This window comes from Eptatretus burgeri, chromosome 12 (assembly GCF_056783735.1).
Source record: "Eptatretus burgeri isolate ZD-2024b chromosome 12, Ebu_testis_v1, whole genome shotgun sequence".
Classification (NCBI taxonomy): Eukaryota; Metazoa; Chordata; class Myxini; order Myxiniformes; family Myxinidae; genus Eptatretus; species Eptatretus burgeri.
Genome location: NC_140972.1, coordinates 66,110,529 through 66,180,272, shown reverse-complemented (window position 1 = coordinate 66,180,272; position 69,744 = coordinate 66,110,529). Strand labels below are relative to the sequence as shown.

Here is a 69,744-nt window from a genome sequence, read left to right as displayed (position 1 = left end):
TATATCAGAAGGAGCCGATTCGTCACACAGTCACGGATCGTTGAACCCCGACACGGGGCCATTTAAAAGTATATTTATTAATATATATTTTTTTCTTTTTTTTTTTTAACCTCCGCCATCGAAGATCGGAGGTTACTGTTTTCACCCCTTTCTGTTTGTAACTTACGAAATCTAAAGATTTCGTAAGTATACTGATGACTTCCGTTACTGTTTGTCAGTTACGAAATCTAAAGATTTCGTAAGTATATTGATGACTTCCGTTTCTGTTTGTTTGTTTGTTTGTAGGCACGATAACTCGAGAACGGAAGAAGCTACCAATGTCAAATGACACCACGTGATTCAGGAGGGTGATGGCTAGCGCTGATTAGATTTTGGTCAAAATCGGTCAAAGGTCAAGGTCACGGTGAGGTCAAATATTCGATTTTTGATGGTTTGGTACAGATAACTCGAGAACGGAAGAAGCTTCCAATGTCAAATTATACCACGTGATTCAGGAGGGTGATTGATAACGCTGATTAGATTTTGGTCAAAATCGGTCAAAGGTCAAGGTCACAGTGAGGTCAAACATCCAAAACATTCGATTTTTGATGGTTTCGTACAGAATCATCGTAGAAACTTCTGGTTTGTGTTGCTACCTTCTCAAGAGACAGCTTTTATTAGACAAGGTTAGAGGTCAAGTTGACGATTTCGTAAGTACCAGTCTATGACTGCTTGTTTGTTTGTTTGTTTGTAGGCGCGATAACTCGAGAACGGAAGAAGCTACCAATGTCAAATTACACCACGTGATTCAGGAGCGTGATGGCTCGTGCTGATTAGATTTTGGTCAAAATCGGTCAAAGGTCAAGGTCACAGTGAGGACAAACATCCAAAACATTCGATTTTTGATGGTTTCGTACAGAATCATCGTAGAAACTTCTGGTTTGTGTTGCTACCTTCTCAAGAGACAGCTTTTATTAGACAAGGTTGGAGGTCAAGTTGACGATTTCGTAAGTACCAGTCTATGACTGCTTGTTTGTTTGTTTGTTTGTTTGTAGGCGCGATAACTCGAGAACGGAAGAAGCTACCAATGTCAAATTACACCACGTGATTCAGGAGCGTGATGGCTCGTGCTGATTAGATTTTGGTCAAAATCGGTCAAAGGTCAAGGTCACAGTGAGGTCAAACATAATTCCATAAATTCATGTGGAGAAATGGAGTATTTTTGCTTTGCTCGACGTTACGAGTTTATTTTAATTTTGTCTTCGGTTTTTGCGATCGCTTAGGACGCTTAAAACTTGGTTGTCGAAATTCTGGTAAAAATCGGATGTTTTGGAGACGTTTTAAGATTGTATAAAAAATATTTCACTCGCCGCGTCACGGGTCGTCCCATGATACAGTGCGCTCGAGCAGACGCGTCGTTGAGTTACGTTCAGGTATAATTGTGTGGAGAAATGGAGATTTTTGTTTCGGTCGACGTTACGATTTTTGTTGGTTTGATACAGAATCATCGTAGAAACTTCTGGTTTGCGTCGCTACCTTCTCTCTAGAGACAGCTTTTATTAGACAAGGTCAGAGGTCAAGTTGACGATTTCGTAAGTACCAGTCTATGACTGCTTGTTTGTTTGTTTGTTTGTGAACAGTATTACGGAAAAACTCCTCGACGGATTTCAACGAAACTTGGTGGGGGGGGGGGGGTTAGGTATGGTCCAAGGTTCATGCCATTAGATTTTCGACTTGGTCCCCCCCCCCCCCAAAAGAAAAAAATTGTTAGAGAAAAAAAATTATTTTTATTTGCATTTCTACATGTTTTAAGTGATTTCCAACCCCACTCCCCGCCAAAAAAAAAATGTTGGAGAAAAGAACTATAACTGTCAGCACTGTTGACATCATATTTAATGAATAAGATATAAGGTTCACTTGAGTGACCCAGCAGTATTGGCGGTGGAGGTTTTGCACTCTCTCGAGTGCTCCCCCTCTAGTTTTTTTTAATAAATATAATTTCCGTAAATAGACGAAACAATCGCAAGTCTATAAGCAAAAAAAAAAAAAAAAAGCACATTTTATCAACTCATGTTCCAATTCGCAAATGACTTGGAACATCATCGGTCAGAAGACGGTTTCCGTTGGAATCAACAGGCAGTTAATAAAAATGGATCAGCAGGAATTTAAACCAATTCTTCAAAGGGAAAGAGACACGACGGACGAAGGACGACGCAGCTTCGGGTTCAGCAGACATTGCTGCTGTCAATGCAGCACATGGGGCTTAAGCACTCAAGCAAGCACTCCAACGAAACGGTTGATAAGGAATGGCTGGCTTGGCAAGATGATTGGTAATGGAAGTGCAAGAGACATGTGCAATAAGGGAGGGGGACGAGGACACTTGTGGAGGATTGGGAGATGGAAACGAGGCGGGGGGGGGTGTGTGGGGGGTTGGGGTGTCAGGTCGATACATGACCAGCGATTAGCAAAAGCCATGAACCGAATAAACACGGTGCAGTGGACAGGGCAGACTCTCATTACATGTTTACATATGTACACACATAAGTCCAACAAAGGAAACTGTCTTCGTGCTGGAGCAGGAATAAATAATCACCTCTCATTTGAAGCGTCGTGCTGCTCGAAAGGTTCTATGAAAGTGCAAACGGTTTCTAAACACGACGTTGAAATGTCAACAGGGACATTTAAGAGAAAACATGGAAACGACGACGTATCAAAATCACGAACTCACCTTTCAGATGGACAAAACAAACCCAGGAAAGACCGACACGAATAGGCCGCACAGGAAGTGACGTCATCGCCATATCGGCCAAACCTTTCCGACGTTCCGCGATGATTCTGTACACGCTGATCTTTTGTTGTTTTACTCATTTTACATTCCATTGTTTACGTATTACATGAAGTACGTCTTTAAATTCGAATGTTAAAACATTAAAAAAAAATAAACCACAAAATCTGTGGAGACCCCGCGCCGACTACACTGTCAGGTCAAGCTTCACAATCACAAACTCATGTCCTTCCTTCTCCTTCCAACGTTTGCTTCCCTGTAAGTTTCAGAATGAAAAGACAAAGATTTACTTCTTGTGACTTTGGGGATTGGAGTGGGTTTGGACGGAGCAGGAGGACCTGGCGAGGGAAGGGCAACACGACGAGACGAGGGCTTAAGGAGCTCGAGAGGGGAGAGGAAGCACCGCCCAAGCTCTTCTTTTGATGGAAGACTCTACCAGGGAATTACCAATCCAACAGTTCATACGTACAGGGCAGTCTGTTGGGGGGTGGCAATGGAATCTAGACTGGTCAGCTCAAATGTAAGTGTGCTACGTCACCACCATCCGACTGGACCACCTTTTACAATTAAGGTATGACTTAGTTATTAATACCAGATGAGATTAGATAACGGGGAGAAGACAGAACACTCAAACAAGATTAAACAAAAAAGAGAACATAAAAGTCACTATTTCAAAGTTAAAGGAAACAATGGAAGCTACCAAGAGCTGCACAGCTCTATAAACCCACAGCAGTACGAAGTGATGAGATGATGATGATGATCATCATCATCTGGAGCCATCCCCGAGTCCCTGAAAAACGGGTTCTCAACCATTCAATGCCGTCAAAACCCGGATCAGACACACTTGGTTCTGAGCAGAGAAACTCGGCCCACCTGCTTTCGTGAAGAGCTTTGTCTTCCACCAATGGACACCGATGAAAGTACAGCCTCTGAAATGTTCAAGGCCTCAAGGAACAGGACCATTGTGATTGAGGCCTCAAGGAACAGGACCATTGTGATTGAGGCCTCAAGGAACAGGACCATTGTGATTGAGGCCTCAAGGAACAGGACCATTGTGATTGAGGCCTCATTTGACTGGTTGTGATTGAGGCCTTATTTGACTGATTATGATTGAGGCCTTATTTGACTGGTTGTGATTGAGGCCTTATTTGACTGGTTGTGATTGAGGCCTTATTTGACTGGTTGTGATTGAGGCCTCATTTGACTGGTTGTGATTGAGGCCTTATTTGACTAGTTGTGATTGAGGCCTTATTTGACTGATTATGATTGAGGCCTTATTTGACTGGTTGTGATTGAGGCCTTATTTGACTGGTTGTGATTGAGGCCTTATTTGACTGGTTGTGATTGAGGCCTTATTTGACTGGTTGTGATTGAGGCCTTATTTGACTGGTTGTGATTGAGGCCTTATTTGACTGATTATGATTGAGGCCTTATTTGACTGGTTGTGATTGAGGCCTTATTTGACTGGTTGTGATTGAGGCCTTATTTGACTGGTTGTGATTGAGGCCTCATTTGACTGGTTGTGATTGAGGCCTTATTTGACTAGTTGTGATTGAGGCCTTATTTGACTGATTATGATTGAGGCCTTATTTGACTGGTTGTGATTGAGGCCTTATTTGACTGGTTGTGATTGAGGCCTTATTTGACTGGTTGTGATTGAGGCCTTATTTGACTGGTTGTGATTGAGGCCTTATTTGACTGGTTGTGATTGAGGCCTTATTTGACTGGTTGTGATTGAGGCCTTATTTGACTGATTATGATTGAGGCCTTATTTGACTGGTTGTGATTGAGGCCTTATTTGACTGGTTGTGATTGAGGCCTTATTTGACTGGTTGTGATTGAGGCCTCATTTGACTGGTTGTGATTGAGGCCTTATTTGACTAGTTGTGATTGAGGCCTTATTTGACTGATTATGATTGAGGCCTTATTTGACTGGTTGTGATTGAGGCCTTATTTGACTGGTTGTGATTGAGGCCTTATTTGACTGGTTGTGATTGAGGCCTTATTTGACTGGTTGTGATTGAGGCCTTATTTGACTAGTTGTGATTGAGGCCTTATTTGACTGATTATGATTGAGGCCTTATTTGACTGGTTGTGATTGAGGCCTTATTTGACTGGTTGTGATTGAGGCCTTATTTGACTGGTTGTTGTGGTGTAGCCTGCGGGCATGTAGGGCGGGGCATGATGATGGGAGGAGTGGTCGTCGTGGTCATCAGGTCTGCAAGGGATATAAGGTGTGAGCGCCGCCTGAGGCGTTGTAGTAATGCTGGAGTCGCCCGGCTCGTGAGTGTGCTGAATACGTAATAAAGGAGAGCCGCGGGCAAAGTACGCCCGCACTCGCGCTTGTGCAACACAGCCCGGCTCGACTGTTCCCCCACTCGTGTCTGCCTGCTAAGCATCTTCTATTCAGTACACCACAGTTGGTTGACGAGGATCTTCGGATCGGCGTGTGCAGGGCGGCAAATAACCCGTGCGGTTCCAGGCTACAGATCCAAGGGTCTCGCCAGCACGAGCATGGCAGAGGGCCGGTGCACGGCGCACGAACGCGTGCCCGCCTTCGTCGGAATCGACTTCGGCCACGTCAAGTGGGCAACGGCCGCGCTCACTGTTCGTTTTATTGAGGCACGACGAATCGGGGGAATGATTTCTGCAGAGCCACGGCTAAAGAACGAGGACACGCGGTTCGGCTCGAACGCGGCGTTGGACGTCGCACAAGCTCTGAAGAATGTCCGGGGTCTCGATGGTCGGGGCACAGCAGATGGTCCGGGGGTCAGCGCGATGTGCCAGGCGCGTACGGCCGCGCGCACGGTCTGCGGTGCGGGTCGTGGGCGAGCGTTGCAATGCAGTCACTCGGACGGCGGTCTGAGCACTCGAGGACGTCTACGGGGTGTGCGCCGAGAGTCATCGCCCATCATTACAGTCATAGATGGCGGTGTGCGAAACGGTCCTTCCGTCCCGGGTCAAGACCTACTGCTGGCATGGTGTTCGGTGCATGGCGTGCGCGGTGACGCCCCGGGTCGAGTTTTGCGGCCGGGGCACAGAGATTCCAGCGACCCAGAGCGGGAGATGCTGCCGGAGTTAGACCTGCTTCCAATTGATCCGGAGATGACAAGATCAGTGGCAAGGGAGGTTGAAGTGATCGGGGCACTGATCGGGTGTCGAATTGAGTCCACTCGTGCTTCCCGCGCATCGCGCGCGTACACCAGCGAAGCGGTTGCGCCGCCTGTTCACCTGCGACAAATGTGCCCGTATAAGAACACCGTGTGTTTGCATTGTCACAAGGTGGGACATTTGAAGCGTGTGTGTCGGATGGCGAGGGCCTCCGTTGGGGTCTTGGATGACGAGGTGCGGGAGGACCCCAGTGACCTGGAGATTGGCCTGCAACCGGGGCATGGCGATGCCGGCGGGCCGGAGCAGGAGATGCAACCACAGTTGAGTCTGTTTTCCGTTGGTTCGGAGATGACGACGCCGTTCACGGTGGAGGTCGAGGTGAATGGCGAGCCGACCGTGTTTTGCGTGGACACCGGGGCTGCGGTGTCGGTCATGGGTGAACAGGCGGCTCGTGGTCTTCGCCTGGTCAGGACGGCCTTGTCGCTGTACACGTACACCGGTGAAGCGATTGCACCGCTTGCGAGGGCCGACGTCTCCGTGCGCTGCCGAGGTCGACGCGCCCGGCTCTCGGTGTTCGTGGTGCGAGGGGAGGGGCCCGCCCTTTTGGGTCGGGACTGGCTAGCGCACCTCGGGCTGGATCTCCGGTTCGTACCTCCAGGTGTGCCAGTGCTCTCTTCGATGCCTTCGTCGAGTACCGAGGGCGAGGTTCTGGTGGCGGGAGCCGCGTCGATGCAACGGGAGCGGCCGTTCGTTGCTGCCTGCGGCGGTGATGTACGGTTCGGGAGCGGCGAGAGCCGTATCAGCTCTCGCGATGAGTTCCCGCACTTCGGCAGCGTTCGGGAGGCAATGCGCGCCGGTGTTGTTCGGGCAGCTTCAACAGGTTGCGGTGAGCCCGTGGCGTTAAAGGAAGTCGCGAGTCACAACATCGAGTCGACAACCAAGAGACGGACTCGTGATGTGGGTTGCTGTTCATTGCATATGTGTTTTTCCTTGCTCGAGTGATGCAGTTTAACGTTGTTGAAATAAATGCCAGCAGTTCCCGTGTGAGAGTGGGTTTGGCGGAGATCAATCAATGGGATTTGTATTATGATCAGTGTGATGTGGTGGCTTTGGGAGCGGTGGTGGCGAATAAAAAGGTTGGGTTGGCCTTCCATTGTCCCGGGCCGCGGGTAGTTGCTTTGTCATGTGCTGGGATTTTATCAAAAGAACGCGCTGTACGGAAAAATGAGTTTGCAATGGTTCAAATGATGTTCGTAGTGATTTATAACGAGCCTATGATTGAAGTGTGGTTTAAATGGAATTGCTACCGTCTAGCTGCCGTGTGGGTCTCGGAGATCGACTCGGAGCCAAGACTGGTGCGCTGGTCGGCGTTACCCCCACCTCTGGTTGCGGGCGCAGCTCTCTGTGTTCGCTCAAGGCCGTTTAGACGGACGTTGGCGTCTCAACTGATTGTGGTGTGTGGGTTGTTTTGGAGCATTGAGTGCATCCAGCCAGCGGCGCTGTTCAGCGCCCCCATCCAAGGTCGATCGAGGCTGGCGCCGGCGCCACGGCTTCCAGACAGCGGGCTTCCGGCCTCGGAATGTTTATCTACGTCGGGTCTGCCTGGGGGAAGTGGGCCGGAGGCGTTTGATGGTGCCGGGGGAGGTTTGCTCGGGAGATCGCCGCGGCCTCGCCGAGGGCCATGTCAGCATGAGCCGCCTGGGGGCGTTTCCGCTGTGTAGGGCTGCTGTGCTTTTCGCCTTGCTGCTTCATATCGGTAACGCGGCCAGAGTTTGGGGGGGTGCTGTGTGCACCTCCGTCTTCGGAACCTGGCCGTGGCAGCTCCATTAGCTCGCTTTCACGCATTATATGATGTGATGTGCTGTTATACTTCGCTGTTTTCATTTTTTGTGCCTTGTCGACTATTATACCATAGTCCTTCGTGTTGTTTATGCTTATTATGATGGTGATCATTTAATAATCATAGTTTTAGGAGGGAGGAGTGTGGTGTAGCCTGCGGGCATGCAGGGCGGGGCATGATGATGGGAGGAGTGGTCGTCGTGGTCATCGGGTCTGCAAGGGATATAAGGTGTGCGCGCCGCCTGAGGCGTTGTAGTAATGCTGGAGTCGCCCGGCTCGTGAGTGTGCTGAATACGTAATAAAGGAGAGTCGCGGGCAAAGTACGCCCGCGCTCACGCTTGTGCAACACAGCCCGGCTCGACTGTTCCCCCACTCGTGTCTGCCTGCTAAGCATCTTCTATTCAGTACACCACAGTTGTGATTGAGGCCTCATTTGACTGATTGTGATTGAGGCCTCATTTGACTGGTTGTGATTGAGGCCTTATTTGACTGGTTGTGATTGAGGCCTTATTTGACTGGTTGTGATTGAGGCCTTATTTGACTGGTTGTGATTGAGGCCTTATTTGACTGGTTGTGATTGAGGCCTTATTTGACTGGTTGTGATTGAGGCCTTATTTGACTGGTTGTGATTGAGGCCTCATTTGACTGGTTGTGATTGAGGCCTCATTTGACTGGTTGTGTTTGAGGCCTCATTTGACTGATTGTGATTGAGGCCTCATTTGACTAGTTGTGATTGAGGCCTTATTTGACTAGTTGTGATTGAGGCCTTATTTGACTGGTTGTGATTGAGGCCTTATTTGACTGGTTGTGATTGAGGCCTTATTTGACTTTCCCATCAATTGAGCAAACAATTAGAAAACGTAAATCAGAATGGTTCGAGAACAATTGTGACTTCAGACTGAGGGTTTGTCAATCATTGTGAAGGCCATGAACAACACAAGCTGTGAAATCCGACTCCATGTTGGTGTGCTCACCTTGATGAGCCACCTCTGCCTTCATGGGCCACATCCAGTATGAAGTGAAACGATTTGGACATCACAGATTGAAATCGTTAGTCGAGGTTAATTACCACTTTAAATTCATGCAAAGTACATTGTCTTTGCTTTCATTTCAACTTTGCACACGTTTCACGAGTTGTCGATTGTTTTGCAAAATACTGTAACATCTCTGGCACGGAGGGAAATCACAATCCAAGAAACCTGAGCAGAGAAACTATTCTTGGCGGTTATAAGATGACGAACAGATCCCAACACAGCACATACACTGCATATATGGAACCCGTGCATGTTCTTCACAATCCTTACGATAATTCACGGAGCGGTGTTTGTGTGTGTTTGGTTGTCGTGTTACTCCTAAAGCTCTGGGCCGATTACATCCAGACTTGCTACAGAGAATCAGCATGACCCTAATCTATGTATAGGGGAGTTTTTATGTTTGCCGGTGGTCTTGGTGGGCAGGGGGAGGGAACGTAAATTCTCGATGTAAACGTGTATCATGTAGCGCCGCCTCCAGGTGTGAGAGGGTATTACAAGTCACCACCATTTACAGTGCAGTAATCCTGTCCCCACGTTTTCCTGTACAGTGAGGTGTTTTAAATTATAATTAGTTGGTATGTTTTTGCTTCATGCACGTAACTTCATGGGTATATATATTTTTTGCCGATACAGAACTGTCAGTATCCTATACACCGTCCAAATAAAGGTATGCGTAGAAGAACATGTTACATGCTTGGAACAAGATCGCCCGTAGGGCAGGGACTCTGCTATTAACTATAGTTACCTCCGCCCACCGGCGGATTCGAATCGATATAATGGTAATTATGACGTCATAGGTCACGTGGTGTGGCAGCCACGTTGGGAAAAGGAAAAACTTTGGACTTCTGCATCTCCGAAACTGCACCAAGGTAAAAATTGGAACTTGGCACATGGCATTGCCATGATAGCAAGTATCCTTATGGGGAATAAATGTGATTTAAAAAAAATGATGTCATCGGTGCCTTGGTTATGACGTCATACTTGCAGACATAGAATGCTTCCAATCAGTGTAAAAAATTTTGAGGGTCATTTCAGGATAAATTGGTCCACAGAAAAAAAATTGATGACATCATCAGTCACGTGGTTTGGCAGCCATATTAATTTTTTTTTTTTAACCCTTCAAATATTTTCTTTGAAACGGCCAACAGTGAAAAGTGGCAGTTCTTGTTGTCTCTTATTGATTACATAACACACAAGTACACAAACACCACACAAAAGAAGTGCTGGCAAGGGTTTACAATCTACGATTGCTCTTTTTCTTATTATATTTTGTGTCACAAACCTACCCGGAAGTTTCCCGAATCCACAGTCGTTGCACTTATTGAAATCCATTCTCAAGTTATAACGACAAACTATGAGGGCACGCTGCGGAGTGCCTATAGAAAGTCTACACCCCTTTCCAAATTTCCACCATTTGCTGCTTTATAGCCTGGAATTAAATTGCATTAGACCAACTTTTCCCACCTTTATTTACACATCATAACCCACAACTTAAGTGAAGAGCAAATTCGAAAAATTTCAGAAAATTAATCAAAAATACAAAACTGGAATATCTAAAGTGGAATATGGAAAAAAAAAAAGGGGGTGGAATATCCACCCCCTTTATAATAACAATTGTAAATTAGCTCAGGAGTAACCAATCACATTCAAAAAATCACACACCAAGTTAATTGGCCTCCACCTGTTAAATTTTAGTGATACTGATTATTTCAGAATAAAATCAGCTGTTCCTGTACGTTTCCTCTGCTGAGTAGTGCATTTCACAGCAAAATCTCAAACATGAGCACAAAGGAGCTTTCAAAAGACCTTTGGGATAAAGTTGTGCAAAGGCAAAGATCAGGGGATGGGTATAAAAATATTTCAAAGGCCTTGAATATCCCTTGGAGCACAGTCAAGACAATCATTAAGAAGTGGAAGGTAGATGGTACCACAAAGACCCTGCTGAGATTAGGCCATCCTTCCAAACTGGATGACCAAGCAAGGAGGAGATTGATGAGAGGCCACCAAGAGGCCAATGGCAACTTTGAAAGAGCTACATGCCTTTACGGCAAAGACTGGTCACTGTGTGCATGTGACAACGATATCCTAAGCACTCCACAAGTCTGGCCTGTATAGTAAAGTGGCAAGAAGGAAGCCATTACTCAAAAAGCCCACCTTGAGTCCTGTTTAAGGTATGCAAAAAAAAAAGCACTCTGGAGATTCTGAAGCCATGTGGAAAAAAGTTTTGTGGTCTGACAGAATCAAGATATAACCTCTTGGCCTAAATGCAAAATGTTACATTTGACGCAAACCCAACACAGCACATCACCCAAAGAACACCATCCCCACTGTGAAGCATGGTGGTGTCATCATGATGTGATGGAGATGTTTCTCATGGAGATTGGGGCACTTGTCAGGATCGAAGGGAAAATGGATGTAGTAAAATCCTTGAGGAAAATCTGCTGCCCTCTTCAAGAAAGCTGAAATTGGGATGGAAGTTCACCTTTCAGCATGACAATGACCAGAAGCACACAGCCAAAGCTAAACTGGAATGGCTAAGGAACAAAAAGATAAATGTCCTTAGAGTGGCCCAGTCAGAGCCCCGACCTAAATCCAATCGAAAATCTGTGGCATGAATTGAAGATTGCTGTCCATCAACACACCCCATGAAACGTGACTGAGCTTGAACAGTTTTGTGCATTAAAATGGGCAAATATTGCCCAATCAACTTGTACAAAGTTGGTTGAGACCTATCCCAACAGACACAAGTGTAATTGCTGTCAAAGGTGCTTCCACCAAGTATCAATTCAGGGGGATGGAGACTTATCCAACCAAGATATTCTCATTTTGTATTTTTCATAAATTTTCTGAAATTTGTCGAAATTGTTTTTTACTTGGAAGTTATGGGTTACGATGTGTAAATAAAGGTGGATAAAGTGTGATTTAACGCAATTTAATTCCAGGCTACAAGAAAACAAAAGGTGAAAATCTTGAAAGGGGGCATAGACTTTTGATGGCCACTGTACCTCCACCAAGCTCATTAGTTTAAATTTTGTGTCCCACTGATAGGCCTGATCTGGATTCGGACCAAAACTAAAATTTAATCGGCTTGTTATTGTCACCTAACCAACGCATCCACCAGGCTTCAGCCAAATCAGTCCATAACTTTTTCAGATATTGTGCGAGATATTGTTTTCGCCGTATCATCTCAATGGTGAAAAATCACTTTAAAATTCTCGGATCCAGATCCGGATTCAGATCTCCACCATAATCTCATCATTTCGTCTGTCACATACCCAAGCTCTCCACCAAATTTCATCTGAATCCATCCACAACCTTGAGATATTTTGTTCACAAAGAAACAAACAGACAGACAGGGGTGAAAACATAACCTCCATCCACCTTCGGTGGTGGAAGTAACAAACAAACAAACAGACAGAGACACGAAACTAAAGATTCAGACACTAAAGATACACAATTTTAAAAAGAAAAGAAAAAAAGTATATGTGCCATAAGCACTCCAACATGTGTTCTTCAGATTGGTAGCAAGTTCACTCTTTCCCGAGCCTGCTCCAAGGTCGTCCAAAACCTGTTGGAAGCAGGACTCCTTTGTGAAAGGCAATTCATGACCACTTTTAAGAAGGGTGCCAAGACCAATCTTCTGAACGAGAGATGAGTCAGCCTTCTACCCATAATCAGCCAAAGAGTAAAACCTAGAATTCCTGTCGACCTTTAAGTTATATCTTTTCTTCATGTCTTCAGTCATGGACAGGCAGTTTGGTTTCCATTGCAAGTGCTTTGGTACTGTTATAGTCTTTCAACTCACCGCAAGCCTAGTGTGGCTCAGTGGTTAAGGTGGTGGCTTGGGATCCTTGGGGTCCTGAGTTCGAGCCCCGCTGGCTGCCGAGTTAGCATCAGGGGGGTTGAATCAGCCTGTCATCCTTCCGAAGTCAGCGAAATGAGTACCAGTTCCAGTGTGTGTACTGGTAGAGGGGCACTGCATCAGCGACACAGTCACGCTTCAAGAAATGATAGCTACCCCGGCAGCTAAGCTGCCATACGACCACCACCACATCCTTCCGAAGGTTGGTGACATGAGCACCAGTATACTGGTAATTATCCCTGCAGGGTCGAAGGCGACTAAAGGGTTGGTGTCAGGAAGGGCATCTGACCGTAAAAACATTGCCGCAAGAAAGGGTACCATGAATGGAGCCCGCAAAAAGCAGACCCCTGCTCAGGGATAATGGCTTTAAAATGATGTGATGATGATAGTCTTTCAACTCACCTGGCAACGGATCTCTCAGCTCCACAGCCCCCCGTCCAACAATTTTTTTTTTTTTAACTCTAACTTGATTGAAGCAAAATAGTTGTCATATTTCAAAATTTCAGATCCAAATTTGCAATTCGAAGATGGTTATATATCCAGGATATGAAGTCAACCTTTATTCTTAAGTAAAACTACTTAGAAGTTTTATTTAATAATCAAATTATAACATTACATTCTCTCTTCAATACACTACTATATCAACAATGTACAAAGAAACATAACAGCAAAGACATTTAGTTGTTATGCAGAGGAAGCAAAATGAAGCAGATATCATGTTACACTTGACTCTTCAGGATGTCATTGGTTTTGAAATTGCAAAGGAAATAAATTTGCCTCGTTTTGGTGCCGCCGTGAGCTTCAATTTGGAGGCGTGTGGGAAGAAATGGAAGGGAGCTCATTAGAAGTCCGTGTATACAAAAGCTGCAAAAGTAAATTGTCGATGCTTGATATCATGGATAAAAGTCGTCACAAGTAAATTGGGTGGAACTGACTCTTCCGAAGTTTTTTACGGCACGTGGGGCAGCATCCAGTGGCGCTCAAACTGTCACGGATGCACACGCTGCAAAAGATGTGCCCGCAAACCGTAGAGCAAGCGATCCGTCCACTTTTTAACACCTGGAAAAGAAACCCCAACATGACACTCAAAAAGAGCAGAGATACCTCTTATAATTGGGGGGGGGGGAATGGGAGGGAATTGCATTGCAAGACACGATTCATCTTCCTCTGCCATTACTCATAAACAAGAATGGAATGGAGCGATTAAATAAATACGGATGGAAGTAGTTGAGCTGATAAGAAAAGTAGCGAAATGATCTGTAAACATGAATATTCCTGAAAAAATGAATAGCCAAGAAATTAAATGGGTTTCTATTCAATTTTTATGCAAGGGTTTATTCATTTTTTGCTCCAAAATATAGGCTTGTAGAAGGTCACATGACTAATATTAAAAGGATAATGTTTTGCAGGGGATAGGTGGTGAACACTATTACTAAATGGGAAGTGATAAAGAACAAATGAGAAAAGAGGAGACACAGATCTGAAGAATTCCTTCAGTTTAAATCGATTGCACTGCCCGATTCAATGACCATTCCAATCATCAGCTGGGAACCATCAATCATCGAGGGTTCGACCCCTCTATCCCAGAAGTATGTACACGATCTGGGTTGCATCCAAAAGGCATCCAATAAAGACGAGAGCAAGAAGAAAGATCTAAAGGATTCCTTCAACTTGGTGAATGCCTGATTCAATGACCATCTGGATCATCAGCTAGGCACTGTCCATCCAAGTTTTAACATTTCAATAGCAGAACGTCCTCATTGTGTTCAAAGGCCATCCAACCAGGCAGAGAGAACCAAATAATTCCTTCCAGTTAGTGACTGCCCGATTCATCGTCAACTTGGATCATCCATGGGAGCAGTCAATCATCGAGATTTGGACAATTCAATCTCATCACCTCATTGAACAGCGAGTGGATACAGAATCTGAGTGGTATCTAAAGGTCATCCAATCAGGCAGAACAGACATCTGCTGGTAAGAGGGGTGGATATTAATGAGGAGAGAAAAAATAACGGGTAGAAATGGAAGAGGATGTTGCTTACAAATAAAGAACACATTTTAAGCTTGAGAAAGCCTGGACATGAATCAATGCCTCCTTCCCCGACACAAACATTCATAATCCCTACCCTCCTCACTTGAATGACCATTACGGCAATATCACATTCAGCACCTTGCGCCATGTCGCATTAGTTTGGCGTTGGCAGCTCATAGAGCATGTAGGATTGGCACAACTGTTTTACGAACCAGCTGACCAGGAATGATGTTCAACTGGGAAAAAATACCTGCACTGAGCAGCCATGGGACTTAAACAAATGAGGAAATGCAACAAGAGGCTTGACTCCCTCAAATACACTCCCAATTTTATGGCAATATATCAACAACAAACCTTATAGGCCCAACAATATATAATAGATGTATTGAATAGACAAATATAAGGTAAAAGCTTGGCAAGATAAATTTGTTCGTTCAAACAAACAAACAAACAAATAAATAAATAAATACATATATTTTTTAATTGCATGATGGAGCCATTCACAAAAGCAAATGATCGATCGCCGCTTGCCTGGTCGACAGAATCCATGCAAACAGGGCAGGTTAACCTTTGGCCAAGCATCTCGAATGAGGAACGTTTTGAGCCTTCTCCCTCGACCGATACAGAAGCACCATGTCTGCTGGATAAGAACAAAATGGTGTTTAGGATTCAGGCTACATTTATACTTTGTGACAGACTACAGCAATACAAAAATGTATTGCTAACCAAATCAATAATACAAGAGCAATTTTTTATCACAGAGCAAAATGAACCACCATTACACTGGTTTGAGATTTAAGCATACGGAATTGGTAAAATATAATTTTCCATTTCGATAAATTCCTGAAAATTGCAAAGCCAAGAAAGTTATTGACCTTATTCTATTTCTTACCGTTTTTGGTGCTTCGACCTTTGTTTTGGGACATGCTCACCCGTAATCTCCTGAACATCTTCATCACCATACGCAGCCTCATCACCACTGCTTAATAGCAGAGAGGAAAGATTGGCATCTAGGTAAAGAGAAGAATCTACAAATTGGTTGGGGAAAATAAGGAGTGGGGAGAGATATAAAAGAGCATCAATGAAAAAAGAAAATTAAAAAAATTCCGCTGTACTTAAATATTCTTTCCAGCCAACAAAATACGAGTACTGTTCAGGAGAGAGGTAAACAAGTACAGGTATCGAGGATTATGCTTACAAAACCAGATTGGTGACATCCAACAAATGTGAATTGCATGGAAATTGGGACTTTTGGAATTGGAACGAAAATCAGGAGAGAAATTTTAGTGGGCTAAAGATAAGCCTGAGCTAGTCAAGTGCCCCGTGTCTCAGTGGTGACCCATCCAGGACCCCAGCCAATGAGACTGCCTCGGCAGCCTTATGCGCCTGTGAATTATCCATCAATCCAGTAAAGCTCGGAGATGAAATGGGAAAGACCATGAGGCAGTAGCAGACATGAAGGTTTGGGGAGTGGGGGAAGCAGGAAACATTTGAGAATACCGTTCCACATGCAAAAAAAAAGGGGGGGGTTAAATGAATGGAGACGAGTGTTCACCTTATTCATAGGGATGTTAACAAGTAAGGGTTTTCTGCAGCATGTGGAACCAGAGGAATATGGGTTTGGATAAAGAGATGAGAATGCAGGGTGAGCAAGAAGCAGACCCAGGGCAATTAGGTCCTTTGCTGACAGATTTATGCCCACCCCCCACCCAACCGGTTGTGTTATTCCAAGATTAGTGGTAATTACACGATTGCAATATACGGATCAGTGAAATCTGAAGTATATTAAAGTAAACATTCTGGAAGAGAAATCATCCATTCCTTTACACTTACAGGGCTCACCATTTAACATTTGTTGACTAAATGCCAAATGAAGAGTACTGTACATAAAAGTCGAGAATACTCTTTGAGGTTGTTTTTCCAACTCCAACATTTCTATTCTAATGCTATAAAATTTCACCTTCAGTACATCGCTGTATTTAGTGTCTCCAGCTCTAATTTGTAGATTTTGAAATCAATTTTGACCAAAATCACTTACAGTGTGAATAGAGACAAATATAAAGAGACAAAGACAAGTCCAAAGACAGATAGAGATAGGTCAGACAGACAGGGTCATCAGCAAGGTCCCATCACATTAAGGTTATGACCCATTAAAGACAGATACAGTACATGGCAGGCCACAACAGATCTTCATCCCTCACTTGTTTATCAGAAGAAGGAAAGGGGGAAATATTGTTGAAGATTTGGCGGCTTAACAAATTTATGGAGCTGGAGGGATTCGCACCCCACTCCGGACACCAGATGTTGAAGAATCGGCGTCCTTAACAGCACCGCCATCTCAGGGGTTATAACGCCGGCAAGTTCGGCACAGGTCTCGGGTCACGCACCTCTGATCACAATACCAACGTACACCTGGGCCTTACCAGTTGGGGATATAGACCCCGGCTACAGACTGGGTTTGATCAGAGACCGAGCGAAGTCTGCCAGTCCGTAGCCCGTTTTGGTTTTATATACAAATCGAGCGGATTGTTCCTCGGCGCGGCACGAATAAATTCAAGGCGGAAACTTTGATATGAATCAGCCAGATTTATTGGGGACACATCGGGGAAACACGACACAAGCAAAACATTCACGACAATGTGATAATTAATATATAACCCGCTCTTAACTGGGGAGCTACGGATACGGGTTTGCAAAATAAGCCTTAGGCCTGGACAACATGCAGACAAGACACAGATTACTTGGTGATGCCTCATGGACGAGAGGAAAAAGTGTCGAAGGCACGAATGTGGCTCGTGACAAGCCGATGTTGTCGGATTCGAGCGCCCAAGCTCGAGCATGCAGCGTGGCAAGATGGCGCTCGTACTCCTATCAGCATCGCTCGCGCATGCCGCGTGGCAAGATGGCGGCGACGGCCTCCTTTTGTCGCACCGCTCACGCACCAGCCTCGGCGCGTTTAGCCCCCGTAAGGTCGATGGCACAGGAGAGAAAGATCTATGGTGTGTTCCAGCTGGTTTCTCACAAGGTCTAGTATGCGAATCCAGGCCTGGCCCATACACCAGACTAGGCCAATCCCGGTGTTGGGCTCCGCAGGCGGATCGATGGGATGAAAGACGTGTCGAGCCATGCAGGGAGTCAGGACAGTCAGAGGCTCCGTGACTGGACTCAGGATGAACCTGTGGATGACCTCAGCCTGGATCCATAACCGAGGAGGAACAGCCGACCAAACCACTCCTCATGAAGCAGATCGCAGACAGACCTCATGCAGTTCCTCTTGCCTTTCGGGTCGGGCCTTTCTCCTGAAGCAGATCGCAGACAGACCTCATGCAGTTCCTCTTGCCTTTCGGATCGGGCCTTTCTCCCGAAGCAGATCGCAGATTCACCTCAGGCAGTTCCTCTTGCCTTTCGGGGCGGGCCTTTTGAGGACCGCCTCCGGGGACCCGTGATTGGTCCATCGTTCGAGATTGCAGCAGCTCTCCGCCAATGGGTTGCTGACATGTCTTGTTGACTGAGTCTGTCAGGGCGCTGGGTAGGGGCTAGTTAGAAGGGGGGGAAAGGAAGAAGAAGGCACCTCTCGGTACACCACCACCATATGAACAATGGACAGCCTGTTACACCTCCCGACACACATGTAACATCCGATTACCAAACAACCTGGCTAAACATGCATTTAAGGGGGGATCTGGGCTAATCCTATATTTAATAACACACTCAGGGCCCATTTCCACAACAATATTTTTAAAGTAGAATTATGTAAAATGGGGGAATGACATTCGTTAACAATATATATATATATATATATATATATATATATATATATATATATATATATATATATATATATATATATATATATATATATATATATTTGTGAGAAACAGGGACAGCAGCTCAATACGCTGCAATACACTGCCCCCATTTTCACCCCACTTTGTCTTCTTCAAATATTTGTTTAAATCTCGGGAATTATACAAGATAGGTGCTTTATTCTCATCAATGAGTAAACTTTATCGAATACACGAATCAGTTAGCATTACAAAATTCAACCTGGTGCACCTCCATAATTTATGCATACTGTAGCTAATCGATAAAGTGGTTTTAATGCGGCATCTTTACATTTCTGAATCGTCAGAGAAAGAAATACATACCTGCACGACAATATTATAGGGTGAGATTAAACAACAGAAAATTAAAATACGTTGAGGAAACAATTTCATAATTACCTCCATCTACAACCTTCACAGGTGTCAGGAAGAGCATGGAAAGAGAAACAAAGAAAAACAATTTTTGCAACAACACAGCAGAGTAAAATTCAACTTTTTTACAATCTCTCTCTATCGAGTGCAGCCTGTAGCTGCTGATTGCATCATTGGTTGGGACGCGGCCATGCCACTGATGCAGTGTCTCCCTTACCAGTACACTGGTACTCATTTTGCCGACCTCAGAAGGATGACAGGCTGAGTCAACCTCCTGGTGTATATTAATTCAGCGGCCAACAGGGCTTTAACTCAGGACCCTAGGATCCCAAGCCGCCACCCTAACCACTAAGCCAACACCAGGCTTTTACTTTTTTACAATTACAGCAAATAAACCACAGTTGGATATCAATACAATAACTAGAGTTCATAGAACACTTATCCAATGCAGTCTTGAGAAAAAGGACAAGGGAAAGGTTACCCCCTCCATTTTTACTTGGACAAAAGTAGTCCAGGCGTTGCATCACTGTACGCTGCCATATTGTCTGAATGTCGACATTTCTCTGCCCTTAGAGCTCGAGTGGCAAATTTGATCGGTTAAGACGACGTACAATTAAAAGTACTGCTAAACTGAAGGTTTTTGGAAGTACAAAACAAGGCAATGTGTTCTGCAGTTCAAAATATATAAATTGATCGATAGAAAATAAAAATTTTAAAGGCTGAAGAAAAAAAGAAAAAAAAATTGAAGTCAGTTAAAAAAAAATTTTATTACTGCTGAATGATGCATTTAGGATACACTATCCACCACCTTACCACCTTATTTGATACGTTAAATTCGTTTTTCGTGCCTCTTGTTTGTGTTCTTTATGACGTCCCTAAAAATGGTAAGTTTCCCGTTTTGAAATTATTTTCAAATATTTTTGACTGCCAGGCAGGCAGACTGACGCAATTGCTTTACCCCACTGTGCACATGAGCAAGCGGGAGGAGACACCATACAATTTTGCCAAATTCAGAACCAAAATACTGCTAAACAGCAGCCGATTAGTGTTTTACAGTGTTCAAAATATGGAATTCCATTTGATTTAAGTTGTTCCTTGATCACAGACACACACGCACGCACGCACGCACGCACCCAATTGCTTTCCCATGCTTTGTGCTATGCGAGCAGGGTAATTAACGAAATGAAACTTCTCACACAACATGTTGTATTCAGAGCACAGAATAAAATATTGAACAATTTAAAACCCAGACTGAGTGTTGAGCCAGGGAAGCACAATGCTTGCAGGTATGATGCAGTCGTATTTCACGATAAATGGGTTTCAAAAAGCTACAAAGCACAATTTATTACACATAAATCAGACGACAATGCTGTAAAAAATTCTTGCCAACAAGCTTTACAAGTACGCCATATAATCCACACTTACCACAATACTATCATTGGTGCTCGTCAGATCAACCACATCGTTGTCAGTTTGCAACTCGTGTGTCAGGTCCACCACTTCTACAAAAAAAAACAATAAAAAAATTAAAAAGGTAAAAAAAATTTAACTGAAAGAGCAGAGATTGCAGACCCTCGCCAATATTTGTTTTACAGTGTGTAGACGATGCACTGGTGACATATATTTTGTCCATGCAGCAGACAGACATTTTAGGTTTTATTCTATAGATCCACAATCCAATCGCACATATTTTATAGACACAAGTATTTTACTGACATCGATATATCTTTATAGTACATACTCACATTCTTACTGCAACAACTTTTACAGACACTGGCATGCCAATAGTAGTTACTTTACAGACATGCTTGCATTGTAATTGTCCATACCTGACAGAGGTACTCGGTTGAAAAAAAAGTTAATGCGTAATACTGGCTACCACTAGGTGGCGTTTGTGGCCAACGTTAGCAAATTATGTGCAGACAGTCAAAGAAGACAAACAAACGAACCCAAATGCAATACCATCTCCTCTGGTGAGGGTATTATAAAAAAGAACATAATAATAGAAAAAAAAAAGTCCCATTGGAAAAACCATAAACGCAAGAGGAGCTATAAATTACATGTCCACTGAGTTATATTACAGATAAATATATTTATAGGGTGTCCCCAAAAAAATACAACTTTTAAAATGCTTCGTTTGATCCTAAAAAAGCAGTAATTTTGTCACTAATGCTTCATTTGTTGTTGCAGAGACCCTGAAGTTTATTTTGATACCAAGCAAGTGTCAGAAAAATGCCAAGACTGACCTACAACAGACGACAATTGTTGAACTTTGGCACCAGACAAAAAGTGTCATACAGGTGCAACGTCTTTACTCGAGACATTTCGGTATCCACTTGCGCCATGCACCAAACCTTTGGACAATAAAGTGCACCATTGCAAAGTTTACCAATGTGGGAACTATCTGTGACCTTCACAAGGGTCACAGTGGTCGGAAGAGGACAGGTCGTAGTGAAGAAAATGTGGAAATGGTGAGACAGGCAGTCGTTCAGAGCCCAAAAAAGTAGATTCGACGACTTTCTGCCGAGACAAACATTCATAAGAGCACCGTTCAGAGGATCCTTCGCCAGGACATTCATGCCTTTGCATACGAAATTCAAACGGAAACGGTGCTTACTGATCAAAAGAAACGCAAACGACTAGACTTTGCAAATTGGTTCTCAGGGAAGTTGGAGGAAGATGCAGACTTCCTCAAAAAATTTCACATGATGGACGATTGCCATGCTCACTTGTCTGGGGAGGTAAACAAGCAAAACTTTCGGTACTGGGGAACTGAAAATCCTGGTAATGCATCAACTGAACTGGTGCCTCGATCTGTTCTCAAAGTCACCATGTGGGTGGCGGTTGGTTGGTATGGGATAATTGGTCCATACTTCTTTGAAGATGACCAGGGACGCACTTGCACGGTAAACCAGAGGAACTATCGCGAAATGATTCAGGAATTCTATCTGCATGAGCTACGTACTCAGGCCCGTAGGAGAAACAACCTGATCCAGATGAGAACCCAGTGGTTCCACCAGGATGGGGCACCGCCCCATACAGCCAGGGAAACAAGGCGTTTTCTCAACCAACATTTTGAGGGCTGCTTTATCTCCCTCTACGAAGACGTTAAGTGGCCACTGTTTTCCCCTGACCTTACTCCTCCAGACTTCTTCTTGTGGAGGTATCTCAAGGACAGGATCTATGGAAACCCTTGGCCTCAGACTCTTGATCAGCTGAAGGAAAACATCCACCGAGAAATCCAGAAATTCCTCAGGAAACATTTCCCAAAGTGATGGAGAACATGACAATGTGTTTGCAGGCAGTGATCGGACAACGTGGATCCTACGTCGAACATGTGGTCTAAAAGAAAATGACGATTCTATTCCAAAATTTAAATTTTGGTGCCAATTTTGACATTGGTACAATAAACTTCAACCTTTCAGCTTTCTATCCAGCCATATATCTTGAAAAAATATATAAGTTATGACCATCCTCTTTGCAGATGAAAAGTTGTATATTTTTTTTGGGACACCCTGTATATATATATATATATATATATATATATATATATATATATATATATATATATATATACATATATATATATATATATACATACATACATACACACATACACATACACATACATATATATATATAGATATATATATATATATATATATATATACATATATATATATACATATACATATACATATACATATACATATACATATACATATACATATACATATACATATACATATACATATACATATACATATATATATATATATATATATATATATATATACACATATACATATACATATACATATACATATACATATACATATATATATATCCACATATATACATATCCACATATACAGTCATGCGCTGCATTACGACGTTTCATTCAACGACGGACCACATATACGAGTGGTCCCATAAGATTATAATGGAGCTGAAAAATTCCTATCACCAAGTGATGTCGTCGTGCTTCCAGTCGTATCAAAGTGCAGTATAGCACATACAATTATGTACAGTACATAATACTTATATAATGATAATAAACAACTGTTACCCATTTATGTATTTATGATACTGTACTTTTTGTCGTTATTTTAGACTTTAGAGTGTACACTTCCGACTTGTATATAAAAAAAAAGTTTACTGTAAAAAAGTGTGCCGTGTTACGCAGCAGCCTCATACATCTCGTGTTTACCGCGTCTCTTGATTGCATCATTTTTCCGTGTGCTTGATTTAATCTCGTGTCGTTTTGTTCATCATGGCCCCTAAGTGTTCATCAAAAAGTGAATTTTTTAAGTTTATAAAGTAAAAAAGTTACAGTAAGCAAACGTTAATTTATTATTGAAGAAAGAAAAATATTTTTTTATAAATTTATTGCAGCCTAAGTGTACAGTGTTTATAAAATCTACAGTAGAGTACAGTAATGTCCTAGGCCTTCACATTCACTCACCACTCACTCACTGGCTCACCCGGAGCAACTTCCAGTCCTGCAAGCTCCATTCATGGTAAGTGCCCTAAACAGGAGTACCATTTTTTTTTTAATCTTTGATATCGTATTTTTACTGTACCTTTTCTATGTGTAGATACACAAATACTTCCCATTGCTACAACTGCAGACAGTATTCAGCACAGTAACATGCTGTACAGATTTATAGGCTCTGAACAATAGGCCATACCATATTGTTACGAATCTGAAAGCCATGAGCACACAAGAGACAGGTCCCAGAAGATCAGTTATATCAGTAAGCATGTGTTTCTAGTTAGGGTCCCGTCCCTAGTCTAATGGGAATTAAATGTACATGCGCTGCAGAGTTATTTTTATTGTTAGGTTATTTAAATCTCCAGATCCCCTCCACTTGCAGACACAGAGTCTTTCAGCACTTGCGCCCTCGCCTCACGGCTGTAGCATACAAGGCGAGGTCCTCGTGTGCTTGATTCGACTTCCTCAAATTGGTCTGCATTCCAACACCACGAGGCAGAATTGTTTCTCTCCCAAGAGGGGTACAGACACGTGTCAGGGGGGTGGGGGGTTCCCGGCTCAGCCATAACCCCGCCCAGAAAAGGCGGACCCATGGAGGTCCCTGTCCAATCAGGGCGATCAGCTCCACCAAAGCCCCGCCCCGCTCAGAGCGGTCGATAAAGGACGATGCGACCCTCAGCTGTGTGGGTGTGTGGAGAGTTCATGCGCTCGTTCGAGTTCGGAGAGTTCAGAGTTCATGCGTGTCCTTGGGAATTCTTGAGAGTTCATTGGAGGGAGTAGTTCTTGGAAGGCAGTTTGGGTGCGCTGTCGTCATTGCTGGAGCTCTCAAGCCTGGAGTCTCCGCTGGCCTTCTACAAGGAGTGACCCTGGATCCGCTATCCACCATCCAAGCTCCCACGGACCACGGGTCCCACACGTGCAGTCGCAGGCCAAGCCGCACAAACTCGGTCAGGTACCCCGACAGACCTCTGACCCCCAGCTCGACTATCCCCTTGGCTGCGAGGGTCGAATAAAGACCAATTGGGTCCATTTTCTTTTGAGTGTGTGTCTGCATGTGGCGCCGTCCTATAAGTAAAACTGTTTAAGTGTGTATGATCATTGTACATTGCATTGGAATACAGTCGGATAACTCTGCTCTTCTGTGTTCCCCTCCCTGCCTATTGTAAATAAATATCCATTTTGTTAAATGTATCAGCTCGTTTCTGTGCTTCTTTCATTGGCTTAGCATGGTGCGTGTTGGGAAATGGTAAATTATGCATTTGGACCGACGAGTCTTGGTAACCATCTGCTCGGGTTACGCACGGTTCGAACACAATAACGGCTCGTTCCGCTAGAGGCCTGCCGAGGGTGTGAATTCCCCGGTAGCTTTGCCGCATGGATACTTAGGTATATTGAAGTTGGCAATTAACCCTATTCCACGCAGCCGAATTATTGGTGATTCACGGTCCTGTAAGGGACCCGTGCCTTTCAGAGTTCTCCGAAAAGCACGATCTAAATTCTAGGTGTTCGGTGGAGCCGACTACTGCTCCACCTCGCTGTCGTGCTCGCCGCCGACGCCCAGCCCACAACAATATAGCCTAGGTGTGGAGAAGGCTATACCATCTAGGTTTGTGTAAGTACACTCGATGATGTTCGCACAATGACGAAATCGCTTAACGACGCATTTCTCAGAACGTATTCCCGTCATTAAGGCCTAAGTCACATTTGCTCTACGGCGAGGATAAGGCGGCCGTACGCCCTCTGAATTGACAGAAACGTGCGGCGGCCGCAGAGTTCCTGCGGTGGCCTCAGGGTGGCCCTACGCCGTTTGGCTATATTTTACAGGCCGTAAGGTCGTCGTGGAATTATAACGCGGAGTTAAAACTTTTTTCATTTCTACGTTCGCCGTAGCAATTCAACAATTAAATCCGAAACAAAAAAAAAACTGGTAAAAAATAAAAAAAAATAACCCACTCATTACTGTCCGTCTGGCCGCACGTTCGCCTTAGGGCCCCCCTGCGGACCCTTGAGGCTACCATACATCTGCCTTGAAAATTCTATGGCTGCCGCAGGGCCCCCTTAAGGTCACCATGCGACATCAAATTAAAGACCGTACGGCACCCCCACGTTTTCGGTCTCCACAATTTATAAATATGCCGTGCGGCTACCCGAAAAAAAACATGTGACTGCTACATTGTGTGACCGTGGAAATACTGCGGCCGCCGTATAATTGCTCGTGGCCGTAGATTTTGGAGACCCCACGGCCGCCGTGGCAAATGTGACTGTGTGTGTGTGTGTGTGTGTGTGTGTGTGTGTGTGTGTGTGTGTGTGTGTGTGTGTGTGTGTGTGTGTGTGTGTGTGTGTGTGTGTGTGTGTGTGTGTGTGTGTGTGTGTGTGTGTGTGTGTGTGTGTGTGTGTGTGTGTGTGTGTGTGTGTATATTGTTGCGGATTTCGCGCCCGCCGGCGTGCTGACGGCCACGTAACTCGAATCGCGGCACGTCGCCCACCGGACGGACAATCCAGTCGTGACCCTCTCGGACTAACGCCGGGAACCAGTCACGGGTGGACCTTTCGGTCTCACCGCGATCGAGCCAATCAGCCCCCGCGTGGGATAGGGTTGCTCGCCAAATTCGACCTACCTAAGTACCCACGCGGAGGGTAGACCGGGCGATCGCACCTCGCCGCAGGTCGACTTCGGACACGGGCCACTTAAGCGACCCGTTCCGTACTATCAGAATAACCGAGCGGTGTTATCGTCGACCTCGACGGTACGATTAATTATCGGGCGTACTCAGCCCACTACCAACCCTTTACGTGAAGCAAGATGAGGGTTCAATGGGAGAAATGACGAAGCGAAGCGGGAAACAGTTCAACAATAAAGCACATTTATTCGCGACGAACGGAAAGCACACATATTCAATTCCACCAAAAGCACACAGAAAAGACACAATGTAATTTACACAAAAAGCAAATGTAAAAGCGAAAACACAATGCAGAGCTAATACCGACTACCGAGCACACGGCAACACTTATACAATTCTACTTCACAGACGGCGCCGACAACACATACCCAAAACCAAGGAAAAGAATACCCTCAAGGATGAGGCGGGCCTGGGGCCGAGACCGGGTCGCGCCTACCCGTCTGGTGATGAGACGCGGAGCGGCGATGGCGCCCCAACTCCGCGGACCTCGCGGACAGTGTCTGGCAGGGGGTGGGAAAGGGGCCCCCTTGGTCGCACTATCTCAGCGCGGGGGGAAACAGGAGGGGGTTGCTGATGCTCGGGGTATAGAGGATCTTTATTATGTGCGACGAGCGTCTCCACCTCGGCCAGGTCGCGCTGTCGGCCTCCCTCGGGTGCAGCTTCCTGCACGACGCGAGCACCCCCTCGTCTGGTGTCGCCGCCTTTCCACAGCTCGTCCCCTCCGTTCCGCACACGACGAGCAGCTCCACCGCCCGCGAAGTCTTGACCCTCTGCTTCCGACTCTCCTACTCTCCGCCTCTCCGCCTCGGGACTCTCCGACTCTGGACTCTTCTTTGGACTCTTCTTTGGACTCTCCCGTTGGACTCTTCTTTGGACTCTCCTCACTCCTGACTGACGAACACGGTCCTTTTATCCCCCCCGTAGCTTCGCCTTTGACCCCCTCCCTTTGACCTTTCACCTCGCTCCCCATTGGCCCGAGAAAAAGTGGGCGTGAAGGCTTTTTGATCCACAAATTTGCATATATCGATCGTCCTGGAGGCGGGGCCAAATCGCCCCTCGCTCACCGATTGGACGGCAAAAAGTGGGCGTGTGTCGTTTTTGATCCGTTTTTGAAGCACAAAATCCGTGATTTTGTACACGCTGTTCGGCGCGCGCCCTGCACGAGTCCAACACCGGTACCCACAGGCGGCGCAAGAACGGTGGCGATGCGACGGCTGCGAGGTGTGACGTGAAGGTCGTGGCGGTTGTGGTGAAGCGGCGTTGTGGTTGGTGGTTGATGTTGTGGTTGTGGTGGTAATCATGGCGGTTGGTCCAAAATAAAGATAGCAAAAGAAAAACGGCTATCCTGAAGAGTCGCAGCTCGCATAAATGACATGTATTCCCACTAGACAACGGGTTTGGGCCTAACTACACATGTACTTACCGAGATACCTCACCTAAGGGACCTGAATGGTGGTTTGCGAATTTGGTAACCACAACAATATATATATATATATATATATATATATATATATATATATATATATATATATATATATATATATATATATCTATATATATATTATATGATTGCGGGCCAGGGGTCGAGTTTGAAGACCACTGCGGGTGGGGGGGTAGCTATCTCGGCTCGCACCAGACTCCCCGGAATTGTAGGCTGTCGCACACGGATAATTCCGTGACGCGGCGGGTCGCTTAACCGACTGTGGACGCCAATAACTCAACCGCGTGACCTTGGGTCCTCCGTCTATGGGTTAACCAACTAATCATGTGATTTAATTAACCGGGAACATGCCTTCGGTATGCCTTCTCTGAACTGGATCACTCCACTGGACCGGATCACTTTACCAGATCGGATGCAGCCGAGCGACACTGCCAAGGATGTACCGGCTAAAAGGAACGAATTGTTGGGAATAAAGTCCCGGCGAAGCAAAGATTCAGACCATGCTGGATCAATGGAGGAAAAAGACAAAAACGAGCAGGTAACATTTCTAATAGTAATTTATTAACAATGGGGTGAGGAAAAGGAGTGTGGTAATGATCAATCGATTTATTGGGGTGTGTTATGCAGAGACAGGGAAGAGGGGTGTGGTGTGACAATAATCAAGCAACTTATGAAAGTGGACGCAGAGCATACTTAACCCGAAAATAATAACGATCTTCTGCAGGCTTACTTACATCGACAGGCACCAGGACACACACATACACACACACACACACACACACACACACACACACACACACACACACACACACACACACACACACACACACACACACACACACACACACACACACACACACACACACACACACACACACGATGGATTGAAGCAAGACAGGAGAGTTGAGGTTACGGTCTCTCGGTACCTTTGTATAATCTATACGCGGTATCCAAACGCGCTTCCAATACGTTTGGGGGGGGAATGCTCTGTGACGCGTACCACGTCTGACAGCTGGCGCGTCGTCTCTTGCTTCGGGCAGCTCACGTCGAGACCGTGGGCGTGAAGGAGGGGCTTGAGTTGGGAGGGTGGAGTCAGCGTTGTGTGGGCGGAGAAGAGGAGGAGGAGCCCAGCGATGACTACAGAAGGCGGAGTCGAAGACCAGCTTGAGCGGGAGGCGAGACAGGGCAGAGAGAGGATCCGCTCGGACCTTTATAGGCCCCACGGTGCTGGGCGGGGAGCCACCCTGAGACGCGGTGTGGTCACCCCAATCGGGCGCTCTGATTGGCCCCGACCCCCTGCGCTGCCCGGCCGCGATGGCCAGAGGCAGCAACATTCCACTTCCGGCAAGGTTACCCCGATCCATAAAAATGTCTTGCTCCGACCTAACGACATGATACGAATCACCCACACCGAACTCCGCACCATGAAAAGCTTTGCACGAACCCCCAGGCTATGCCCTGACGACCGGCTGAGAGTGGCGTCGGTCCCACATGCCCACCCCGCACTGGCCAACGCGCCCGCTCTGTGTGCGCCAACGTGGCCCGAGCTGGACAACATGCCTCCACCCGATCGCAGCTTTGCTGGCCGTAGAGGCGAGAAGGTAAGATGTTATGGCAAACCCATGCACAGACAGTGAGATGTGTCCATTCATCTGAATGATAAAGTGTCGCAAGCGGCGCATGGGTCTGCCTTTGAGAGCACGTTCCACACATCTTCTGTTTCGATCCACCATTACGCACGTGGCCAGTGCTCACACGATTCTGCAATCGTGTGCACGGGGCGAAACCCGATCGATATAATTAGTCCAGAAATGGGTTGAAAGGAACGCGCCGCTTTCGCCTTGCACACTCGCATCCCGCGCAGCCTGGGCGTAGTGCTGAGTGTGTTTCTTGTCCATTGGTTGGAAATTCCTGCTGTGTGTGCGTTTGGCAGGCTGTGGTTTCTTCAGACGGGTATCGGTGTAATGCCTGCTTGGCCTTTGCCGAGAACCCATCTCACAGCGAAGGACGCACGTGGCTCAGATTTACCTCAGGAATAATCAGAAAAGAAGAGTAGGAATTAAGTTAGAAATGAAATGAGGAAGGAATGATGTTAGCAAACCAAGCTCTGAGATCCTCGCAATGCCCGCCCCTGTTGTCCCGCTCGACAAAAGGGAAGTGATTATCTACACGTATATTAATGGAATAACTGTAATGGGACCACTATCTGTTGGATGCATGCGGTTCCGAGAATCGCTATATACACATACAGGGTGTCCCAAAAAAATATACAACTTTTCATCTGTAAAAAGGATGGTCATAACATATATATTTTTTAAAGATATATGGCTGGATAGAAAGCTGAAAGGTTGCAGTTTATTGTACCAATGTCAAAATTGCCACCAAATTTAAATTTTGGTATAGAATCGTCGTTTTCTTTTAGACCACATGTTCGACGTAGGCTCCACGTTGTCCGATCACTGCCTGCAAACGCGTTCTCATGTTCTCCATCACTTTGGGAAACTTTTCCTGAGGAATGTTCTGGATTTCTCGGTGGATGTTTTCCTTCAGCTGATCAAGAGTCTGAGGCCGAGGGTTTCCATAGATCCTGTCCGTGAGATACCCCCACAAGAAGAAGTCTGGAGGAGAAAGGTCAGGGGAATACGGTGGCCACTCAACGTCTTCGTAGCGGGAGATAAAGCGGCCCTCAAAACGTTGGTTGAGAAAACGCCTTGTTTCCCTGATTGTATGGGGCGGTGCCTCATCCTACTGGAACCACTGGGTTCTCATCTGGATCTGGTTGTTTCTCCTACGGGCCCGAGTACGTATCTCAGGCAGAGAGAATTCCTGAATCATTTCGCGATAGTTCCTCTTGTTTACCATGCAAGCCCTCTTCCGATCAAATGGCGGAGGAGCTCCTTGTGAGCCAACGGCCATCCATATCGAGTGCCCAACTGTGTCTGCGGACGTCCTCCTGCAGTTGGGTTACTTATTAGGAGGTTGGTGGCAGGATTTGCACTCCGGCCACCGTAAAACCCTTCATTCCGCAAAACACAAAAACGCAAAAAAAAAATCTGAAAACCCATTCTGTGGGAGTACCTCCTGTGCAGCTTCCCTTCGCAGGGCAGCTCACCGGATGACAGGATTGGGGCAAAGCCTTAGGGACCCCCCAATCTTTGATGAAAGGAGGGAAACCACAGGGAAACATGCCCGAGTCAGATTGCGGGAGAGTGTGTTGGAATGGTGCTGAGGTGTCGTCCACCAGACGGCGGTCTCCTTGGGTTAACTTGAGGCGGTCCCTTCGGGTGGGTGCCTGGAATGTCCTATCCCTAACAGAGGATGATCACCTGTCTCTGTTATCATCTGAGCTCAAGCGTTTGGACATCGGTATTGCAGCACTCTCTGAGGTTCGGAGACCGGATTGCGGCGAGATAATGGTGGGTGGTTACACCTACTATTGGTCTGGTCGCTCTGATGGTTACCACACTCAAGGAGTTGCTGTAGCTGTGTCCAATAAGCTGACCCAAATGATAATTGAGGTAACACCAGTCAACAAGCGTATTATGAGACTAAGGATTCGTCACTCCTGAGGTGTCATTTCCCTGGTCTCTGTCTATGCTCCGACTGAGGCGAGTGACCTCACCGTGAAGGACACATTCTACGCCACGCTCGAGTCTGTGGTTGATCAGTGCCCCAGACGAGATACACTTCTAGTCTTGAGGGATTTCAATGCATCGATTGGAACTGATAGGGATGGTTATGAGACATATGTTGGTCCCCATGGGTCAGGAACTATGAACCAGAATAGCACTAAGTTCCTTGACTTTGCAAGAAGTCATGGACTTAGGGTGGCTGGTTCATCGTTTCAGCGCCCACAAGCTCATCGCTGGACTTGGTATTCCAACGCTGGCGGTGTGGCAAAGGAGATTGACCATGTCCTCATTGACTGTCGCTGGAGGATGATCCAGAACTGCAGGTTCTACCAGAGTGCTCAGTTCCTCAATACTGACCACAGGCTTGTTGTAGCAACTCCAAAGCTGCACCTTAAATCCTGGAGAATGGTACCATCCCCCAGCCTCGGCTGCATGTTGGCAAGCTCAAGGATGAGAGAGCAGCTGAGGAGTTTGTGAACAGGCTGAGTGGACATTTGGGGTGCCTGGGTGCTTTGGGGGGGGGGGTCCTGAAGAGTTGTGGAGTGCCTTCAAGACCACCGTCATTGATGTTGCTGGTAGATGTCTTGGAACTCACCGCTGGGCAAAGAAGAATTTTGTCTCTCAAGGGACACTGGATACCATTGACCAGAGTCGCAGGGTCAGGTTGAATGGCAGAGCTGAGCTTTTCAGGGAGCTGAGGCGTAAAACTGTACGTGCACTAAGGGTGGACAAGGAGGCCTATGTGCGAGGAATCTGTGAGGGGATAGAGCATCACCTGTGGACAGGTGATTCTCGTCCCGCTTACAGGGAATTCGCGCATTGCGTTCATCCAAGCCCATCCCTCGGAGCACTGCAGTTAGAGCAGAGAGTGGTAGGCTCTTGACAGAGGAGTCTGAAGTGAAGGCCCGCTGGGCCGGTTACTTTGAGCGGTTGTACCAGGCTGATCCCCCAGCTGTCGAGTTGGACGTCAAGGGTGTTACAATCCCTGTTGCTGACCCTCCAATCAACAGTGGTCCACCTTCACTTGAGCACCAGCATCCAGAGCAGTCAGGTTTTACACCAAAGAGGTCAACGATTAACCGTATCCTTGCTCTTCGTGTCCTCACCGAACGCAGACGAGAGTTTTGGTAGGGGCTGCTTGCAGCCTATGTTGATCTCTGTAAAGCGTTCGATTCAGTGAATCGGGATGCCCTCTGGAGGATTCTTGGTCTTCGTGGGGTGCCACCAAAACTGATCGATCTGATGTCTGAACTCTACTCTGGTACTGAGAGTGCTGTGAAGTGTGGTGGTACCATCTCTGACTTATTTCCAGTTGTTACTGGAGTTCGTCAGGGGTGTGTACTGGCCCCCACACTTGTCAGCACTTGTATGGACTGGATTTTAGGGAGGATGTCGGAGAGATCAAGCTGCGGTGCATCGTTTGGGAATCTCAAGATCTCGGACCTTGATTTCGCAGATGATGCAGTCATCTTTGCGGAGAGTTTAGATCTCCTTTTGGGGGCCCTCGAGGTGCTGAATGAGGAGTCAAAGCCGCTGGGATTACGGGTTTCTTGGGTCAAAACTAAGATCCAGGCTTTCGGTGACATATTGGATGCTGCTGTCCTGTTTGTGTCTGTTTGTGGTGAGGATGTTGAGGTCGTGGAGAGATTCACTTACCTTGGCAGTGATATTCATGTCTCTGCTGGCTGTGAGTCAGAGGTCAATAGACGTCTGGCTCAGGCCTGGGGAGTCATGGATTCACTGGATCATGGGGTATGGCGCTGCCGTCCCTGTGCGGGAGAACGAAAGTCCGAGTCTTCAGGTCCTTGGTGCTTCCAGTCTTACTCTATGGATGCGAGACTTGGACTCTGACCAAGGATCTGAGATGGAGACTTAATTCCTTTGGTACCAGGTCTCTTCGGAGAATCCTTGGCTATCGCTGGTCAGATTTTGTGTCCAACGAGCGGTTGCTGAGAGAGAGACTCGGATGAGATTTGTTACCTGCATGGTCCGTGAGCGTCAATTGCGGCTGTATGGACATGTGGCTCATTTTCCTGACTCTGATCCTGCTCACCAGATTCTCTCAGCGAGGGAGTCTCGTGAGTGGAGGAGGCCAATGGACCGACCACGTGCCTCCTGGTTGCAGCAGGTTGACCAGCATCTCAAGGAGATGGGGATGGGCCTGACATCTGCCTGGGGGAAGGCCAGACGGAGGCACCTGGAGTAACGGCGGAAAGTGGACGCAGCGACGTGCTGTTCTGGCACATGCTCCCATACCTGACCTGACCTGACCCTTGTGAAGGTCACAGATGGTTCCCACATTGGTAAACGTTGCGATGGTGCACTTTATTGTCCAAAGGTTTGGTGCATGGCGCAAGTGGATACCGAAATGTCTCGAGTAAAGACGTTGCACCTGTATGACACTTTTCGTCTGGTGCCAAAGTTCAACAATTTTCGTCCGTTGTTGTACGGTCAGTCTTGGCATTTTTCTGGCGCTTGCTTGGTATCAAAATAAACTTCAGGGTCTCTGCAACAGGAAATGAAGCATTAGTGACAAAATTACTGCTTTTTTAGGATCAAATGAAGCATTTTAAAAGTTGTATATATTTTTTGGGACACCGTATATATATGGATACAAAAAAACACGACATAATAGTGACCGAAGCTTTTCATGCTGCACTCTTCAGGGTAAAAATAGCAGCAAGTGAAGAAGGAAGTGAAGGCGTGTGCTTTACACACAGGTCTCAGTAAGGTAGACGCGGATTGGTTCAACCGTAATCACGTCACGGTTGAACCAATCAGAGCCCTGAGCTTTTGGCCGCACACCGCTATGCCAGTAGCTGGGGCTCTGATCTGTTACTCAGCTCTGACAAAACCTGGACACTATCTGAGGGTGAGTTTTGATTGTGTGTGTGTGTGTGTGTGTGTGTGTGTGTGTGTGTGTGTGTGTGTGTGTGTGTGTGTGTGTGTGTGTGTGTGTGTGTGTGTGTGTGTGTGTGTGTGTGTTCGTAAGGAGAAAACACAGACATAGACACAGACACAGACACAGAATCACATTCTCCTATTCTGAAATCCTGAAAAGGAGGCTTGGGAATCCTAAGGGATGGCTAACTTGTTTGGAGGATAATAAAGAACAGTAGCTTCAAGAAAATTGCTGCGACAAACGGTTCAAATAAAATGATAATTAACCTCACCCCCCCACCCCCCCCAAAAAAGAAAACCAAACAAACCAGGAGCCTTTCACGCCTTACAATTTATTGAAGAGAAGCTAAAAGATGATGGTGCAGTTCTGGCGCACACACAAGAACCGGAGGAGCTCTCCCCTATCAGAGGAAGAAAAAAAAAATAAAACAAAGAAAAAAAATAAACAAAGAAAAAAAATTCCAGATTCGCAACGTACCAACATGGGCTCAAACAGACTGCCGAGCTATCACCTGGTCCATAAGGGGCTCAATAGTCTACTTGAGAACCATTTAGAAATACTACTAGAAATGTTCTGGCATAAAGGAATAGCAGAGAAGACTTTTCAACACATACCTTGTCGATAACAATGGGAGTTGGAAGTCATGTCGGCCTTTTCTTGCAGTGAAAAGTATCGGTGCATGGTATTATCAGGATACTATGACAATACTCTCGGACCCCACTATTGCGAACGATAAAATGTGACCTGCTTCTACATCTGCGGCCCTGTACTTCACGGATTCGCGATTTTTACCTCCGCCACAAAAGGAGGTTATGTTTTTACCCCTTTCTGGCTGTTTGTGTGCAGGATATCTCAAAAAGTTGTGGATGGATTCGGACGAGACTGGGTGGACAGGTTGGATGTGTGACAGGGACAAATTGATTAGATTTTGGTGAAAATCCTAATACGATAATTATTTAATTTTTAAAGTGATTCTTCACCATTGAGCCAAAAACGATATATTGTTGTGGTGCCGGGTTTCGTGGCGAGCACGACCGCGAGGGGGAGCAGTAGAGTCAGATCCACCGAACACCCGGAATTTAGGTCGTACCTTTCAGATAAATCCGAAAGGTCACGGGTCCCTTATCGGACCGAAGAGAGCCAATAGGTCGACGACGTGTGGTAGGGTCAATTGCCAATTTCAATATACCTAAATACCCATGCAGTCTAACTACCGGGGAACCACACCCTCGACCGACTCTGTCCGATCCGAGTCGCAGGTAACGGCTCGGATCCGGCGTAACCGAGCGGAGTTACCAAAGCCGCGCCGAACCAAATGAACAATTTCCCCTCGCCATCTCTCAATACACAGCATGCTCAGCCAATAAAAGAAACACAGAAACGAGCTGGTACATTCAACAAAAGGGATATTTATTTATAACAATAATCGGGGAGGGAAGCACACAAAGAGCAGAGTTATCCGAATAAAGAATGTAATATACAATCTTCTTCTTCTTCTTTCGGCTGCTCCTGTTAGGGGTCGCCACAGCGGATCATCCGGATGATCCGCATAGTGATTTGGCACATGTTTTACGCCGGATGCCCTTCCTGACGCAACCCTGGTCGCCTCTTACGACACAGGGATATGGTACACCTATTTTAACCGGGGTATACACCAGCCCAGTACACTGGTACTCACTTCGCCGACCTCGGAAGGATGACAGGCTGAGTCAACCCCCTGGTGTATTAATTCAGTGGCCCAACGGGGCTTGAACTCAGGACCTTTTGATCCCAAGCCACTGCCCTAACCACTGCGCCAACACCAGGATTAAAGAATGTAATATACAATGAGCAAAAGAAAGCACATACACAATTCTACTTGAAGATGGGCCCACACACAGACACGTCCACCCCCCAAAATAAATGATGGCCATGGCATTTATTGATACCCCCATCTCGGAGGGAAGGTGAGCTGGAGGTAAGGATGCTAGCTTGGACCTTCCCGCCACGTGCGGCCCTTGACGATCCGGCTCGGCAGGACTCGAACCCGCAACACGATGCCGCTCCAAGCACCAGGTACCGCGCTCTCCAACCGGCCATGCACCAATCAACCAAGGCCAAGGAGAAGATCAGAGACGACGATGACCCAGGACCGGACGAACCAGCCAGCACCAAGACCCATGACGCCCAACCTCCCCAGCCTGGCGTTCCTTTTATATCTTTCTTGTCCGGGGTGAGAAAAATCGCCATCTGAGGCGGTCTCCACCCTCACTGGCCGGGGTGTCGTGGGAAAGTCGCCCTCTGTGGCCATCTCAACCCTCATTGGCCGGGGTGTCATGGGAAAGTCGCTCTCTGTGGCCATCTCAACCCTCATTGGCCGGGGTGTCGTGGGAAAGTAGCCCGCTGTGGCCATCTCAACCCTCATTGGCCGGGGTGTCGTGGGAAAGTCGCCCTCTGTGCGTGATTGGACAAGGGGCACGCCCCTGCCTTTGTGGGCGGAGTCTCGATCTGAGGCGATGGAAATCTACGCCCACTTCCGTGGTCGAACGCACGTGGGCAATGGCGTCGGTGTGCGAAGTGAAGTGAGGGAGATTTGTTGTAAAAGAAACTCCGCAGCACACATGTAAGGGACCCTAACTATAAACACATACTTAGAGATAATTAAACTTGGGGATTGCTGTCTGTCTGTGTGCACAAGGCTTCCAAATTCGTAACAATATGACATGATTTTAAAAAATGTATTGGACCCGATATGTTCTCATGGATAAGGCATTGTGTGGCAGGGGTATGCGCTCAACCGAGTGCCCTTCTAGTTTTTTTTGTGGGATTTTTAATTTCCCCCTGATGAATCACAAACCACTGGGAACCTATACCCCTTTTCCCATTGAAATAATGCCCCAACGTTTGCGGATTCAACCTTCGCGGCATTTAACAGGTAAGTATCCCCCACAAATAGCAGGGTCCAACAGTATTGCATTTTAAATACTGCACAGTAAACCCTTAAATAAAGTGGGAGTTACTTCCTCCAAAATGAAGTGTCATAGTTAAAAACAGGGGCAATACCCCTGGGCGCTCACCTGGTAGACTAATGATACTGAGGAGGAAGTCAACGTGGGACAGAATTAGCAAAATGTACCAATGTTATATATAGCAATACCTCTTTTGGGGGGCAACTTCCCCCGTAAACTCCTTAATACCCCAATTGTTTTTAATGGTGTGAACAAACTTTGGTAACATCATGGGTGATGAAGGTTGTAATTAAGTTTCATCAAAATTGCATGTGTATTTTCTGAGAAGAAAGCAAATATCTATTTTGGGGGATCAATCCCCCCCCCCCATAAACTATCCGTGGAGGCCCTCAGACCCCGATTTTTTTTTTTTAATGCCGTGAACAAACTTTGGTGTATCATGGGTGATGAAGATTGTGGTCAAGTTTCATCGGAATTGCATATGTAGTTTCTGAGAAGAAAGCAAATACCCATTTTGGGGGATAACCCCCGTAGCCCCCTTAAGGCTTGAGCCTGATATTTTTTTTAATGCTATGAACAAAAGAAAACAAAAAAAAAACAAATATCCCATTTGACAGTGTTGCAATATGGGCCATATTTAACAAGTATAGGCCATAATTATAATAAATCTACTTAACCCCAAGTCAGTGATTGTAAGATCTTAATGGTGGAAAAAGTGAAAGAAGAGATTTAATCTTAACGGCTGTTTGGGTGGACGAAGGCTGTAGCAGAATGCGATCTCCAATTGCCTTGGTCTCCTTGACATTGGATCACAGTCCCGTTCTGTCAAGTACCATGTGGAAGCTGGTATGAAACGGCTTTTTCATGACAAATAAATCATGCACAGGTGTCTTCCATGAACACATCTCCGCACATTGTTTCAAACTATTTGGCGATCAACTAGTTACGTCAGGTGCATCGATTTGTGAGATGTGGAAGCCCCTAATCAGGATCTGGCACGAAGGTGGCATTGCAAGAAGGTCTGTCCAGCACTTGGATGAACAGGAGTGCCTTTCAGCAGCTGTAATGGAGACCAAGAAGCCCTCTTTTGGATCCACTCTGCTTACCTACAAGAGAAGGGGTTTATAAAAGGTGCCCTAAATATAGCTGGTTGCATTATGTCATGGCTGGAAAACCAAGTCCAGTAGGATCACCATCACTGTGGTCAAAAACAGTGAAATCACAAAGTAATTTTTGCAACCTGGAATACCCAGACCCTTATGGAAAACTCGAATAGTGAAAGCCCAGAGCACCAGACGGCAACTGTAGCTGGAGAACTCAGGTGATACGATATTGATATTGCTGTCCTGAACAAGCCCAATGAGCGGGAGCGGGGCAGCTCAACGAACGAGGTGGCTATATCCTCTTCTAGAAGGAAAACAGGAGGAACATCAGCAGCTCCATGGAGTTGGTTTTGCCATCAATAATTAACTGTAAACAAACTGCATGAGTTTCCTATCAGAATCAATGAGCACCTCATGACTTTGCCTCAAAATGGTGGTGGCTGGTGAGCCAATATGCCACCGTTATCAACGTGTCTGCCCAGACTCTTGATTCTGACAATGAAGCCAAGGAGGAATTTTTGCGCTGATCTTGATCAAATATTTTCTGACATTGAAGGGAAACAGACTTTTTGGTGGTTTTAACACCAGTCAGAAGAGACTTGAACCTCTGGAACGGAACCATCAGCACAGAAGAAATGGGAAAGGTTAACATCAATGGCACCCTCCTTTGGACCAAATGTGCAGATCATGGACTGATCATCACCAGCATTCTGCTTCACAAGATAAACAAACATAATACATCATGGCAGCATCCACAATCCAAGCATTTGCACTCGATTATCTCATTGTTCAGGTCCATAGATCGCAAATATGTGCGCATCACCTGGGCTATGATGGGAAGTTATGACTGCTGGACTGATCACTAAATAATCCGCTCAGTCATGTCTATCAAATTGGCCCTTAAACGCCGACTGCAGCAAAAGTAATTCCAAGGCAAGATCAACATCAAAAGATTTAAGGACACAATGACACGAGATCACCTCGGCAATTTCCTCAATTAAACTGGCAAACTCTAACCAACGACAGTGGGAGAGCATCGGCAGTGCTTTGAGTGCCCTCAAATCCACCATTATGAGCACTGGCCAAGAGACACTTGGATCCTCCACCAGAAAACATCAAGACTGGTTTGATGAGAATGATCAAGAGATCCAACAATTGACAGATCAAAGTATAGAGCCCACTGTGCTTGGCAGAACAAAATCGATTCCAAGAAAAAGAAACCGAAGAGGTCCAAAGGAGAACACAGTGCATGAAGAACAGATGAAAGGTAGACAAGAAGAAGAAATTCAACATCAACAATATTCATGGCTTTTTCAGTGCTACCAAAGCTTTTTATGGTCCAAGTACCCAAGGACTAATCCCCTTAAGACTTAAGGATGGAAGCGATCTGATAAAGGAGAGGGAAGCTGTCCATTGCATTGGAAGGAGCATTTTGCAGACCTTGTCGATTGGAGTGTTCTCAACTCCTTCGCACAACACGGTCAAAGACAAGTTCAGAATCCTTGCAAGCCTTGACGAGGTGAGGAAAACCATCAAACAGATGAAAAAAAAAAAAACAAAGCATCTGCAGTGTATGGAATCACCACCATAATCTTCACACAGGGTGGAGAGAAGCTCACATCATAGCTCCACATCCTCATCTTAAAGATCGAGAATGAGGAGGAAATCCAAGATGACCTCCCTCAGACATCATTATCGTGACAATCTTCAAGAAAGGAGGCACGTCGACCCATGGAAATTACATAAGGACCACCACGTTGCCGCAATCATCTTTCCTGTAGTGGCCGAGAACCCTTTTGAATCCCCTTCCCCCTTGATAAACCATGAGCTTAATTTCCTGTCACTTGCTGAAGAACTCTTCCCAGAATCACAGTATGGGTTTAGTCCATTAGGAGGCACAACTGATGTGATCTTCACTGCTCACCAGCTGCAGAAAAAAAAAGAAAACGAAAAAAAAAAATAAAGACAGGAACAATATATACCCCTCTTCATTGCCTTATTTGACCTCGTGAATGATGTTGACTTGATTAACTGAGAAGTCCTGCAGAAGATTTTTATGATACATGAATGTCCACCAAAACTTGTCACCATTCTTTGCCAGTTTTCAGTAATTGATCCATTACAGACCCATTTGAGGTCAACACCGATGAGTTCCCAGTTGGAGTGGAGCTGAATTACTGAATGGATGGTAAGCTGTTCAACCTCAGGAGACTCCGATACAGAACAAAATCCACCCTGACTTTAATCATCAAGCTTCAGTATGCTGATGATGTTGTAGTGTGAACTCACTCAGAAACAGATCTTCAGGCAATCATCAACAATCTTTACTGTGGCAATCAAGAAAATGGAACTGTTGCTTAATATTCAGAAGACGAAGGTCTTCCATGAGCAAGTTCTCAATGAGCAGTCTCCAGCTCCGGCAATTCTGAGACATTGTGAAACTCCAGAGAACATCGAGTATGCCCCACACCTCAGAAGTTCTCTCACAAAAGATTGATATCGACAAAGAAATCCAATATCACCTTAAACGTGCAAGTGCAGCCTTCGGTCACCGAAGGAAACAGGTGTTCAACGATTGCAACACAGACCGGAAAGTAAGCTCATTCTTTATGAAATAGTTATGATCCCCACCCCACTCTACAGAGCTGTGATGTGGGTCCTATATAGGAGACACCTCAAAACACGACATAAGTATTATTATCAATGCTGCCTGTGGAAGACCTGACAAATACAGTGGGAAGACAGATGCACAAACATTAGTGTCCTCCAACAAGCAAATACTACGAGCATCGAGGCGATGATCATCCGACAAACTTTGTTGGGCCAGCCACATCATCCAGATGGCTGACTCCATTCTGCCAAAACAAATTTTAATTTTCCCAGCTTAGTCAAGGTGAACAATCAAGAGGAGGGCAGAGAAAGTGCTTCCAGGATGTCCTCAAAGCCAACTGAAAGAAATGTTACGTCAACACTAATTTGTGGGAGACTATTGCCCAGGACCACATCAAATGGAGGAAGAGTCTGATATAAGGATCTCAGTACTTCGAAACTCTGCAAAACCAACGGGGATAGAAAGCGGTTGTCGCAGAAACAGCACACCATGAACCGGACCAAAACACAGTACCACCCTTACAACTCAGAAACACGTGCCAAAATTGCGACAGTCTGCCGATCCTGGATCAGCCTCATCAATCATCTTTGGACCCATAGATAAAATCACCATGGAAGATTATCATCCTTGAACCGAGAGTTAGCCCAAAAATAAATACTGTCCAATTGAGAGAAGCAGGTAAGCTCTGTGCTAATGGAAATGCATTCAAGTTGTCAAAATTCTGAGTGATCTCGGGTAGAATCGGAGCCGATGAGGTACAAATGATGCTCATGATACTGTATCAGTGAATGCAATATCATGTGGCACATACAGTTCTTCAAAGGGCGAAGCTCTGCCACCTGTCCCATTTGTAGATGTCAAAAGCTCATGCTCTATCTTTTGCAAGAGAAACTCATGGCACCAGTACATGAAAATAAAGGTTGCCGATTAGATAAAAGTGCTGTACTGTTGTGGATATGGCAGCTGGTTGCATTGATGTCAATCACAATTCCGATACAGATCATGGCTCGGGAAGCAATGAATGAATACCCATTCTTAGTGCAGAGCAATGGGTCAATAGCATACTCTCATGTTTATAAAATCTGCAAAAGCTCACTTAAATCACTCTTGAATTTTTTTTTGTAAGTGAGCACTCTTCAATATTGCTCTCCAGATATTATTTTTGAGTGCGATTACATTTGCTCAAGTAAATGCCGAGAGAAAAGACCAAGTACTGCACTAGTACATTGACTTTTATAATGACGTCTCAAAAAAGAAAGAGACAACACTTGGCACACTTGCGTAATCAATTTCATACAAATTGTCTGAGATACAAATATTTAGCTGTTTTTTTTGCATGCATAGTCAAGGCTCATGGAAGAGCTCAGAGTGTAACAGGCAAAAGCTCAGTGAATAGATCAGGGTGCAACAAACAAAAACATGTTCTTCAACAATATATGACATTAAGAAGCAACGTGAAAAGCTGTTAAAGTTCTATGCTGAGAGTGACCCGAATAAGTGCGTTGGCCAGTGGAGAACAAAATACAGGTGACTCTTGTATAACGCGTGCTCTGATAACACATTTTCTCGAAGGCACAGATTTAATTCAACAACAACAATAATAATAAGTCTGAAGACGACGATGGTTCACGAGCGGTATTTGACTATGGAGATTGTTTCAGAAGTCAAGGATGAGACAATGTGATAATGTTTGACCAGGTTATAAAAATGATCAACATGATGTGGTACGAGTAACAGGTAATATATTAGCTGCAAAATGTCGAAAACCCGGTTTCGTACAACAACTTTTAAAATTTGACCTTTGCATAAATTTTAAAGGTCCCAAAACAATGTTGTGGACATTAAAATAAGGAAACAGGATACGTGCTTTCGCTTAATGCAGTTAGTTCGTCGAAGAAAGTCGAAAACCCGGTTCGATTCCCACAACTTTGAAAATTTGACCTCTGTGAACTTTAAAGGTCAAAGGTCAAGGATTATGACCTTTGGTGCAAAACTTCCTCTGGAACATTCCAGGAACAATATAACGTCATATAGGCTATATGGCATTTCACACTCCTCGGATTATCCATACTTTGATGAAATCAGCGTAAAAACAAACTTGAAGGGGGCGCCACGGGCAAGGTGTTCGAGATAGAGCAAAATGGTTTCAAGACTTTAGGTGGGGAATGACCTCAAGATTATGCATAAAAAATATTGTCATCCCAGCTCTCAAAGTTTGGGCGGTCGTCTGATTTTTATGTCAAATTCGAAATTTTCTAAGTTCATGACCTTGTGACTAAAATGAAAAAAAAAAAAAGAGCTCCGTGGGGCTATGCAGGTGTCATTGGGCTAACCAAATACCGAAACCCCTGTCAGATTTGACAACCCTTCGGAGGAGATGGATTTTTATGTCAAAATCGCAATTTTCTAAGTTCGTGACGAAAATGAAAAATCGAGCTCCGTGGGGCTATGCAGGTGCCATTGGGCTAACCAAATACCGAAACCCATCAGATTTGACAAAACCCCTAGAAGATGCAAATTGAAATCGGCTACCCCCTAAAAACACGTTTTTTGGGTGTGGCTCCGCCCATAATGGGCGGACCACGCCCATTTTCAGGAAAACAACTAGATAATGATATAAACCTCCCACCAAAATTTCATCAGGATCGGATCAAAACCCACGGAGCTATGCTCGGGCCAGACAAACAGACACACAACAATAACGAATATAGTGGTCACTTATATTTTTCGTGAACCAATAATAACTGCACTACATCATTCTGAGCGGCGATGCCACACCATTCAGAGCGAGCTGTCTCTGTCTCTGTCTCTGTCTCTGCCTCTGCCTCTGTCTCTGTCTCTGTCTCTGTCTCTGTCTCTGTCTCTGTCTCTGTCTCTCTCAACAGCAGGGTCCTCCTGGGTCTCCTCCCATAGAACCCCCTTTCATTGAGTTGGCAACGAATGGTGTGAGTTGAAACTATCGTACCTTGTGTCTGAAGGTCAGCTTGAATCTGTTTGGCAGTTGATCGAGGTATTTTCTCCACCACTCAAACAATCTTTCGCTACAATCTTCGATCACGTTTTCTCTTGCGACCACGTCCAGGAAGGATGGCTACAGTGACATGGGCCTTAAACTTCCTGATAACATTGAATACGGTGGACACAGGAACATCAAGATTTCTGGAGATGGATTTGTAACCTTGAGATTGTCCTTGTTTGGCTGCAATCTTGTGTTTGACCACCTTGGACAATTCTCTGGTTTTCTTTCTTTTCTCCATGCTTATTGTGGAATTGGCTTAGATTGTCATTTTTTCAGCTTTTTTTTTTGTTTTGTTCCACTGAAAACCAAAGAAACACATTTGTGGATCCCAAAAGATTTTTGTTATTTCAACAATTTTCTGGAAGAAATGGTGAAATATTTGAAAAAAAAGTGCAAGGATGCCAATATTTTTGGCCACGACAGTAAGTCTTCAACCTTAAAAGGTTGCTATCTTCCCCATTTGGAACATAACCTCCATTTTTACATGTTAAATATTGCCCAATAACACGTTTTCGGATAACACGGCGTTTCGCAGGAACGCATTCCCCACGTTATACGAAGGTCACCTGTTGTGTTTTTTAAAAGTTTTGATAAACACAAATAGAGTTACAATATTTCCAGGCTCGATCAATAATGCTGTTATGATGCAGGCTCGATCAATTATGCTGCAAAAAATGATGAGGGCAATGCACAAGAGAGCTCCTCAAAAACGAGAGACTCACTGTAAAAAATCAATGGATGAATACCATTCCAAATGAATACCCATTGATATTCATCCATTGCTTCCTGAAAAATAAGAACAATCCACCGACATCAGTTCAATGCAGAACACAATCTCAGAAGTAATGGATGAATACACATTCATTAAAATAAAATAGCAAACTAGAACAGCACTCTGTGGAGCGCATACCTCCGGCAGACTGAATAGTTTACGTTTTGTTGCCCACCGATATTTTGGTAAAAGTTGGGATGCAGATCCAACCTATAAACGGATTGTTCTTGTCACCTACCCAACTCATCCACAAAAGTACCGTCTGAATCTGTCCACAACTTTTTGAGATATCGTGCTCTGTATAGTTGTTGGTCCTGTCTCAATGGTGAAGAATCACTTTAAGAATCAAAAAAATTCTCGGATCCGACATTCTCCAAAATCGAATTAATTGGTCTGTCACACACCCAACCTCTCCATAAGTTTTGTCCATATCCGTCCATAAATTTTTGAGATATTCTGCTACATATATCGTTTTTGCCCCTATTTCTCAATGGTGAAAAATCACTGTAAAAAAACTTTCGTATCCGGATCAGGATAGTCACTAAAATCTAAGGAATTCGTCCCTGTCACACACTCAACCTGTCCACCAAGTTTTGTCCGATTCATCCATAATCTTTTGAGATACCCTGCTCACGGACAAACAGGGGTGAAAACACAACTCCGTCAACCTTCAGTGGCGGAGGTAAACATATTACTCAAAATACTAATACAATAACGTTATTGAAGAAGACTTACCAGCAACTCCCAGAGATGGTAAGAGTTCGCTAGCCTGAGCCATAGCAAGAGATGAGTGGTTTTGCTGCGATCTACGTCGCAGTGAAGATCTGCCCGTCCTACTGTTGTTGACACTACGTGCCTTCCTCTTACGCGTTACCTGTGGGCACAGGGTGGATCAGCAAACATTAGTATTGCTGCGGACTTGGGGTTTGAGGCTCGCCACGTGGGGAAGCACTTTAGTCCCTTTCAAACGACCAGTCCTGAGGTCACCGGACACATAACTACGCACACCGCAGGTTGCTCGGCAACCACGGATGGCAATCGGCACGGCCAATCCAGACAGGGTTACAGTCCTTTGCGTGATACCTTACCTGTGGACCGCCGGTCAATTAGGGTCACGTGCCCTCAGCGCACACTCGGATTATTACAGAGCGACACAGTGAGTGTGCGCTGGCTAACAAGAGCAATTCAATGGGGTACAACTTTCCCGCTAAGCTAATGTGCAGATCATGCTGGATCAATGAAAGAAAAGACAAAACTGGCTGGGTACATTTATAACAAGTAAGGCGAGGAAGGTTATGTGGCACATTAAAAAAGGGTTTATTCACAAAATGTACAGTAGGGGAAAGCAATAGTCCGGGAGCCAACCGATCAAAATTAAAAAAAAATTGCCCGGTCTGCTGTAAAATTTTTGTGTTGATTTTCATAAAGAGACACCCTTTGAGTATATGAAAACCAATGTTGGCAATGGTGAAACTCTTGCGCAACAACACAGTCAACACTTTTGCGAGCCCCCTCTGATAACAAAATGTTGGCAAAAGCGAAGATGTAGGATGGGGGTAGGGGTAATTCATATTGTCCTAAAATCATAACCACTAAACCTATATACACAAATGACCCCTCATATTAAAGAGGAGTTCATTTCCTATATCACAATTGGTGTAGATTTAACCTACCTTCAATTGACAAGGTTATATGTCAAACAACAAAAGATTTATGTAACTCAGAAATGCTTGACTATCAATGGGGTCAGGAACAAGAACATACTTTTACATGCCATGGTTTTAAGGAAGATAAAATTAGAAATGGATTAACACAATATTGTGACATGAAACATCCTCTTCAGAGGAAGAGTCACTCTGAAACAACTCCACCACATGAACCTCTCTGACCAAGGCATATGCATGTCACTCAGCAAGGCACAGCAGCCTTTTTGCATGAACATCGTTTCAGACATTTGGATAATTTGCACATGCAAGACACCGTTTTGTCTATGTTTGGCTTGGCTGGCTTAGACATGAGAATTGGGACCAGTTTTCCATTGATAAGGGTTCTGCCAAATGTTGTGGCTGGGGGAAGTGCTCGGTCACTGAGATGTGCACGTCTATACAGAAGCAATTGATACAATGCTCTTAAAACAAGGAAGTAAAACGCATCTTCTGTTGCTGGCAGTGACCCTAAGGTCTAATTTTGAAGAGACAAACATATGCTGCCTGAGGGTATCCAAACAGCTGAACCCTTTTTGGCCATGCAGAGCAGTCCAGTATACTCTGGCCTCATCAATGACACATTCTGTTGCTGCCATTTCACTATCTCTTCCAAAATCAACAAGGTGGGGAAGGTTTCCTATCAGTCCCAGAGAAACCTGTGCCGCTCTTCTTTTCACAGGAACACAGGCATCATCCCAACTGACTGGAAGAGGGGCCTTGTTGTCCCTCTCTGGAAAGGGAAGGGTGATCGCCAAGACTGCAAAAACTACCGAGGGGTGACGCTGCTCTCAGTGCCGGGCAAGGTCTTTGCTCGGATAATTCTTGATAGGGTTTGCCACCATCTGCTTGAGCACCAGCGTCCAGAGCAGTCAGGCTTTACACCAAAGAGGTCAACGATTGACCGTATCCTTGCACTTCGTGTCCTCACCGAACACAGACGAGAGTTTTCGGCAGGGGCTGCTTGCAGCCTATGTTGATCTCTGTAAAGCGTTCGATTCAGTGAATCGGGATGTCCTCTGGAGGATTCTTGGTCTTCGTGGGGTGCCACCGAAACTGATCGATCTGATGTCTGAACTCTACTCTGGTACTGAGAGTGCTGTGAAGTGTGGTGGTACCATCTCTGACTTATTTCCAGTTGTTACTGGAGTCTCGTCAGGGATGTGTACTTGCCCCCACACTTTTCAGCACTTGTATGGACTGGATTCTAGGGAGGATGTCGGAGAGACTGCAAGTTGCGGTGCATCGTTTGGCAATGTCAAGATCTCAGACCTTGATTTTGCAGATGATGCAGTCATCTTTGCGGAGACTTTAGACATCCTCTTGGGGGCCCTCGAGGTGCTGAATGAGGAGTCGGAGCCGTTGGGATTACGGATTTCTTGGGTCAAAACTAAGATCCAGGCTTTCGGTGACATCTTGGATGCTGCTGTCCTGTCTGTGTCTGTTTGTGGTGAGGATGTTGAGGTCGTGGAGAGATTCACTTACCTTGGCAGTGATATTCATGTCTCCGCAGGTTGTGAGCCGGAGGTCAATAGACGTCTGGGTCGGGCCTGGGGAGTCATGGATTCACTGGATCATGGGGTGTGGCGCTGCCGGTACCTGTGCGGGAGGACGAAAGTCTGAGTCTTCAGGTCCTTGGTACTTCCAGTCTTGCTCTATGGGTGCGAGACTTGGACTTTGACCAAGGATCTGAGACGGAGACTTAATTCCTTTGGTACCAGGTCTCTTCGGAGAATCCTTGGCTATCGCTGGTCGGATTTTGTGTCCAACGAGCGGTTGCTGAGAGAGACTCGGATGAGATTTGTTACCTGCATAGTCCGTGAGCGTCAGCTGCGGCTGTATGGACATGTGGCTCGTTTTCCTGACGCTGATCCTGCTCACCAGATTCTCTCAGCGAGGGAGTCTCATGAGTGGGAGGCCAGTGGGCCGACCACGTGCCTCATGGTTGCAGCAGGTTGACCATCATCTCAAGGAGATGGGGATGGGCCTGGCATCTGCCTGGGGGATGGCCAGACGGAGGCCCCTGAGTACCGGCGGAAAGTGGACGCAGCGACGCGCTGTTCTGGCACATGCTCCCATACCTGACCTGACCTCTTCTTTTCCCCTTCTGAATGGGTAGCTCACTGTGTCACATCCACACAACACATATGTGCACAGAAGTGTAGCTGCGACATCAAGAGGATTTTCTGGTACTTCTTGCTCAACACTTCTACCAGCTCATGAATAGGTAGGTATTGATTCTGCCGTTGTATCCAGAGTTCTTGCAATGTGTTCAAGCAGCAGAAGTGATATATACACAGCATAATTATGTCTGTATCTGTTGCATGCACAACAGCTCGATGGTGATCAAGATATTCCACACAATACGCAAGATGAGCAATAATCCTTGTGTCTGCCTCTTCATGTTCTTCACAAGGTAAGTCCAGAACTGAACTTGATGCTGATGTGATGGAAAGATTGTGACCTTTGTTTTCCATCATACTACCAAGAATGATGGTCACTCCATCCGGAATAGCTTCAGGACTCTCACAAAGGGAAGTGCCAATGAAGTTCTGAAGATTTCCTTTATTTCTTGGATTCTTCATGAATAAATTCCAGTCCGGAATTTCTAGACTCTTGGATGGTGAGAATTGTCTTGCCTGGTCTGTCTGGTTTCTCCTCTGCTGCTCATCACCCTTCAAAGTATGGCTATCATCAAAATCATACTGATCACCAATGATGTTGACACAGTTGCACATTTCAGGTTTCAACTGCAGGATACACCTGCTTGCGAAGATACAGCTGGGGAAGTTCACCAAATGTTTTCGCACCCATTTTTTGGTATTTATTTACAAATGCCATTGTGTCTACCAGATAAACTGTGTATAGGTCACTCTGTGGTAATGATGGCAGCTGTAAAACAACATCCTGCTCAGCTTCAGCAATTAGCACTGCAGCGAAATCAGACTCGTTGCCTTTGCGCATTACAACCCCCTGTGCTAAGCGTGGATCAACCTCAAACAGGGATGATGGATAGTCTGTCCACTCATGGGAAAATGCAATCTGTCTTGTGACTGGGTCGGCATCTCGATAGAAACACAGCACACGTGTAGTTGCAGTCTCATCTTGATAGATCCTGATTAAACTCTGTTTCCTTGATGGTTTTGATTTCTTCTGTGAGGAGAAAGTTACCAGCTTCAGTGGTTCAATCTTAATAGAGACCACCTCTTCTGCTTTCATAATGGCTTCCATGCCCTTAGCTTGAGCATGGACCAAGTCTTTTGAAGCAGCCTTCTCACTAGTTGCTCTATTGAGCAGAACCACTTGGTTGTTACACTGGAATGGGTTTATCATCTGCTGGCATATCACTTTCTTGATCTCCTCAACATGCATATGTTCTTCTGTTGCCTGCTTCTGTGTTTCTCCATGATGAGTAGATTCCTGTTGGCCTAGATTAGCCATAGACTTTATGTTCTCTGATACAGCTGTGAGAAATGGTGCTGTTTTCACATATTTATCTCGAGCAGCTGGTGCCTGAGATATGCGTTTGAACAGAGATGTCTTCCCTTCATTGTTGTATGTCTGCTCCAGGGCCATGTCACTCCAAACACCATTGAATTTTCCTTTGGAAGAGTGAACTGTGAAGTACCCAACCTGGATCCAGCAAACCTTAACCGAACTGTGTTCAATAGAGTAAGAGGATTTTGGGGGTAGGGGTAACTTTGGTTGACAAAAATGTTAATTTTCTCTTTAAAAATTGATAGAACTCAATCAAATTTGCTGTTTTAATTAGCCATGGATACCATGTTCATATCACATTAAGAGAAATTAGTATTCTAATGCAGCATCTGCCTATGATAAGAAAAGTTCTAAAGGCCATCTTCAAAAAACGTTATTTTTAAGGCATTTTTCACAAAATTATGTACTTTTACGAGGTTTACTTTCACAAAGGCAATTTTTTTTTGTCATTTTACAATGCACTGATTGAATTCTTACATTTAGTTCACATTTATTTTTCATGAATGTGATTTTTTAAATTTTTTTAGAAATTTTATTGACAATTGCTGTTTTATCAAATTTTTCAAATCTTCCTCAAACAAAAACGGCCGCCAAAATTTTTCGCAAGAGCTTATGAATTGCCAACATTGGTTTTCATGAACTGCAAACATATATCTAAACATCCTGGGGGTGTAAAATTTTATAGCAGAGGCTGTAAGGTCCAACCCTAAAACAGCCTCGTACACAGGTTGGCTCCCGGACTACAAGGAATATGTGGGTGCAGCAAAAGAAAATGAAATTATAATGTACAAAAAGAAAGCAGAAACAGCTGAATTAACTCAAGATAAACTTCAACAATCCTAACTTCTGTTACACATAACAGGCACCATCACACACACACACACACACACACACACACACACACACACACACACACACACACACACACACACACACACACACACACACTCATGTTCTCACATTATCATGCTGTTGGGGTGGAAAACTCCACAAAAACAGGTGGTTAGGCCTATACTGGATGTAGTTGACTGACTGACTGGTTGACTGAAATTCAGCTATACTGTATAGTTAGGCCAAAAAAAAAAAGTTGCATTGGCGTAACGGGTCACTGAAAAATAGGGTAGGTCGGTCGGGATCTTTTTTTTTTTTTTTTTTTTTTTTCCTAATAAATCCCTCCCAAAATCTCCCCCGGCTCGAGTACCACCCTTTTTGTCGGCGGGTTCTGTCCGAAACACTTCCGGGTTTTTGCGATCGCAATCAACAAGATACTTGAAAACTATAGCAAAACAACAAAAATAGCAATAAAATAGGGTCGGCAAAATTTTTCGATAGCAAAAAAACAAAAAAAAAAAAAAACGTAGGGTCGGCGGAATTTTTAGGGTCGGGCGGGTTACGCCAATGCAACATTTTTTTTTTTTTTTTGGCCTTAGTTCAAGCAGCTTTTAAACAGGGTTTATGGCACACCAAGGTGTCTGGAAGATGGAGTATCTAAGCACTTCAAAAGAGGCATTTTAGGAACATTTGGGCCATATCTTAGTTCTTAATAGGGAGATGATACTGCACATTGTGAAGTACAATGAGCAATCTGAAGTAATTTATCTGCTTATTTACTGTATTAAGTTTCTTGCACAGAATACAAAACATGCCATGTTGGGTTTCACTGTAAACCAACCAATACAATCCTGTTTTGCCACAGTGTGTAACTGGATCTGTCAGCCATTCATGGCTAAATCTCGATTTCACTTTCTGTCTTTCTATTTCAGTAATACTTAATTTCCAACATTGTAACTGTTGGCATTTGTAAACTGTGTGGATACGTTCTGCTTCTGAGAATAATTCTCCCAACAATTTGATTACATCCTGACCAGGACCTTCATTAGGTGAAGATGTATCAAGATCTTTTACACTACACATAGAGATACGAGATAGATTAATGGGGGAGCTACATGTTAAAGTTTCTTCTACCATTAAAGAACTAGATGATTCAGACTGTATGCCAGAGTTGATTCGTTCAGAGAATGTTAATGAGTTGGCTGCAGTAGACGGTGTCACTGGATCAGGAACTGCAAGTTGATTTTCTTGCAGATTGGGTGACAAAGTCCTGGCAGATTCAGAAAGTGAGAAAGAGTTCACCGGTTGATTTAAAGTGGGATGGTTGACTGGTTCAGGAGAGGGAGAGCAGATTGGTCCAGAAACAGGGAGAGGTTCAGGTGCAGGGACAGGGAGAGGTTCAGGGAATTCTGCAAATAGCAAATAATTAAAATGTACATGTGCTGTATACTTGTGAATGAAAAATTGTGAATTGATGTTTCCCATGCTGTCATTTTTAATGTGGCACACACCCCACTCACTAAATGTAATGAAAATTGCTTGGATGTTAAGCAGTGGAGTAACTGAAAATAGTCCAAATGCATTCATCACTGTGAGAAACTGCTTTACAAAAGGGCCTACCATTAGCCAGAAGTTGAGGGCCACCTCAAACAATGACAACACCTAAACTTCACAACTCCCTAAATATCTGATGAACTATTTAAGCATAGGGAAGCTAAGTATTATATTTGTAAATTTTCTTTCATTCATTTTATGCATATTTTCCCTCTTCGATTTCATTTTACTTTGTTAAATATTGTTTATTATTATTTTGATTTAATAAACAGCTCAAACTAATAACTTTAGACTAGTTTATTGTTTGAAAATGAATGATAAACATGTATTTAACTTCATTCGTTTTCTGATAATTTCTTTATTGGATGTAAGCTAGCTTCAATCAGTCAACCAAACAGTCAAAGTGTGAATACTGCATCACAGTCACAATCCCAATTTTGTTAAACTTCCACCTTACATTATCCGCCAATATCGTGTTGTTATACCGTCAAGAAAATCTCGCAAGTCTCTGGTACATGCATGTACCTGCAGTACCAGTATTCAGTTGGCCAGTTCACAGCTGCTCATACTTGGCCTTCACTTCAGTGAATAAACCGCAATTTTCAGTGCAAATAACCACGAATAATAACATGTACAAAAGCTGCTTTTAGCTTATAGGCTAACTAGCAGGGATACCCATGTTCCGCACAGGAATCCCGTGGATGACGGCGGGTCTGAAGGAGTATATGTCACAGTTAATTGTAAAATTGTAGAGGCTGCCACTATAATATTATATTGTGTTAGGGTTAGGGTTAGGGTGAGGTTTTTTTCATCACCACTATAATATTATATTGTGACGTCCACGGGACTTGAACAGTCCCGCCAACGTAGAATGAGCCGAAACGACGGAGGCGGTTATTTATTTATAACCCAAACATGGCGGTTCTAATCACTCTACCGCAAACGGGACGAGGAAGGTGGCACGAGTCGCTTTTCACTGAGTTGATGATGTTTATTTGTTTTTACTATTACCAGAAATAACAAGACTCGGCAAGAAGGGTGATCCGGGGCGATTCGACGGGATGGTGTGGGATCGGGCGTGGGGAAAAACACAGACAATTCCAATGAATATACAGTTCTCAATCCCTCTAAGGTGCCAAGCGCGCGCGCGCGCACACACACACACACACACACACACCACACACACACACACACACACACACACACACACACACACACACACACACACACACACACACACACACACACACACACACACACACACACACACACACACACACACACAACGTAGCTATTTCTGGTGGTCAGGCTGGACCGTGGTGTGGACGCAACTGTCCCTGGATCGGCGTCGGACGAGCTGGCCTTGCTCTCGTCAGGGGGCACCCGATCCGGCCGCCTCCACGAGGCCAGCCTGGCTGCGCACTCAGCCGCTCGGTGAACGGTGGGTGGATCCTGTAGCTCCACTAGCGCTCGGACCTCAGGGTCCGGAAGAGCAGCTAAAAATTTCTCTAGTGCCAGTCTGTCCCACGCCTCCACTGTAAGGTCCCAATACGCGATCCTGACTGATTGGTAAATGTCCTGTGCCAGCTCCTGCACTGTCTCACCCGGCTTTAATCTGCGGTGCTGGAGCTGAGCCCGCACCAGATCACAGTTTGCCGCGAACACAAACCGACGGCTCAACGCCTCGCAAATGTGGGAGCTGGTCAACATCCCCTCCGCGATCACGTTTAACACGTCTGCGGCTGGTCCCCGCAACGTTGCCACCAATTTCCCTGTAAGTTCCTGCTCATTCCACCCGTTTAGTCGGGAAATGCACTCAAATTGCGTCAGAAAATCTTCAACGCTCCCTGACCCGTCGAAATTTACCAGGGGGATCACTTTTACGGTGGCCCGCTTCTCAGTTTCTCCCTTGTCCGAATCCAGCCCAGGGATCAAACACCCTTGTGGCTGCGTATCCAATTTCGGAGCCCACTGTGGCCAAAGATGTTTTGTGGTGAGGGTCTCATGGGTCAATTTTGCCTCCTGTTCCAAACGTTGAATGGACCGATTCACCTTTTCCCGCAGGATCTTCTGGGCCCGCACAACCTCCTCCAAGGCTCCATCGCGAGTTTGTAGCTACTCCTCAACCAACCCGGACACTCTACTTACAAAAGACGGCTCTACCAGGCCTTTATCCAAGACTTCATATTGGCTCATAATTTTATCTTGTTCGTCCAAACGAGCCTCCAATCCTTTTACCTCCTCCGCCAAATTCATCCCTTGCTTCCTCAGCTCTCCCCACTCTTCAACTTGCAGCTGCATACGAGCATCCACACAGGCACGATGACGTTCCAGGCTTTCATCCACTTTATCAACCCGAATGTTCGTTGCATCAATTTTATCTACCAATTTTTTCCGTATATTTTCCCCCTCCAATGTAATTTCTACCTTTGTTTCCTCCAATCTATCCTCGAATTTACTTTGTATTTCTCCCAATTTAACATCCACACACTCCTGCATCTCAGTTTTCATTTTCTCCATCTTTTCCCCCAATTCATCCCTCATTAAATCAATCCGTGCACCCAACTGTACCCCCATTACCCCCAATTGATCTGTCATTTCTGCCCTCTGTGTCACGAATTGATTTTCCATTTGTGCCGTCATTTCTGCCCTCTTTGTCACGAATTGATTTTCCATTTGTGCCGTCATTTCTGCCCTCTTTGTCACGAATTGATTTTCCATTTGTGCCGTCATTTCTGCCCTCTGTGTCACGAATTGATTTGCCATTTGTACCGTCATGTCCCCTATTAAACGTTCCAACAGTGTCTGGATAGTCATCGCACCGGTTTCCGGCGCTGCCGGCCCAGTTACGGGCAATGAAGCACGGTCCACGCTCGGAACGGGGGAGGTTCCAAACCTACCCCCGTCTCTCCCCTCTTCCCCCGACTCGCTGCCAGACACGTGGCCTTCCTCCTCAAACATCTGCACATCCGCCATGGTGCAGAAGTCCCGTTTGCCGCCAATTAATTTAAATTTGAAAAATCCCGCCAAAATTTTCCCGCGCTTGCGCGCTTTTCTGTATTAATTTTATATTCCAATTCGTGGCGAGATTTTAATCTTGGTATATTCTCCCGATACCAAATATAATTTAGAGGGGTTCGAACATCCAACACCCTGACACCAATGTGACGTCCACGGGACTTGAACAGTCCCGCCAACGTAGAATGAGCCGAAACGATGGAGGCGGTTTATTTATTTATAACCCAAACATGGCGGTTCTAATCGCTCTACCGCAAACGGGACGAGGAAGGTGGCACGAGTCGCTTTTCACTGAGTTGATGATGTTTATTTGTTTTTACTATTACCAGAAATAACAAGACTCGGCAAGAAGGGGGATCTGGGGCGATTCGACGGGATGGTGTGGGATCGGGCGTGGGGAAAAACACAGACAATTCCAATGAATATACAGTTCTCAATCCCTCTAAGGCGCCAAGCACGCACGCACGCACGCACGCACGCACGCACGCACGCACGCACGCACGCACGCACGCACGCACGCACGCACGCACGCACGCACACACACACACACACACACACACACACACACACACACACACACACACACACACACACACACACAACGTAGCTATTTCTGGTGGTCAGGCTGGACCGTGGTGTGGACGCAACTGTCCCTGGATCGGCGTCGGACGAGCTGGCCTTGCTCTCGTCAGGGGGGCAGGAGAAACCGTGGTGCTGTCGACCTCCTGGTCTTGGCCCAAGTCCGCTCACAGCCGCCAGGGAACCAGTTCTGGCGCCAAGTTGCGAGCAGGAGAGGGAGGCAGGTCCGCCCACCGTTCGACCCCGTACTCCGAGTCAGCAGAACGCCAGAGCCAACCAAGGTGAGGCACGAGGCTCAGCAAGGCTCCAAGACACGATCAAGAACACGATCGAATCAGCACAACAACAAGGATGCTCCCCGCGCAATAGCCTCCCCACCAAAAAAACACGATCTTTTTGTTGTAATCTTCTTCCTCTTCCTTTTCGACCCCGAACAGAACCTTTTTATCATTGGTCCTCGTCACTTCCAATCGAGCCGTTTATTGGCCCACCGCCGTCGCCTTCTGCCAATCGTGATCACAGGGCGGAGCCATCCGCTGCACTGTCCTGTGACGTCACGGCCAGTCTCCAGAGAATACCAAAAAGGGGTTTACGCAGACACACTTACCCTATCCCGTGTCCCTATCTAATTACGTGACAATTATCATTTCCCCCCTTGAAGAAATGAACATTTACTAGACAACTTATCACCACTGAATTGCTACTTATTACATCGAGATCCTGGTAAACGCGAACAGCATGGCATACCTAATTAAACATCCTAATTACCCTTTGAATGCATACCCCCCCCCCTCAAACGTAACAATATTTTCCCCACCATGTTTTATATGCAGAAGACTCGAGTTCAGAAATGTTAAGATTTATTGCCGCATCAGATAAAAAACCATAATGCCTCAACAATGTGAGGCTGGTTTCATGTCATCATTTGCGACTTAATTAATTCTCATTCTCTAGCAAATTCCGTTGGTCCCATGTCAATCGGCTGAACTTGAAAAATTAACGTTACGCAATCAGGTGATGACGTCATAATTCGGAAACCGGGAAGTCGGAAGTCATTGTCTTCAATTGACTGTAGCATTATTTTTTCATTCTATTGCAAATGGCGTTGGCCCCATGTCAATCGGCTGAACTTGAAAAATTAACGTTACGCAATCAGGTGATGACGTCATAACTCAGAAACCGGAAAGTCGGAAGTCATTGTCTTCAATTAACTGTAGCATTATTTTTTCATTCTATTGCAAATGGCGTTGGCCCCATGTCAATCGGCTGAACTTGAAAAATTAACGTTACAATTCGGAAACCGGAAGTCGGAAGTACAATTCTTTTACATCGGGACACTCCCGGGTACATGTTGTCAGCTTGTGAAGTTTGGTAAGGATCAGTCCAGTACTTTTCGCGTGCATAGGTCACAGAGAAACACACACACAGACACACTTTCAACTTTATATACATAGATTACTTTATAAATTAAAAAGGTACAACGGGTGACCATGTATTTTGGAGCCACATCACTTGACAAAAGCTCAAAATGGACTAGGTGAAACACATGTTTCGTGAAACAACAACAACGTCGCACTCGCGAGAGTGCAAGTTTAGACCAATTACTGATGGCCAGAAGCTTACCTCCCATGTCTTTGGACGTCTTCGAAAATCCAAAGTCAAACAGGGATTTTCGTTTCGATGCCATCGTTTCGGCACCAAAACTGCAAGGCCTACAAAGTTTATTTTCTTGAGGTCATTGCTGTATGGTATCAGGGTATCAGGCCAAAAGTCCAAAACGAGGCTAAAGCAGAGAACTCTATTGCAGGTGTGTTTTAGCTGCTTGTGTTATTTTTAGGTCAGTGTTGTGCGAGACCTGGCGAGAGTACTAACAGTAAAAGTAAGCCCGCTTTTATCGAAATACTAATGCGTTTTCGTCTCGGATTTCAAAACAGGGGGTGTAGAGATTTTTCTCGGATTTCAAAACAGGGGGTGTAGAGATTTCATGGTGACAAAAAAAAAAAAAAAAATCTAAAAATTGGCACTGAATTAGGCGGTGACCTTTAACATTTTTTCTCTGAGTAGACGACTATGGGTCGCCGGTAACCGGCTTCTAAGGACACCCCTGCGTCACCCTGAGCGAGTGGTTCGTGCTCCGTCACCCTGAGCGAGTTATGTCATCATACCCAATTTCTGAGCCGTTTGCCATATTAACGTGTTTTCTAAATTACCGAGCCAATTTTTTTTCCACCCGTCACACACAGCTGTTTATAAAGAATAATGTTTGTGAACATATCCCTGAAACGTCTATATAAATGCAACATCGTTTTTCGGTGAAAGCTACTCAAGGCGTCTGGTTTGTATCTAGCAAATACTGTTGGTAATCACACTGCCTCCAACTTGCCGATATCGGCCAAGCGTGTGTGTATGTGTGTATGTGTGTATGTGTGTATGTGTGTATGTGTGTATGTGTGTATGTGTGTATGTGTGTATGTGTGTATGTGTGTATGTGTGTATGTGTGTATGTGTGTATGTGTGTATGTGTGTATGTGTGTATGTGTGTATGTGTGTATGTGTGTATGTGTGTATGTGTGTATGTGTGTATGTGTGTATGTGTGTATGTGTGTGTGTGTGTGTGTTTTCATAAAGCATAACATATTCTTTCTGCTAACTCCCCTACCTACCTCTCTTTCTTTCTCTCTTACTTGATGTTCCCCCTCCCAATACAGTGTAGTACCCTCCTCCCACATCTCCTCTCACTCTCCCCTCTCCTCTCTCCTCTCTTTATCTGTCTGTCTCTCTGTCTGGACATATCCGAACCATGGTTATGTCTGGATGGCGTTTTGTCTCCGGACGTGTCTGAGCGGGTTTGTCTCCCGGACGGTAGAAAATGGATTTCAGACATTATTTTGTTTCAATATTCAATGCAGATTATTTTGATGAGACGGTATTAAATCGTAATTAACGCTCCACCGCACTTCTGCCTTCCCTTCCTCTCACCTCACACTGTGTTGTCTTCCCTTCCCCCATCCCTCCTCTCTCCTTTCCCCTCCATCTCTTCTCTCACCCACACCCATCTCTCTCCCTCTTCCCCTTCACCCCTTTAGTATTACCATCAGCAAAGTGACGGGGGGTATTTGCTAGTATTATACGATAATTCATGGATGTTTGTTTGTGCGTTTGTTGTGCTACTCATAGTTCTGGGCCAATTACATCCAGACTTGCTGCAGAGGATCAGCATGACCCCAATATATTGGGGTGTTTTTATCTTTGCTCTTAGATAAAAAAAATTTCCATGTAAATGTGTATTGTGTAGCACCACCTTCAAGTGGAGGAGGGTATGACAAGTCTCCACCATTTATAACTGTATTCCTGTCATGTTTTCCAGCACTGTAAAGTGTTTTGAATTTTAAACAGGAATCAAACGAAGTTGTACGTTTTTGCTTCATGCACGTAACCCAGGTTTTTGGTTTTTTTGCGTATACACTGCAATCAGTTGCCTATACACCACCCAAATAAAAGGTACAAGTCAGAAGAAGGTGTTGCATGCTTGGAACAAGATCACCCATAGGGCAGGTACTCTGCTAATATTTTTAAAAGGCAAAATAAATAAATTATATGTGTGTGTGTGTGTGTTGGGGGGGGGTAAACATAGGCTATGTATCTGCAGCCTCATGTGGGGTGTGGGGAATAAATTCTCTATGTAAATGTGTACCATGTAGCACCACCTGGTGGTGGTGGCACAGTGTATTGCAATTTCCAAAATTATTTTGTCGATAAGTGTTACTTATTCACGTTTTTCTTCACGCAAAACGTCAGGTCAATCTGATAGTTACCTCCCCCACCGAAGGCAAAGGAGGTTATGTTTTCACCCCTCTCTGTCTGTCTGTTTGTTTGTCTATCTGTGTGCAGGATATCTAAAAAAAGTTGTGGATGGATGTGGATGAAATTTGGTGGGCAGGTTAGGTGTGTGACAAGAACGAACCAATTACATTTTGGTGAAGATCAGGATGCTAGAATTTTTGAAGTGATTCTTCACCATTGAGAGATCGGGCTCAACTAATATATAGCATGATGTCTCAAAAAGTTGTGGACAGATTCGTTTGAAACTTGGTGTACATGTTGGGTGTATGACAAGGAGAAATTGATTCAGTTTGGGTGAAGAGCAGAATTTGGATCTGGATACAGGAATTATTTAATTTTTCAAGTGATTCTTCACCATCGAGAGGTCAGGCCAAAAAACGATATAGTACTGTACCGCATGATATTTCAAAAATGTATTGGGCCCGATATGTTCTCGTGGATCAGGCATTGCATGGCAGAGGTATGCGCTCGATTCAGAGCTCTTCAAGTTTGAAACATATCCACTGCGGCCGCTCGCATAAACTCGACACCTCTCACAGGAAATTTCACGAACCAGACACGTCTCAAATGTTCTATATTTTTGAGCATCCCAGAACACAATTATGGTTAACCACTTTAAAATTGCCACTCTATTGTTTAAATGCTGAGAACTATGTTAAAAAGAGACTGTCATGCTAGCAACAGCAGGTTAAAAAAAAAAGAACCTCCTTCAGCAGAAGCGAGTCATTCAAAACGTATACAGCGCATGCGCGAAAGGCCTCATTCGCCAGACATACAGTAATTGTTGTATTTGTACGATTATTACAACCCGTGTACAATGTACGAACAAGAATTGCAAAAATAGGCAAATATACAATAATTCTGGCAAGTCCAACAAGTACTCGAACTTCAGTTCCAGTTTACATGCGACAAACTTTTTCTCACTCTTGGTCATTATGACCTCGGTCATGCAGCTTTTCTCAGGCAGGTGTACCACTGAATAGCACAGAATGAAAGGTGCATGAATTTTAATGGTCACTTCCGTTTTATCTGTGAAGCTTGCAAACAACATAAATGACAACAACTGCAAGACATGATTGAATGTTTTGCATAACCAACACAGGACATTCAAAATGACATTAATTCCAAATGAGGCCTTCTGCATGTGCGCCGTGCGTGTTTACATCGATTTGGTTCGTCTCGCAGAGCACCTTTAAGCCGCCATTGCTTGTGCGAAATCTGCAATTCAAATATATAATCTTTCAAACATCATTTTCAGTATTTAGACGAAAGAGTGGCAATTTCAAAACGGTTAACCATAATTGTTCCATTCCTGAATGCAAATCGGACTCACGGAAATATAAGAACACGAGAAATATCCGTGGAACAGAGGAAAAAGTTGGGTTAAAACACACATCCATACAAATGGACGCTTCTCCTTTCACCAATAGATGCAAAAATCTCGTATAATTTATCTTGTGGCTCCAGAACCAAATAAAAAAACGAAAATATGATCCCTATTTCTATCGAGTGCAGCCTGTGGCTGCTGGTTGCATCATTGGTTGGGACGCGGCTATGCCGCTGATGCAGTGTCCCCCTTACCAGTACACTGGTACTCATTTTGCCGACCTCGGAAGGATGACAGGCTGAGTCAACCTCCTGGTGTATTTTAATTCAGTGGCCAATGGGGCTTGAACTCAGGACCCTAGGATCCCAAGCTGCCACCCAAACCACTAAGCAAACACTAGGCTTGAAAATATGCTAAAAACGGCATTCAGCCCACACAAATGTCATCCCCCCTATCCTTTAAAACTTATTCTGTGCATCGACAAGCCTCATACATGAGATTCCCATCAGTGTTAAGAAGCATGTAGGTTTAGGTAGAACACACAATCTTTGGCCTTTCACAGGCGCACAATGCCCGGACCGTAACATATCAACTTTTCGGACGAGTTCATCAGGAAGTTCTCCAAATGTTTCGTCGTGCAGAGGCATACACCTTTCTCGCAGGTCCGCACGCTTACGAGTCCTTTTGGCTTCTTTAAAAAAAAAAAAATATATATATATATATATATTTGAGTCGTTTCATTCTACAATCCTTATTTGAGAAGCCCGAAAGACGTGCAAGGCCACCCCGAATCACTCCGTTACCAGGGGAGGTTTCGGCGCAAGAGCCGAGTAAATGTGGAGGATTCAATACGACATTCGCAGTCATACGTCACGGTGCTCGTTCAGGGTGCCGGCGACAACTAGCCGACTCTTTACAAAACACACCGTGAGATGTATAACGTTCACCATGTACTACTGCACGCGCGCGCGCGCGCACACACACACACACGCACACGCACACACGCACACGCACACACGCACACACGCACACACACACACACACGCACACGCACACACGCACACGCACACACGCACACACGCACACACACACGACAAGTTTAACGTCCGTTCATGGATCCACCCGAAGGAAGGCGAACATGGTCACGCAACACCCTGCCAGTGTCAGTGACGAAGCAAACCGACAGTTTCAGTCGGGTCGGTAATCGAACCAAGTTGTACGATGCCCAACAGTCACAGTCAGTCACAGTAACAGTGTGCTCCTTCTGTACCATGCAGTCGGACGTCTGCGATCCCAGAAAATACCTACTTGCACGAAATCCCCACAACTACCAAAGGTAAAGATTCTGAGGAACACACACGTTGATGTTCACGACAGGAAGGATTTAAATTATTAATTCGAGTGTAGGCCCAAGACTGCGGCTTCCAGCTATTCCATCACAGCAGGCATTTTGTTTGGTTTCTTCTCATCCTCTTTTTTTTTCCCCTCAACTATAAAACCCTTAAACGGTTCAAACACAGATCGTCTCCTCACCAGGCTGTAAACGTAAAGGGATCCATCTTACCGGGTGAACAACAAAAAAAAATAATAAAAAAAACACGACGACGTAAACGATGTTTTGGGCCCCAAATCGCCCGATGGAATCACAAACTCGATATAAACCGATAAGGTTCCAATATCATACAGATAACGTACAACCGACGGAGCAGGAGATCGACGCACACCTACCCCACTCATACCAGGGACCTCAGAGTTGAGGCAGGTCTAAATCTCGGGTAGAACCAACGACATCGGCATCGGCGCAACCCATTCAGGAACGGCGGCAACGGGCAACGCTCAAACGTCCGGACGTCTTCACAGAGAAACGTTCGCGATACCAGTTGGTTAGCGGGACATCCTCGTTTTGTGTAAAAATGAACGGAATTCTCTTCATTTTATTACGATACGTGTTCGGTAACCGCGTTAAAAAGGACTTATTTTATTTTTCTCTTAATCAATGAAAACAACAACAACAACAACACGACGTCGATGGCAAAGCAGCCACGCCGAACACAACTAACCCGTTACACCGCTCAAGGCACGACTCCAATCTCCACACGAAATGTTCGAAAAAAAAAAACACCACAAGAGGGTCAAGAATTAGCGACGAACGAAGTGGAATGATGAGGATTAGAAGAGGCAAAAAAAAAAAGACAAAACAATTACAAGTTGATATTACAAACATGTCGAGACGGATGATTCAGTTTAAATTATAATTAACCGACTTTTACATGTTAAACTTGGAGTGCCAGGCACAACAAAACCCGCCCATTTATAGTTAGAGAGCCCAGTGACGTTTAGTTAAAGTATTGCGCACGAAAGGTTTCAAGGTGTCATTTGATGGGCCATGGCATGAAAAACTAAATAAACCGTTTCTTGAGTTCGGCCACCATGTCCTTCAAAGGTTGTTTTAGGTCCCTGAAAAAGGCCCCTTTTGTACTTTTAATCAAACTATCGAGCACGAGAAAAAGGAAAATTTAAATCATCGATTTATTGAAGTGAAATCATGAAATGACAACTCAAGGATGAAAATACGCAGGCTTGGCTGAACAAGAAGGCCTCAAAAAGGGCCCTCGGTTTGTTTTAATAAAACTTTCAGGCACGAACTCCAAAGTGGTCTGAGAATACTCCTATAACGTCAAAATCATCAAAAACATCGCTCAAGAACAAAAATTACCTTGGCCCGTCGAGACAAGAAGGGCCCAAATTAGAGGAGGGGCTGCAAAAGGGCCCAAATCGGACACTTGAAAAGAACAAGCGAATGCTGTGATTAAGCAGTGTCATCGCTATCATCAATGTCATCCAAGTCGTCCTCATCTTCCAACAAAGCACTTTCATCTATCTGTTCGTTTTCATCATCACCATCACTATTTTCATCGTCTTCCTTCTGCTTTTCGGGAATAACATCGTCTGGAAGATGGTCGCCTTCAAACCACACAAAACGATAAGTGCCATCAATCAACTCCCAACCCTTACTCGGTATTTTGGTCACACTGTTGAGGTGAGCATCATGCCCGTCAACTCCCAACCCTTACTCGGTATTTTGGTCACACTCTTAAGGTGAGCATGATGCCAGTCAACTCCCAACCCTTACTCGGTATTTTGGTCACACTCTTGAGGTGAGCATCATGCCAGTCAATTCCCAACCCCTACTGGGTATTTTGGTCACACTCTTGAGGTGAGCATCATGCCAGTCAATTCCCAACCCCTACTGGGTATTTTGGTCACACTCTTGAGGTGAGCATCATGCCAGTCAATTCCCAACCTTTACTCGGTATTTTGGTGACACTCTTGAGGTGAGCATCATGCCAGTCAACTCCCAATCTTTACTCGGCATTTTGGTCACACTGTTGAGGTGAGCATCATGCCCGTCAACTCCCAACCCTTACTGGGTATTTTGGTCACACTCTTGAGGTGAGCATCATGCCAGACAACTCCCAACCCTAACTGGGTATTTTGGTCACACCCTTGAGGTGAGCATCATGCCAGTCAATTCCCAACCCTTACTGGGTATTTTGGTCACACTCTTGAGGTGAGCATCATGCCAGTCAACTCCCAACCTTTACTCGGGATTTTGGTCACACTATTGAGGTGAGCATCATGCCAGTCAACTCCCAACCCTTACTCGGTATTTTGGTCACACTGTTGAGGTGAGCATCATGCCAGTCAACTCCCAACCCTAACTGGGTATTTTGGTCACACTGTTGAGGTGAGCATCATGCCAGTCAACTCCCAACCCTTACTCGGTATTTTGGTCACACTGTTGAGGTGAGCATCATGCCAGTCAACTCCCAACCCTTACTCAGGTATTTTGGTCACACTCTTGAGGTGAGCATCATGCCAGTGAACTCCCAACCCTTACTGGGTATTTTGGTCACACTCTTGAGGTGAGCATCATGCCAGACAACTCCCAACCCTTACTCGGTATTTTGGTCACACTCTTGAGGTGAGCATCATGCATGTCAACTCCCAACCCTTACTGGGTATTTTGGTCACACTCTTGAGGTGAGCATCATGCCAGTCAACTCCCAACCCTTACTCGGTATTTTGGTCACACTCTTGAGGTGAGCATCATGCCAGTCAACTCCCAACACTTACTGGGTATTTTGGTCACACTCTTGAGGTGAGCATCATGCCAGACAACTCCCAACCCTTACTGGGTATTTTGGTCACACTCTTGAGGTGAGCATCATGCCAGTCAATTCCCAACCTTTACTTGGTATTATGGTCACACTCTTGAGGTGAGCATCATGCCAGTCAACTCCCAATCTTTACTGGGTATTTTGGTCACACTGTTGAGGTGAGCATCATTGCCAGTATTTCACCACGAACACAGTTCTTTCAATTTGCCGTCTCACCTCTGCCTCACAAGGTAGTAAGCTATTCGCGTCAACACCTTTCATTTTTGCGAATGGTTTGGCAGGGTCCTTGGGTCAGGTCAGGTATGGGAGCATGTGCCAGAACAGCGCGTCGCTGCGTCCACTTTCCGCCGGTACTCCAGGGGCCTCCGTCTGGCCATCCCCCAGGCAGATGCCAGGCCCATCCCCATCTCCTTGAGATGATGGTCAACCTGCTGCAACCATGAGGCACGTGGTCGGCCCACTGGCCTCCTCCACTCATGAGACTCCCTCGCTGAGAGAATCTGGTGAGCAGGATCAGCGTCAGGAAAACGAGCCACATGTCCTTACAGCCGCAGCTGACGCTCACGGACTATGCAGGTAACAAATCTCAACCGAGTCTCTCTCAGCAACCGCTCGTTGGACACAAAATCCGACCAGCGATAGCCAAGGATTCTCCGAAGAGACCTGGTACCAAAGGAATTAAGTCTCCGTCTCAGATCCTTGGTCAAAGTCCAAGTCTCGCACCCATAGAGCAAGACTGGAAGTACCAAGGACCTGAAGACTCGGACTTTCGTCCTCCCGCACAGGTACTGGCAGCGCCACACCCCATGATCCAGTGAATCCATGACTCCCCAGGCCCGACCCAGACGTCTATTGACCTCCGGCTCACAACCTGCGGAGACATGAATATCACTGCCAAGGTAAGTGAATCTATCCACGACCTCAACATCCTCACCACAAACAGACACAGACAGGACAGCAACATCCAAGATGTCACCGAAAGCCTGGATCTTAGTTTTGACCCAAGAAACCCATAATCCCAACGGCTCCGACTCCTCATTCAGCACCTCGAGGGCCCCCAAGTGGATGTCGAAAGTCTCCACAAAGATGACTGCATCATCTGCAAAATCAAGGTCCGAGATCTTGACATTGCCAAACGATGCACCGCAACTTGATCTCTCCGACATCCTCCCAAAAATCCAGTCCATACAAGTGCTGAAAAGTGTGGGGGCAAGTACACATCCCTGACGAACTCCAGTAACAACTGGAAATAAGTCAGAGATGGTACCACCACACTTCACAGCACTCTCAGTACCAGAGTAGAGTTTAGACATCAAATCGATCAGTTTTGGTGGCACCCCACGAAGACCAAGAATCCTCCAGAGGACATCCCGATTCACTGAATCGAACGCTTTACAGAGATCAACATAGGCTGCAAGCAGCCCCTGCCAAAACTCTCGCCTGCGTTCGGTGAGGACACGAAGTGCAAGGATACGGTCAATCGTTGACCTCTGGTGTAAAGCCTGACTGCTCTGGACGCTGGTGCTCAAGCAGATGGTGGCGAACCCTATCGAGAATTATCCGAGCAAAGACCTTGCCCGGCACTGAGAGCAGCGTCACCCCTCGGTAGTTGTTGCAGTCTTGGCAATCACCCTTCCCTTTCCAGAGAGGGACAACAAGGCCCCTCTTCCAGTCAGTTGGGATGATGCCTGTGTTCCAGGCAGAGCACAAAACTGCATGCAACGACATGAGTGCAGCATTTCCACCAGCCTTGAGAAGTTCAGCATGGATGCCACAGATCCCTGGAGCTTTGCCCCGTTTCAACTGGTTCACCGCAGCCCATGTTTCCACAAGCGTAGGTGGACCACAGTTGATTCGAGGGTCAGCAACAGGGATTGTAACACCCTTGACGTCCAACTCGACAGCTGGGGGATCAGCCTGGTACAACCGCTCAAAGTAACCGGCCCAGCGGGCCTTCACTTCAGACTCCTCTGTCAAGAGCCTACCACTCTCTGCTCGAACTGCAGTGCTCCGAGGGATGGGCTTGGATGAACGTAATGCGCGAATTCCCCTGTAAGTGGGACGAGAATCACCTGTCCACAGGTGATGCTCTACCCCCTCACAGATTCCTCGCACATAGGCCTCCTTGTCCACCCTCAGTGCACGTACAGTTTTACGCCTCAGCTCCCTGAACAGCTCAGCTCTGCCATTCAGCCTGGCCCTGCGACTGTGGTCAATGGTATCCAGTGTCCCTTGAGAGACAAAATTCTTCTTTGCCCTGCGGTGAGCTCCAAGGCATCCACCGGCAACATCAAGGACGGTGGTCTTGAAGGTGCTCCACAACTCTTCAGGACCCCCAAAAGCACCCAGACCCCCCAAGTGTCCACTCAGCCTGTTCGCAAACTCCTCAGCTACTCTCTCATCCCTGAGCTTGGCAACATCCAGCCTAGGCTGGGATGGTACCATTCTCCAGGATTTAAGGTGCAGCTTTAGAGTTGCTACAACAAGCCTGTGGTCAGTATTGAGGAACTGAGCACTCCGGTAGACCCTGCAGTTCTGGATCATCCTCCAACGACCGTCAATGAGGACATGGTCAATCTCCTTTGCCACACCGCCAGCATTGGAATACCAAGTCCAGCGATGAGCTTGTGGGCGCTGAAACCATGAACCAGCCACCCTAAGTCCATGACTTCTTGCAAAGTCAAGGAACTTAGTGCTATTCTGGTTCATAGTTCCTGACCCATGGGGACCAACACACACCTCATAACCATCCCTATCATTTCCAGTCGATGCATTGAAATCCTCCAAGACTAGAAGTGTATCTCGGCTGGGGCACTGATCAACCACAGACTCGAGTGTGGCGTAGAATGCATCCTTCACGGTGAGATCACTCGCCTCAGTCGGAGCATAAATAGAGACCAGGGAAATGACACCTAAGGAGTGGCGAATCCTTAATCTCATAATACGCTCGTTGACCGGTGTTACTTCAATTATCATTGGGGTCAGCTTATTGGACACAGCTACAACAACTCCTTGGGTATGGTAACCATCATAGCGACCAGACCAATAGTAGGTGTAACCACCCACCATTATCTCGCCGCAATCCGGTCTCCGAACCTCAGAGAGAGCTGCAATCCCGATGTCCAAACGCTTGAGCTCAGATGATAACAGAGACAGGTGATCATCCTCTCTTAGGGATAGGACATTCCAGGCACCCACCCGAAGGGACCGCCTCAGGTTAACCCAAGGAGACCGCCGTCTGGTGGACGACACCTCAGCACCACTCCGACACACTCTCCCCCAATCTGACCCAGGGATGTTACCCCGTGGTTTCTCTCCTATCAAAGATTGGGGGTCCCGAAGGCTTTGCCCCAATCCTGTCATCCGGTGAGCTGCCCTGCGAAGGGAAGCTGCACAGGAGGTACTCCCACGGAGTGGGTTTTCAGATTTTTTTGCATTTTTGCGTTTTGCGGAATGAAGCGTTTTACGGTGGCCGGAGTGCAAATCCTCCCACCAACCTCCTAGTAAGAAGTAACCCAACTGCAGGAGGACGTCCGCAGACACAGTTGGGCACTAGATATGGATGGCCGTTGGCTCACAAGGAGCTCCTCCGCCCTTTGACAGGTTTTGTTTTTAATCCTGCTGGGTGTCCATATCCAAACACCCTCCTCACCAGAAAACCTGGTGGGGGAGACGGTTTAGTCGCCGACAACCCGACCATGGAACAGGTTAGTACAGGTTTACATGGTACCTGTAGCAGGTCACAGATCGAACCTGACCTGACTAAACAGATCGAACCTGTCCTTGGGAGCGTACGCCATTTCAAATACACGGTGTCTGTATTTGTTCCGCGCCAAGGGCTTTTTGGTACCGTACAACAAACACGTGAAGTCTTCAATGGCCTGCACCACGGTCTCATTGGGTGCTTCTCCACCTAGTTCTGTGAAGACTTTCTGATACCGTTGATCTTTCTCCAGAATAGTGAGCGGGCGCTTTTTCCCCTTTCATGAGAAGGCTGGAGTGTAATCGCACCCTGTGGATGAATGGAATGCAGGGAGGGCGGCGCATAACAAGGGTCCACATCCTCTGCGATCTGGGATACGTTCACATATCTTCTGTCACCTCGACCTGATGTGCCAACTTCCATCCATACACCGAGGGTTGTTTCGTGAACATGATGGAGGAGTACGACGAGGATATCAGTGTCCGATGCCCTGATCACCACGCTATCGTTATCAGACAGTCGCGACTCGTTGATGTGCATAAGGTGCTGGCAGATTCTCGTGTCTCCTTCAGGATGATTGCTGCATAGTTCTCCAACAATAGACTTATGGATCTGTCCGCCCTCCACAGCGAAGCGTGCGCAGACATCGTCAACTCCAATATAAACTTCCTTGTCACGGAGCGCATTGGCATGATGTTGGTCTCCCCAATCTTTCAGAAGGAGTCGCGGTAGTTGGCTTTTGAATGACGTAGATTTCAGAGCCTTATTCAAATCCTTAGAGTGGATTTTATCTGGGCCAGTGATCGTGTAGTGTACATCTTCAGTGCCGCGTCTTTCCCGTGCACAGTCTTTAATCCAAGGTTGTTCGTAGGTGTCGAAGACGATATCAACCCTCGTGGATGGGTATGCACCAACAGCGTGAAGAATTGATTGCGATAACCCTCCATAAGTTGGTGGGAGCGACGGTGCGAGGAGTCGGAGCTGGTAGTTCCCGTCAATAACGTGCACATCAAGAGCTGGTGGACTTCCATGCTGTGATACTTTTTGTCCAAGTACAGAGAAAAG

General features: G+C 45.7%; 2 protein-coding genes across 4 annotated transcripts in view; both read right to left on the bottom strand.

The window, feature by feature from the left end:
- The window catches only part of SMNDC1 (survival motor neuron domain containing 1), a 17,994-nt gene extending 15,203 nt beyond the window's left edge, over positions 1–2,791 (bottom strand). Inside the window, exon 1 of the mRNA XM_085848325.1 lies at positions 2,708–2,791. The gene's annotated coding sequence lies outside the window, so the exon portion shown is untranslated. The remainder of the gene's footprint in view (positions 1–2,707) is intronic.
- Positions 2,792–10,198: 7,407 nt separating this feature from the next.
- Positions 10,199–63,739, bottom strand: RNF4 (ring finger protein 4). Of its 3 annotated transcripts, none has more exons than XM_085848323.1 (7): positions 63,512–63,739; positions 45,178–45,316; positions 20,264–20,340; positions 18,866–18,878; positions 15,535–15,670; positions 15,174–15,282; positions 10,199–13,669 (listed from the first exon to the last, which is right to left on the bottom strand). In XM_085848323.1, exons 2-7 carry the CDS (start codon positions 45,218–45,220, stop codon positions 13,520–13,522), a joined length of 528 nt encoding a protein of 175 aa, XP_085704449.1. In that variant the 5' UTR covers positions 45,221–45,316; positions 63,512–63,739; the 3' UTR covers positions 10,199–13,519. The 3 variants fall into 3 exon arrangements, with proteins under 3 accessions (XP_085704449.1, XP_085704447.1, XP_085704448.1); XM_085848321.1 differs by lacking the exon at positions 63,512–63,739 and adding an exon at positions 62,524–62,687; XM_085848322.1 differs by lacking the exon at positions 63,512–63,739 and adding an exon at positions 62,524–62,687 and having other exon boundaries at positions 15,174–15,279.
- Positions 63,740–69,744: the final 6,005 nt, after the last annotated feature.

What these genes read in the sequence shown, in the direction of transcription:
- RNF4 (XM_085848321.1), bottom strand. An exon ending in ACCATCTCTGGGAGTTGCTG is followed by an intron (nt 20,341 to 45,177) that starts GTAAGTCTTCTT and finishes TTTTTTTTGTAG; the next exon opens with AAGTGGTGGACCTGACACAC. An exon ending in GCATGGATTCTGTCGACCAG is followed by an intron (nt 13,670 to 15,173) that starts GCAAGCGGCGAT and finishes TTTCTTTTCCAG; the next exon opens with GTGTTAAAAAGTGGACGGAT.